The sequence below is a fragment of the Panthera leo genome, chromosome D4, assembly GCF_018350215.1.
Source record: "Panthera leo isolate Ple1 chromosome D4, P.leo_Ple1_pat1.1, whole genome shotgun sequence".
Classification (NCBI taxonomy): domain Eukaryota; kingdom Metazoa; phylum Chordata; class Mammalia; order Carnivora; family Felidae; genus Panthera; species Panthera leo.
The window spans coordinates 81,325,307-81,397,395 of NC_056691.1; the positions used below are offsets into that span (position 1 = coordinate 81,325,307).

General features: G+C 39.0%; 2 protein-coding genes and 1 pseudogene across 2 annotated transcripts; 2 read left to right on the forward strand and 1 right to left on the reverse strand.

Annotated features, from left to right (window-relative positions):
* The first annotated feature begins 27,263 nt into the window (after positions 1-27,263).
* Positions 27,264-28,337, forward strand: LOC122204592 (annotated as a pseudogene).
* Positions 28,338-53,288: 24,951 nt separating this feature from the next.
* On the forward strand, positions 53,289-54,230 carry LOC122204593 (olfactory receptor 50-like). The gene has a single exon (XM_042912109.1). It carries the CDS (start codon positions 53,289-53,291, stop codon positions 54,228-54,230), a length of 942 nt encoding a protein of 313 aa, XP_042768043.1.
* Positions 54,231-65,413: 11,183 nt separating this feature from the next.
* On the reverse strand, positions 65,414-69,264 carry LOC122205341 (olfactory receptor 1J1-like). The gene is made up of 2 exons (XM_042913654.1): positions 68,352-69,264; positions 65,414-65,430 (listed from the first exon to the last, which is right to left on the reverse strand). Exons 1-2 carry the CDS (start codon positions 69,262-69,264, stop codon positions 65,414-65,416), a joined length of 930 nt encoding a protein of 309 aa, XP_042769588.1.
* Between the last annotated feature and the right edge of the window lie 2,825 nt (positions 69,265-72,089).

Below are 72,089 nucleotides of genomic sequence, written 5' to 3' on the forward strand. Positions count from 1 at the left end.
ACTTCCCTGTTTCCAGGTTATGGGCTTTTACGGTTCTTCCTGTTTGTTCTCCCCAAACCAAATGAGTTAATTTAACCTCCAGGCCAGACACATCAAGTGATAGTTGCTGTAACCATCTGCATTCTGTGAACCAAACTTCTGTTTACTTTATTTTATACCTCTTTAGGTTTTCTTAAGCCCAGGCATTTGACACATACAGAAACACCCTTATCTCAATTGTCTTCAAAGCACCAAACTTTTTTAAATCAGGAGAGGGAATCTTCCTTAACAATTGCCTCTTATTCATGAATAGACCAAAAAAAAAAAAAAAAAAAAAAAATCCTTGCTTTCCTCTTTAAGGAAAAAGGCATTTGATTGCAAATTTATTTGTTATTTGGATCTGTTAGGCATTTTTATTAGCTGTATTTTCTCATTCTTTACAATTCTGATGCCTATGTTGAAGAATTTTGGAGATGTCAAATGTGATGTAGTTTGGAAATATCAAGACTTTATGTGGACCTCATATGAAAATGTACCAACATTTGTGAACCTTAATGGTGTAGATAATTAGAACACTTTTTAAATGGCTGTATAAAATTAATGATAATCCATATTTTAGCAATCTGCTTGTTAGTTTCACTTTCAATTCTTAAAATATTTTTTTCCAGAGTTATAAAATTTAAATTTAACTCCACGTATTAAGATAAGAACATTCAGAATGCTGGCTTACCAATTGGAGTAGCTGACTAACTAAACGCTTCATATGTTTTCCCCAAATCTAAATACAATATAAAACTTTTGGCAGGTGATTCTAATGTGCAGTGGGGGTTGAGAACACTTGGATTAAGTGAGTTGGAGCAAGCATGTAACTGAATCAAGAAGTCCACTGGAATAAACTGGGAGTTTAAGGCATAGTGGCTTTTCATTGAATTATGACAGTGTCTCATTGGCTGGGCTGTTGCTAGGGTAGGAGAGCAACTTTCTTCTCCTGGTGGGCCTAGTAAAATGGTGTATCTACTTGCAAGACTTGCAAGGAGCTCTCTCTTCCTATTGGGGTCTGCAATTGATGACCAGGGGTAGGACGTGACAGCTCCTCCTTCTAGCCTCTAGATTTCATTTTAAATGAAATTTCCTTTCACCAATTTTCACTGAACCAACTCTGCTAACACCTAGATTTTGGATTTTTAGCGTCTACAAATGTGAGAATAAATTTCTGTTTTTTTTTTTTTTTTAAAAAAGATGCATATCCTGAAAATAAACATCTACACCAAATTCTGGGAATGTTATAGGTAAGTGATATGGTATAACACAGGAGGAAAATCCTGCCAACATTTCCAACACAATGAAAGAACCTCTTGTCCTTGGAGGCAATGTAGATAATGAAACATTGACCAAATATAAAGAATCATCCCTTCATAACACATTGGAATAGAGCAGATGTCACTCTGATCTCCCATCCTTTAGATTGTGACTGGGTGGAAAAACCTCATTCTTCCAAAGGAATATGCTCTGAAAAATGAAGATAGAGAAAAATAGTCTTTCCATGTTAAATTTTGCTGTGAAATATGCTTGTGTGGAAAGTCTTCCCTGCTGTGAAGATTGTTCAATTAAGATAATGAAAGAAAGGTCTCAATGGAAATACTTCTTTTGTCCAAGGGGACTCCTGCTTATTTCTCATTTCTTTGCTTTCACTTACAGTTTTATTGGGATGTAATTGACATACAGTTTTTAAATGTTCAACTTAATGTATTATGATGTATATACATGAAGCCATCACCACAATCAAGACCACAAACATCTCCATCACTCTCAAAAGACACCCTCATATGCTTTTCTAAGCCTGCCCTCCTTCTCCATTTTTCAATGTTTTATTTATTTATTTTTTTTGAGAAGCGGGGGGGCAGAGAGAGAGGGAGACACAGAATCTGAAGCAGACTCCAGGCTCTGAGCTGTCATCACAGAGTCTGACATGGGGCTGGAACCCACAAACTGTGAGATCATGACCTGAGCCAAAGTTGGACACTTAACTGACTGAGCCACCCAGGCACCTTTCCTTATTCTTAATAATAGTAGTGGGTACCTTTTCTCTTTTTTTCCCCTTGATCCATCTGGCTTATCAATTTTATCATTTTTCTCAAATAACCAACTTTTGGTTTTACTGCTATTACATATTATTTTTCTGTGTTTCATTTCACTATTTTCTGCTTTTCTCTTTATTTCTTCTTACTTTATTTTCTATATTTCCCTACTTTGAGTTTAATTTGCTCTTCTCTTTCTAGTTTCTTAAGGTGAAATTTTAGGTGACAGATGTGAGACCTTTATTCTTTTCTAATATAGGCATTTAGTGCTATCGATTTCCCTCTAAGCATTCCTATTTGTTTATCTTACAAATTTTGATATGTTCTGTTCTCATTTTGAAAGTATTAACTGAAAGTGTTTTCTAAAAATCCTTTAATTTTTCTTGACCTATGACTTATCTCTCTCTCTCTCTCTCTACTTTTATTTATACTTTTTCAAGTTTTTATTTAAATTCCTACTAAACATACAGTGTAATATTAGTTTCAGGTGTAGAATTTAGTGATTCAGCACTTACATACAACACCTGGTGCTCTTTGCAACAAGTGCACTCCTTAATACCCATCACCTGTTTAACCCATCCTCCTGCCCGCCTCCCCTCTGGTAACCATCAGTTTGTTCTCTCTAGTTAAGAGTCTATTTCCTGGTTTGCCTCCCTTCTCCCCCACCCCCCACCATGTACATTTGTTTTGCTTCTTAAATTGCACACAGGAGTGAAATCATATGGTACTTGTCTTTCTTTGACTGACTTATTTCACTTAGCATAATACTCTCTAGTTCCAACCATGTCATTGCAAATGGCAAGATTTCATTCTTTTTGATGGCTGAGTAATATTCCACTGTATCTATACACCACATCTTTACACATTCATCAGTCAATGGACATTTGGGCTGGTTCCATAATTTGGCTAGTGTTGATAATGCTGCTATAAACATCAGGGTGCATACATCCCTTTGAATTAGTATTTTTGTATCCTTTGGGTAAATAACAGTAGTGTAATTTCTGGGGTCATAGGGTAGTTCTATTAACTTTTTGAGGAACTGCCACACTTTTGCAGAGTAGTTCTGCCAGTTTGCCTTCCCAACAATAGCATAAGAGGGTTCCTCTTTCTCCATATCCCTGCCAACACCTCTTGTTTCTTGTGTTGTTAATTTTAGCCATTCTGACAGGTGTGAGGTGATATCTCATTGTGGTTTTGATTTGTATTTTCTTGATGGTGAGAGATGTTGAGCATCTTTTCATGTGTCTGTTGGCCATCTTGATGTCTTCTTTGGAAAACTCTGTTCATGTCTTCTGCCCATTTCTTAACTAGAATATTTGATTTATGGGTGTTGAGTTTGATAAGTTCTTTATAGATTTTGGATACTAACCCCTTATTAGATAGGTCATTTCCAAATATCTTCTCCCATTCCATAGGTTGCCTTTTAGTTTTATTGACTGTTTCCTTCACTGTGCAGAAGATTTTTATTTTGTTGAAGTCCCAATAGTTTATTTTTGCTTTTGTTTCTCTTACCTCAGGAGACAAGTCCAGTAAGAAGTTATTACAGCTGATGTCAACAATGTTACTGCCTTTGTTCTTCTCTAGGATTTTACCATTTCCTGTCTCACATTTAGGTCTTTCATCAATTTTTAATTTATTTTTGTGTATGGTATAAGAAAGTGGTCTAGTTTCATTGTTTTGCATGTTGTTGTCTAGTTTTCCCGACACCATTTGTTGAAGAGACTATCTTTTCTTCATTGGATATTTTTTCCTGCTTTGTTGAAGAATAACTCACTTATAGCTGTGGGTTAATTTCTGGGTTTTCTATTCTGTTTTATTGATCAATGTGTCTATTTTTGTGCCAGTACCATACTGTCTTGATCACAACAGCTTTGTAATATAACTTGAACTCCAGAATTGTGATGGACCTATGGCTTTTTTAGAAGTGTGTTATTTAGTTTTTAAATATTTAGAGATGTTTTTTTCTGATGTCCTTTACTGATTCTTAAATTAATTCCATATTTGTCAGATAGCATACTTGGTATGATTTGAATCCTTTAAACTTCATGAAACTTGTTTAGTGGTCCTGCATATGGTCCATCTCGATAAATATTCCCTATGTACTTGAGAAGAATGTGTATTTTGCTATTGCTGAGTAGAATATTTTCTAAGGCCATTAGGACAATCTGGTTGATAGTGTTGTTCAAGTCAACTCATTCTTCTCTACTTGTGTACTGATTATTAAGAGAGGAGTGTTGAAATCTTCACTTAGATGTTTAGGAAAGATGGTGGCATAGGAGGACGCTGGGTTCACCTCATCCTGCTGATCCCTTAGATTCCACCCACATCTGCCTAAATAATCCAGAAAACCTCCAGAAGACTAGCAGAAAGGACTCTCTGGAGCCAAGCATAGACGAGAGGCCCATGGAAGAGGATAGGAAGGGCAGAGAGGTGGTGCATGCTACACAGACTGGAGGGAGGGAGTCGGGGTGGTGGAGGGGCAGCCCGCCCAGCAAGGCAGAGCCCCTGAGTCTGGCTTGCAAAAGCCCCTGAGTCTGGCTTGTGAGTTCTGACAGCCAGCAGGACTTAACATCTGGAATGTTATAAGTCAACAGCTCTGCTCGGAGAGTGGGGAGGGTGACAGGACACCAGGAGGGAGAGTTGTTGAACCCCAGAAGACAGAGCTTAGCTTGACAGGGAACAAAGGCACTGGCAAGCACCATCTGCCTCTCCCATCCCCAAGGCATTATCCCAAAGAGAACCAGTTCCCATCACCGAACTTGCTTGCACGGCGCAAACACCCAACGCTGTACTTCTGTGGATCCATCCCTCCAACGGGTCTGCCTGCCTCCCTCCCCATGCTGCAGGGCCCCTCCCGCAGGGGACCACCTATAGCAGAGCGAGCTAAGCCTGCCCCTCCCGCCCCCGTGCACCTTGGATACCCACCTCAGCTAATACGACCTTGGCCAGATCCCATCGAAGTAGCACCACAAGCCTAGCAGTGTGCAAGTAGCCCAGATAGGGGCCACACCACTCCACAGTGAGTCCTGCCCCTGGGAGAGGGGAAGATAAGGTACACACCAGTCTGACTGTGGCCCCAGCGGTGGGCTAGGGGCAGACATCAGGTCTGACTGCAGCCCCACCCACCAACACAAGTTTCTCCAGACAGCACAGGGAAGTGCCCTGCAGTTTAGAGCTACCACAGGGACTACCCTAAATGATGAAACAGAAGAATTCTCCTCAAAAGAAACTCCAGGAAGCAGCAACAACTAACGAATTGATCAAAAATGATTTAAGCAATATAATGGGTCAAGAATTTAGAATAGTAGTCATAAAATTAATCACTGGGCTTGAAAAAAGCTTAGAGGATAGCAGAGAATCTATTGCTACAGAGATCAAGGGACTAAGAAGTAGTCTTGAGGAGCTAAATGCTATAAATGAGGTGCAAAATAAAAGGGAGGTGGCCATAGCATGGATTGAAGGCAGAGGAGAGAATAGGTGAATTAGAAGATAAAATTATGGAAAAAGAGGAAGCTGAGAAAAAGAGATAAAATATCCAGGAGTATGAGGGGAGAATTAGAGAACTAAGTGATGCAATCAAATGGAACAATATCCATATCATAGGAATTCCAGAAGAGGAAGAGAGAGAGAAAGGGGCAGAAAGAGTACTTGAACAAATCATAGCTGAGAACTTCCCTGATTTGGGGAGGGAAAAAAGCATTGAAACCCAAGAGGCACAGAGAACTCTCTTCAGATGTAACTTGAATTGATCTTCTACATGATATACCATCATGAAACTGGCAAAATACAAGGATAAAGAGAAAATTCTGAAAGTAGCTAGGGATCAACACACTCTAACATATAAAGAGAGACCGATAGGACTAGTGATGGATCTATCTACTGAAACTTGGCAGGCCAGAAAGGAATGGCAGGAAATCTTCAATGTGATGAACAGAAAAAATATGCATCCAAGATTCCTTTATCCAACAAGTCTGTCATTCAGAATAGAAGGAGAGATAAAGGTTTTCCCATACAAACAAAAACTGGAGGAATTCATCACCACTAAACCAGCCCTACAAGAGATCCTAAGGGGGATTCTGTGAGTGAAATGTTGCAAGGACCACAAAGTACCAGAGACATCACTACAAGCATGAAACCTACAGACATCACAATGACTCTAAACCCATATCTTTCTATAACGACACTGAATGTAAATGGGCTAAATGCTCCAACCAAAACACCAATCTATTTGCTGTCTACAAGAGTCTCATTTTAGACCTGAGGACACCTTCAGATTGAAAGTGAGGGGATGGAGAACTATCTATCATGCTACTGGAAGTCAAAAGAAAGCTGGAGTAGCCATACTTATATCAGACAAACTAGACTTTCAATTAAAGGTTGTAACAAGAGATGAAGAAGGGCATTATATAATAATTACAGGGTCTATCCATCAGGAAGAGCTAACAATTATAAATGTCTATGCGCCAAATACAGGAGCCCCCAAATATATAAAACAATTAATCACAAACATAAGCAACCTTATTGATAAGAATGTGGTAACTGCAGGGGACTTTAATACCCCACTTAAAGCAATGGATGGATCATCTAGACACAGGGTCAATAAAGAAACAAGGGCCCTGAATGATATATTGGATCAGATGGACTTGACAGAAATATTTAGAACTCTGCATCCCAAAGCAATGGAATATACTTTCTTCTCGAGTGCACATGGAACATTCTCCAAGATAGATCACATACTGAGTCACAAAACAGCCCTTCAGAAGTATACAAGAATTGAGATCATACCATGCACACTTTCAGATCACAATGCTATGAAACTTGAAATCAACCACAGGAAAAAGTCTGGAAAACCTCCAAAACCATGGAGGTTAAAGAACACCCTACTAAAGAATGAGTGGGTCAACCAGGCAATTAGAGAAGAAATTTAAAAATATATGGAAACAAATGAGGATGAAAATACAACAATCCAAATGCTTTGGGAGGCAGTGAAGGCAGTCCTGAGAGGAAAATACATTGCACTCCAGGCCTATCTCAAGAAACAGGAAAAATCCCAAATACAAAATCTGACAGCACACCTAAAGGAAATAGAAGCAGAACAGCAAAGACACCCCAAACCCAGCAGAAGAAGAGAAATAATAAAGATCAGAGAGAAATAAACAACATAGAATCTACAAAAACTAGAGAGCAGATCAATGAAACCAAGAGGTGGTTTTTTGAAAAATAAACAAAATTGATAAGCCTCTAGCCAGGCTTCTCAAAAAGAAAAGGGAGATGACCCAAATAGATAGAATCATGAATGAAAACGGAATTATTACAACCAATCCCTCAGAAATACAAGCAATTATCAGGGAATACTATGAAAAATTATATACCAACAAACTGGACAACCTGGAAGAAATGGACCAATTCCTAAGCAACCACCCACTCCCAAAACTCAAACAGGAAGAAACAGAAAACTTGAATAGACCCATAACCAGCGAGGAAATTGAATCAGTTATCAAAAATCTCCCAAGAAATAAGAGTCCAGGACCAGATGGATTCACTGGGGAGTTCTACCAGACATTTAAAGCAGAGATAATACCTATCCTTCTCAAGCTTTCCAAAAAATAGAAAGGGATGGAAAACTTCCACACTCATTCTATGAAGCCAGCATTACTTTGATTTCCAAATCAGACAGAGACCCATCAAAAAAGAGAACTACAGGCCAATATCCCTGATGAATATGGATGCAAAAATTCTCAACAAGATACTAACAAATCGAAATCAACAGCATATCAAAAGAATTATTCACCATAATCAAGTGGGATTCATTCCTGGACTGCAGGGTAGGTTCAACATTCACAAATCAATCAACGTGATACATCACATTAATAAAAGAAAAGAACCATATGATCCTGTCAATCGATGCAGAAAAAGCATTTGACAAAATTCATCATCTTTCTTAATAAAAACCCTCGAGAAAGTCGGGATAGAAGGAACATACTTAAACATCATAAAAGCCATTTATGAAAAGCGCACAGCTAATATCATCCTCAATGGGGAAAAACTGAGAACTTTCCCCCTGACATCAGGAACATGACAGGGATGTCCACTCTCACCGCTATTGTTTAACATAGTGTTGGAAGTTCTAGCATCAGCGATCAGACAACAAAAGGAAATCAAAAACATCAAAATTGGCAAAGATGAAGTCAAGCTTTCACTTTTTGCAGATGACTTGACATTATACAGGGAAAACCTGATAGACTTCACTAAAAGTCTGCTAGAACTGATACATGAATTCAGCAAAGTCTCAGGATACAAAATCAATGTACAGAAATCAGTTGCATTCTTATACACTAATAATGAAGCAACAGAAAGACAAATAAAGAAACTGATCCCATTCACAACTGCACCAAGAAGCATAAAATACCTAGGAATAAACCTAACCAAAGATGTAAAAGATCTGTATGCTGGAAACTATAGAAAGCTTATGAAGGAAATTGAAGAAGATACAAAGAAATGGAAAAACATTCCATGCTCATGGGTTGGAAGAATAAATATTGTCAAAATGTCAATACTATCCAAAGCTATCTACACATTCAATGCAATCCCAATCAAAATTGCACCAGCATTCTTCTTGAAGCTAGAACAAGCAAACCTAAATTTGTATGGAACCACAAAAGACCCTGAAAAGACAAAGTAATTTTGAAGAAGAAGACCAAAGGGGGAAGCATCACAATCCCAGACTTTAGCCTCTACTACAAAGTTGTAATCATCAAGACAGCATTGTATTGGCACAAAAATAGACACATAGACCAATGGAATAGAATAGAGACTCCAGAATTGGACCCACAAAAGTATGGCCAACTAATCTTTGACAAAGCAAGAAAGAATATCCAATGGAAAAAAGACAGTCTCTTTAACAAATGGTGCTGGGAGAACTGGACAGCAACATGCAGAAGGATGAAGATAGACCACTGTCTTACACCATTCACAAAAATAAACTCAAAATGGATAAAGGACTTGAATGTGAGGCAGGAAACCATCAAAACCCTAGAGGAGAAAGCAGGAAAAAAACCTCTTTGACTTCAGCCACACAATTTCTTGACACATCTCCAAAGGCAAGGGAATTAAAAGCAAAAATGAACTATTGGGACCTCATCAAGATAAAAGGCTTCTCAACTGCAAAGGAAACAATTAACAAACTAAAAGGCAACCGACGGAATGGGAGAAGATATTTGCAAATGACATATCGGACAAAGGGCTAGTATCCAAAATCTATAAAGAGCTCACCAAACTCCACACCCGAAAAACAAATAACCCAGTGAAGAAATGGGCAGAAGACATGAATAGACACTTCTCTAAAGAAGATATCCAGATGGCCAATAGGCACATGAAAAGATGCTCAACGTCCCTCCTCATCAGGGAAATACAATCAAAACCACACTAGATATCACCTTATGCCAGTGAGAGTGGCTAAAATGAACAAATCAGGAGACTATAGATGTTGGAGAGCATGTGGAGAAATGGGAACCTTCTTGCACTGTTGGTGGGAATGCAAACTGGTGCAGCCACTCTGGAAAAGAGTGTGGAGGTTCCTCAAAAAACTAAAAATAGATCTACCCTATGACCCACCAATAGCACTGCTAGGAATTTATCCAAGGGATACAGGAGTGCTGATGCATAGGGGCACTTGTACCCCAATGTATATAGCAGCACTTTCAACAATAGCCAAGTTATGGAAAGAACCTAAATGTCCATCAACTGATGAATGGATAAAGAAATTGTGGTTTATATACACAATGGAATACTACGTGGCAATGAGAAAGAATGAAATATGGCCTTTTGTAGCAACGTGGATGGAACTGGAGAGTGTGATGCTAAGTGAAATTAGTCATACGGAGAAGGACAGATACCATATGTTTTCACTCTTGTGTGGATCCTGAGAAACTTAACAGAAGACCATGGGAGAGGGGAAGGGAAAAAAAAGAGGTTAGAGAGGGAGGGAGCCAAAACATAAGAAACTCTTAAAAACTGAGAACTGAGCATTGATGGGGGGTTGGAGGGAGGGGAGGGTGGGTGATGGGTATTGAGGAGGGCACTTGTTGGGATGAGCACTGGGTGTTGTATGGAAACCAATTTGACAATAAATTTCGTATTTAAAAAAAGTTATTTTCACTAGTAAAAACTTCAAAGTTAACAGTTTTTTCTTTTAGTAGTTTTAAGGATGTTGATTCATTGTCTTATGGTTTGAAATACTTTCAATGAGAAATTTGCTGTTTTTCTTGCCCTTCTTCAAAATGTATTTTTTCCTCTGAGTCTGCTCTCAAGATTTTCTTTTTATCACTGGTTTTCAAGTAATTTGATTATGATGTGCTTCATCATAGCTTTTCACATTTTTTAGAAAGCCACTTTTTTGAGGTATGATTGTCATACAAAAAGCTGTACATATTTCATGTGTACAAATTGTTGAGGTAAGTAGACAATCATGAAATCATCACTACAATCTATGCCATAAACATATCTACCCTAAACAAAGTATTAGCAAAGTGAACTCAACAATGCATTAAATGGATGATACACCATGATTGAAGTGGGATTTATTCCAGGGAAACAAGAATGAGACAACACCTGCAAATCAATCAATGTGACACACCACATTAATAAAATAAGGGCTAAATATCATATGATCATCTCAATAGATGCAGAAAAAGCATTTGACAAAATTCAACATTCATTTGTGATAAAAATTCTCAATGAAGTGGGTATAGAGAAAATGTACCTCAACATAATAAAGGCAATATTTATAAGCTTACAGCTAACATCATACACAATTGTAAAAACATGAAAGCTTTTCCTTTAGGACTAGGAACAAGACAAAGATGTCCACTCTCACCACTTTTATGGTATTGAAAGCCCCAGCCAGAGCAATCAGGCAAAGGTAAAGGCATTCAGACTGAAAGGGAAAAAGTAAAACTGTCACTATTTGCAGATGGCATGATATTATATATAAAAACCCTAAAGACTCCACCAAATTATTGAACTATTATCTCCATTATTAGAACTAATAAATGAATTCAGTAAGGTTGCATGATATAAAATCAATATACAAAAAAATATGTTGTGTTTCTATACACTAATACCAAATGATCAAAAAGAGAACATTTTTTAAAATCCCCTTTACAATTGCATCAAAAAGAACAAAAGTTCTAGGAATAAATTTAAGCAAGAAGGTGAAAGGCTTGTACACTGAAAACTATGACACTGATGAAAGAAATTTAAGAAGACACAAATAAATGGAAAGATAGTTCATGCTCATGGATTGGAAGAATCAATATTGTTAAAATGTCCATACTATCCAAGGCATTAAATAGATTCAATGCAGTCCCGATGGCATTTTTCACAGAACTAGAACAAAGAATCCTAAAATTTGTATGGAATCACAAAAGACCTTGAATAGCCAACACAATCTTGAGAAAGAAGAACAAACCTGGAAGCATGACACCTCCCAATTTCAAACTATGTTACAAAGCTATTGTTGGCATAAAAACAGACACATAGGTCAATGGAACAGAATAGAGAGCCTGGAAACTAACCCAGGCAAATATGGTCAGTTGGTTTATGGCAAAGGAGCCAAGAATGAACAATGGGGAAAGGACAGTCTTTTCAGTAAACGGTGTTGGGAAAACCAGATAGCTACAGGCAAAAGAGTGAAACTGGATCTCTATCTTATAGCATACACAAGAACTAACTCAAATAGATTCAAGACTGAAACATAAGATGTGAATCCATAAAACTCCTGGTGGTAAGCTCCTAGACATTGGTCTTGGTGGTGATCTTTTTCAGATCTGACACTAAAAGTAAAGAAACAAACACAAGAATACACAAGTAGGACTATATCAAACTAAAAAAAGCATGTGCACAGCAAAGGAAACCATCAACACATCCATAAGGCAACCTACTGAATGGGAGAACATATTTGCAAAGTATACGTCTGATAAGGTGTTAATATCCAAAAATATATTAAGAACTCATACAACTCAATAGCAAAAAAGCAAACAATCCAATTACAAAAAGGGCAGAGGATTTGAATAGATATTTTTTCTAAAGAAGATATTCAGGTGGTCGACAAGTTCATCATTAATCATCAGGAAAATGGAAATCAAAACCACACAAACACAGAGAGGGATGTATTTTATCAGATTATTTGATATGATGATTAATTAGGAAAAAAACCCATAGTTTTTCAGAGTCACTTTGAATCATATCTTTAGTAGACTATAGTTCTAGTTACTAATTCAATTGGAATATATTTTTTCTTTCTAAAATCAAAAAATAAAGTATTGAATTAAAGAATAACTCACCGTTTGGTATGGCTATTATCAAAAACACAAAGAATGACAAATATTGGATACAATGTGGACAAAAGGGGAACTCTTGTACAATGTTGGTGGGAATGTAAATTAGTGCAGCCACTATGGAAAACAGCAGAAAGTTTTCTCAAAAAGCTAAAAATAGAAATACCATATGATCCACCAATTCCACTTCTGGGTATTTATCCAAAGGAAACAACAGCATGAACTTGAAAAGATATCTGCACTCCTATGTTTATTGCAGCATTATTTACAGTTGCCAAGATGTAGAAGCAACCTAAGTGTCCACCAACGGATGAATGGATACACACACACACACACACACACACACACACACACACACACAATGGAAAATATATACATACAATGGAATATTATTCAGTCATAAAAGAAGGAAATTTTGCCATTTGTGACAACATGGATGGAATTTGAGGGTATTATGCTAAGTGAAATAAGTCAGACAAAGAAAGACAAATATTGTATGATCTTATGTATATGTGTAACTCCCCCGCTCCCCAAATCCCCAAACCCTGAACTCATAGAGAAAGAACAGACTGGTGTCTTGCCAGAGGTGGTGGGTGGGATGTTGGCAAAATGGGTGAAGGAATCAAAAGGTACAAACTTCCAGTTATAAAACAAATAAGTCCTGGGAATGTAACATACAGCATGGTGACATAATTAATAACAATACTGTATTGCATATTTGAAAATTACTAAGAGAGTTGATCTTAAATGTTGTCATAACTAGAAAAAATTATAATTATGTGTGGTGATGAATGTTAACTAGATCTAGTATGGTGATCTTTTTCAGTATATACAAATAACAATCATCATATTATACATCTGAAACTAACACAATGTTATGTCACTTATATCTCAGTAAAACTTTTAAAGATAAAAAGGAAATATATAAATATAAGGAACAAAACAGGAAGCATTATTATAGATGCTCAAATATTGAAAGGATGGTAAGAGTTTCTTATGGACCACTTTGCACTAGGGCATTTGAAGATTTAGATCAAATAGAAAAATCCTTGAGGATACCACTTATTAAAACTGACAGAAAACATTGAAAATGGGAACACTGATATCTTAAGGGAATTAAGTTTATTATTAAAATGCTTTTCACAAAGAATCTCTAAGCCTAGATGGCTGCAGTGGGAAAATTTCCAAATATTTAAAGAGAAAATAACAATAGTGATAGTTTTTAATCGAAATAGAGCATACATCCCAACTTGTTTTATAACATCACTTTGATACCAAACCTGGCAAAGGAAAAAAAGGAAAATTACAGACAAACCTCTCCTTGAACATGGATGCAAATGTCATGAAAAAATATTAGAAAAAGAAATCTAGAGATACATAAAAAGAGTACTATAACATGATCGAGTGGGATGCATTCTAAATATGTAAGAATGATTAAACATTAGGGAAAATAATCAATGTAATTCACCAAAAAAACACAAGCTATTACAGTTATGTAATTATCTCAACAAATGCAAAAATGTGTTCAATATATTCAGCACCTGTTTGTAATAAAAACCCTTATAAAATAGAACCAAACTTGACAAAGAATATCTATTTAAAAAAAACTAAAGAAAACACCGTATTTCATGATAACATGAAATAGCTTAAAAAGCTTTCTTCCAAGATTTTTATGGGACAATAATTAATATTTTTCCTTCTATTTATTCCCAACCAAGGTCTTTGTATTAGCATAAGAAAACTGCTGGTGTCAGCATGTAATTCATATTTTAATATTATGATCCTTTACAACATGGTTTTGGTCTGATTCTCAGCCATGGCCACCTGTGAATACATGAGATAAAGAGAAAAGTTTCTATTTATGGTGCCCTAGAGGCACCCTGATGCTTGTCCTTAAAGCTTTAGTTTTTTTGCTTGTTTTGTGTGTACTAATTCGACAGTCAGCATCAGCTATCCCACCCCATAAACATTGTGACTATTGTTGTCTTAGTGCCTCTGTACCATGGTCACTTGATCCTCTAATGCTTTCCCCTCCATCTCTATTCCATATCCAGCTACAACCAGTGATAATTTGAACATTCAGAATGCTATTATATCCCAAAGATTAGCAGTCTTCTATCGCCTCTGTTGTCATGAAAGTGATACACTGTTCTTCAAATATATGAGCAACTCCATCCCAGGTCCCAGGATTCTATTTAAAGAGTCTGCATCAAGGGCAAAGCCTGGTATCAATTACTTTATTAGGTAGAGTCCTGTCAGCAAATGATTAGACACTCAGATGATGAGAAGCAGTTACCATCCACAGTTCTGAACAAAATGGTGAACAAGCAAAAGCACTGTTACACATGCCATGAGTGTTCTAACTGAACAAGAGTCCCCTGGAATGAGCTAGTCATTTGTAGAAGAATGTAGGCGAATGGAGCTCTAGCCTGTCAGGGAGGAGGGAAACTTGATTTCAGGTTTCACATGGCTTAACCTAACAGGAAGCCAGAATCCAGAAGTCAAAGAAAAAAAACCTTAAGGTTGAAATAACACCAAGAAATAAGTGAAAAAACTCTAAAATTTATTGTGTTTGAAATGTGTAGAAAATGGCCTTTAGAAACATATCAAAAAATTCAGAGAAAAGAAAAAAGAGGTCAGTCATCTTGGTAGCAGTATTATCTAGTTTAACATGAAATGAGAAATCATCCAAAACAACTGAAATAAAGTGAAATGCTCAGAAGGAATTGTTCTAATCCACTGCTTAATTAGTATATGCTATAGAAAATTGATATGTTGAAACCTAGTCCCCAGTGTGATGGTATTTGGGGGTGGAGCCTTTGGGAGGTGATTAGGTCATAAGGTTGGAGCCCTCATGAATGGGGTTATACAAGTGATCCCAGACAGCACCCTTGCCCCTTCACCATGTGAAGACACAATGAGAAGACAGATGGTTGTCTGTGAAATAGGGAGAAAGCCCAAACTAGATACCCAATATGCCAACCTCCAGAACTATGAGAATTAAATTTCTGTTGCTCATAAGCCACCCAGTCTGTGATATTTTGTCATGGTATCCTGGGAGGACCAAGACAGACACCCTGTGAATTTCCCTCCAGATGCCCCTCAAGTATTCATTCCCCTGCCAAAGGGCATCTTGGTTGCTTCTAAGTTTTGGCAATTATGACTAAAGCTTCTATAAACATCTGTTCAGGGTTTTGTGTGGATATAAGTTTTCAACTCATTTGAATAAAAACCAAGGAGTGTGATTGCAAGATCACATGATGGTAACAGTATGTTTAGTTTTATAAGAAACAGCGAAACTCTCTTCCAAACTGGCCGTATCAGTTTGCACTCTCAGGAGCCATGAATGAGACTTCCTGTTGCTCCACAACCTTGTCAACATTTGGTGTTGTCACTGTTGGATATTGGCTTAGTGTTTTCCCCTCTTGTCTATAGGAAGGGAGCTGATATGCCAACTTCAATGGTTATTGTGTCCCTTCTATGTGTCCAGACATACATGCTAGACAACTGGGCAAAGAGAATAGTCAACTGAACGTTACTTTCTTTGGTATACCTACACATTTTGGGGGGTAGAGTAAATGAGCCCCATCATATCTGGGGGGAGATATATGTGTTTCAAGATTGATGATTTAGGAAGCTTCTGGACTGAGAGAGCCTTTAGCATGACCTTAGAAAATCATGCACTTTTGAGAGAGAGAGAGAGAGAGAGAGAGAGAGAGAGAGAGAGAGAGAGAGAATCTGAGGCAGCCATCTCAGCAACTACAGTGCTGGAAGCTATAACCATGAATTGACATTGAGAATAATAGGGCAAAATGTAGATTTTGTATTAAGAGTCAGTTTTCTGTAGATTTAATAAATTCTTTGCTGGAGTCTGAGGTTTCCTCTTCAGATAATAGAAGTTTAATAGAAATATTCCCATTCTAATCAACTATTTTTTAAATCAGGGGCACCTGGGTGGCTCAGTCCATTAAGCATCTGACTTTGGCTCATGATCTCACGGTTGGTGAGTTCGAGCCTGGCATCAGGCTCTGTACTCATGGCTCAGAGCATGGAGCCTGCTTTGGATTTTGTGTCTCCCTCTCTCTTCACTCCTCCCTTGCTCATGTTCTGTCTCTCAAAAATAAATAAATGTTAACAAAAAGAAAACAATTAAAAATTTTTAAATCATATCTCACCTTCCCTGGACACCTACTTTGACCACCCTATTTAAATCTGGATTGGAGTACTTGGCTGGCTCAGCCAAAAGAGCATGACTCTTGATCTCGGGGTTGTGAGTTCAAGCCCCACAATGGGTGTAGAGATTATTAAACATAAATGAATGAATAAACTTAAATAAAAAATACATAAATCTGGAGTACTTCATGTCTCTTCCTTGCTTTGTTTTACTCCATGACACTTTCCACCAGTTACCATGTCATGGATTTTGCTGTTGTGGTTTTTGTGTGTTTGTTTTGTTGTGCATTCATTTTTTTGTTTTGGTTTTTGTTTTCTTCCACTCCTTAAATTTAGGTTCTGCCAGATGACGTATTTCTATTTTATTTATTGCCGTGCTCCATAGCCTAGATTGTCACCTTTATGAAATCTTTAATAAATATTTATCAAAAAAAGAACAAATGAATGAATGATTTAATAATTTCCTCATGCTCAAGTGCTCTGAGATCAAAAAATTATTGGTGATAAACCCTAATACATATGGACATTTACATGTACCAAGAGCTATGAGAAGAACTTTAAATAGATTGTTTCATGCAATCCTCACAACAAGCTCATGAGGAAGATACTATTCTAACCCCAATATCCCCACTTCAACACTGAAAGCCTGAATGTTATAGAACTGAATTAAACTGTTCAGGAACTCACAGTAAGTGGCAGTGTCCAAACTCTGTTCTAGGAGTCTCTTTGTCAAAACCCCATGGATGTCCATCGTTCATTCTTCTACCTTCTGAGCAAGGCGCATCCCCTGCCCTACAGAGCTTCTCCAGGTAATTAGGGGGTCTGTGAGCTTCGGAGGAGGCTTGCATAGAAGTCTTGCTCTGTGATATAGGGACAGACCATCACTGTGGATACTTACAATGCCCAGAATGATTTTGGTTCCTCCTGCCAAAGAGAACCACTAAACCAAACAGAAGGGAGCCTAGAGTGTCACCTACATCAGAGACATTGTCCCTAATACTCCAGGGGTTCAGCCCCCCTGGCCCCTGCACAGGTTTCTCCCCAAGAGGCTACAGGAATCTTTTCAATTAACTTATGATGACTGTTTCTTTATTGAAGATCCTGGGTGTCTTTCCCCCTGTGTTTTATGTCTGCTGTAAAATAAAAACCTCTGCCCACTGTTTTGTGGCTAGTAAATAGACATGCAAGTCTGTGAAGGTCCTCAGACTAGAGAGGGTGCATCTTGTCTTTTGATCCCTGGGTCTCTCGGACCGAAAGTGAGGACTAAGGTAACAGCCCAGAACAGAAGATATTTGAGCTTACTGAGGGGACTGAAGGGGCCAGGATTCTGCACCTGTAAATAGGTATGTATGTGAATATGAGACTAAGTGCATGTGTTCTGTGTATTTCTATACTTGTGTGTCACTGGCACACACAGAAAATTTCCACCTGGAATGTGCATTAATCAGGCAAGGCTAGAAATCTCCTTTGAGCAATGTGTGTACTTTAAAGATTACATCTATGTTATCTGTGTATTTTTTGTGTGATTCTGTGTGTTGTGATTTGAATATCTGTGACTGTCTGGGAGTACCTATGTGTTTGCATCTCAATTATATGTTGTTTGTTAGTTCTTTGTATGATTCTGTGCATTGTGTTTTTCATATATGACTGTGTGTTTATTTATGAACTTTGTGTGAAATATATTTGTACCTTGATTATTTACATCGAAGGCATGAATCTAGACATGTAGGAGAGAATAGCAAATCATCCAACAATATGTGTGTTGGAGTGTGTATGCGTGTGAAGGAAAGAGAGAGAGATTGACTATAGGTATAGAGGTGTCTTTATTATGAGTTTTACAAACTTGCACCCCTACTAAACTCACCCAGAAGGGATGAAAGAAAAGTGAGGGCTTACAACTCTAACAAAGCAGTGTGTGTGTGTGTGTGTGTGTGTGTGTGTGTGTGCATGTGCATGCCTTTGAAAGGAACAGTCTAACTTTCTGATGTTCCCTTTGATTCAGACCAGAACCCAGCAAAGCACTTTTATTTTTTTATTTTATTTTTTTTTAATTTTTATTTTTTTTTTTTAATATATGAAATTTACTGTCAAATTGGTTTCCATACAACACCCAGTGCTCATCCCAAAAGGTGCCCTCCTCAATACCCATCACCCACCCTGCCCTCCCTCCCACCCTGCCCTCCCTGCCACCCCCCATCAACCCTCAGTTTGTTCTCAGTTTTTAACAGTCTCTAATGCTTTGGCTCTCTCCCACTCTAACCTCTTTTTTTTTTTTTTTTTTTTTTTCCTTCCCCTCCCCCATGGGTTTCTGTTATGTTTCTCAGGATCCACATAAGAGTGAAACCATATGGTATCTGTCTTTCTCTGTATGGCTTATTTCACTTAGCATCACACTCTCCAGTTCCATCCATGTTGCTACAAAAGGCCATATTTCATTTTTTCTCATTGCCACGTAGTATTCCATTGTGTATATAAACCACAATTTCTTTATCCATTCATCAGTTGATGGACATTTAGGCTCTTTCCATAATTTGGCTATTGTTGAGAGTGCCGCTATAAACATTGGGGTACAGGTGCCCCTATGCATCAGTACTCCTGTATCCCTCGGATAAATTCCTAGCAGTGCTATTGCTGGGTCATAGGGTAGGTCTATTTTTAATTTTCTGAGGAACCTCCACACTGCTTTCCAGAGCGGCTGCACCAATTTGCATTCCCACCAACAGTGCAAGAGGGTTCCTGTTTCTCCACATCCTCTCCAGCATCTATAGTCTCCTGATTTCTTCATTTTGGCCACTCTGACTGGCGTGAGGTGGTATCTGAGTGTGGTTTTGATTTGTATTTCCCTGATAAGGAGCGACGTTGAACATCTTTTCATGTGCCTGTTGGCCATCCGGATGTCTTCTTTAGAGAAGTGTCTATTCATGTTTTCTGCCCATTTCTTCACTGGGTTATTTGTTTTTCGGGTGTGGAGTTTGATGAGCTCTTTATAGATTTTGGATACTAGCCCTTTGTCCGATGTGTCATTTGCAAATATCTTTTCCCATTCCGTTGGTTGCCTTTTAGTTTTGTTGGTTGTTTCCTTTGCTGTGCAGAAGCTTTTTATCTTCATAAGGTCCCAGTTATTCACTTTTGCTTTTAATTCCCTTGCCTTTGGGGATGTGCCGAGTAAGAGATTGCTACGGGTGAGGTCAGAGAGGTCTTTTCCTGCTTTCTCCTCTAAGGTTTTGATGGTTTCCTGTCTCACATTCAGGTCCTTTATCCATTTTGAGTTTATTTTTGTGAATGGTGTGAGAAAGTGGTCTAGTTTCAACCTTCTGCATGTTGCTGTCCAGTTCTCCCAGCACCATTTGTTAAAGAGACTGTCTTTTTTCCATTGGATGTTCTTTCCTGCTTTGTCAAAGATGAGTTGGCCATACGTTTGTGGGTCTAGTTCTGGGGTTTCTATTCTATTCCATTGGTCTATGTGTCTGTTTTTATGCCAATACCATGCTCTCTTGATGATGACAGCTTTGTAGTAGAGGCTAAAGTCTGGGATTGTGATGCCTCCTGCTTTGGTCTTCTTCTTCAAAATTACTTTGGCTATTCGGGGCCTTTTGTGGTTCCATATGAATTTTAGGATTGCTTGTTCTAGTTTTGAGAAGAATGCTGGTGCAATTTTGATTGGGATTGCATTGAATGTGTAGACAGCTTTGGGTAGTATTGACATTTTGACAATATTTATTCTTCCAATCCATGAGCAGGGAATGTCTTTCCATTTCTTTATATCTTCTTCAATTACCTGCATAAGCTTTCTATAGTTTTCAGCATACAGATCTTTTACATCTTTGGTTAGATTTATTCCTAGGTATTTTATGCTTCTTGGTGCAATTGTGAATGGGATCAGTTTCTTCATTTGTCTTTCTGTTGCTTCATTGTTAGTGTATAAGAATGCAACTGATTTCTGCACGTTGATTTTGTATCCTGCAACTTTGCTGAATTCATGTATCAGTTCTAGCAGACTTTTGGTGGAGTCTATCGGATTTTCCATGTATAATATCATGTCATCTGCAAAAAGCGAAAGCTTGACTTCATCTTTGCCAATTTTGATGCCTTTGATTTCCTTTTGTTGTCTGATTGCTGATGCTAGAACTTCCAGCACTATATTAAACAGCAGCGGTGACAGTGGGCATCCCTGTCGTGTTCCTGATCTCAGGGAAAAAGCTCTCAGTTTTTCCCCGTTGAGGATGATGTTAGCTGTGGGCTTTTCATAAATGGCCTTTATGATCTTTAAGTATGTTCCTTCTATCCCGACTTTCTCAAGGGTTTTTATTAAGAAAGGGTGCTGGATTTTGTCAAAGGCCTTTTCTGCATCGATTGACAGGATCATATGGTTCTTCTCTTTTTTTTTGTTAATGTGATGTATCACGTTGATCGATTTGCGAATGTTGAACCAGCCCTGCATCCCAGGAATGAATCCCACTTGATCATGGTGAATAATTCTTTTTATATGCTGTTGAATTCGATTTGCTAGTATCTTATTAAGAATTTTTGCATCCATATTCATCAGGGATATTGGCCTGTAGTTCTCTTTTTTTACTGGGTCTCTGTCTGGTTTAGGAATCAAAGTAATACTGGCTTCATAGAATGAGTCTGGAAGTTTTCCTTCCCTTTCTATTTCTTGGAATAGCTTGAGAAGGATAGGTATTATCTCTGCTTTAAATGTCTGGTAGAACTCCCCTGGGAAGCCATCTGGTCCTGGACTCTTATTTGTTGGGAGATTTTTGATAACCGATTCAATTTCTTCGCTGGTTATGGGTCTGTTCAAGCTTTCTATTTCCTCCTGATTGAGTTTTGGAAGAGTGTGGGTGTTTAGAAATTTGTCCATTTCTTCCAGGTTGTCCAATTTGCTGGCATATAATTTTTCATAGTATTCCCTGATAATTGTTTGTATCTCTGAGGGATTGGTTGTAATCATTCCATTTTCATTCATGATTTTATCTATTTGGGTCATCTCCCTTTTCTTTTTGAGAAGCCTGGCTAGAGGTTTGTCAATTTTGTTTATTTTTTCAAAAAACCAACTCTTGGTTTCGTTGATCTGCTCTACAGTTTTTTTAGATTCTATATTGTTTATTTCTGCTCTGATCTTTATGATTTCTCTTCTTCTGCTGGGTTTAGGCTGCCTTTGCTGTTCTGCTTCTATTTCCTTTAGGTGTGCTGTTAGATTTTGTATTTGGGATTTTTCTTGTTTCTTGAGATAGGCCTGGATTGCAATGTATTTTCCTCTCAGGACTGCCTTCGCTGCATCCCAAAGCGTTTGGATTGTTGTATTTTCATTTTCGTTTGTTTCCATATATGTTTTAATTTCTTCTCTAATTGCCTGGTTGACCCACTCATTCGTTAGTAGGGTGTTCTTTAACCTCCATGCTTTTGGAGGTTTTCCAGACTTTTTCCTGTGGTTGATTTCAAGCTTCATAGCATTGTGGTCTGAAAGTATGCATGGTATAATTTCAATTCTTGTAAACTTATGAAGGGCTGTTTTGTGACCCAGTATATGATCTATCTTGGAGAATGTTCCATGTGCACTCGAGAAGAAAGTATATTCTGTTGCTTTGGGATGCAGAGTTCTAAATATATCTGTCAAGTCCATCTGATCCAATGTATCATTCAGGGCCCTTGTTTCTTTATTGACTGTGTGTCTAGATGATCTATCCATTTCTGTAAGTGGGGTGTTAAAGTCCCCTGCAATGACCACATTCTTATCAATAAGGTTGCTTATGTTTATGAGTAATTGTTTTATATATCTGGGGGCTCGGGTATTTGGCGCATAGACATTTATAATAGTTAGCTCTTCCTGGTGGATAGACCCTGTGATTATTATATAATGCCCTTCTTCATCTCTTGTTACAGCCTTTAATTTAAAGTCTAGTTTGTCTGATATAAGTATGGCTACTCCAGCTTTCTTTTGGCTTCCAGGAGCATGATAAATAGTTCTCCATCCCCTCACTCTCAATCTAAAGGTGTCCTCAGATCTAAAATGAGTCTCTTGTAGACAGCAAATAGATGGCTCTTGTTTTTTTATCCATTCTGATACCCTATGTCTTTTGGTTGGCGCATTTAATCCATTTACATTCAGTGTTATTATAGAAAGATATGGGTTTAGAGTCATTGTGATGTCTGTATGTTTTATGCTTGTAGTGATGTCTCTGGTACTTTGTCTCACAGGATCCCCCTTAGGATCTCTTGTAGGGCTGGTTTCGTGGTGACAAATTCCTTCAGTTTTTGTTTGTTTGGGAAGACCTTTATCTCTCCTTCTATTCTAAATGACAGACTTGCTGGATAAAGGATTCTCGGCTGCATATTTTTTCTGTTTAGCACACTGTAGATATCGTGCCAAGCCTTTCTGGCCTGCCAAGTTTCAAAGGAGAGATCAGTCACGAGTCTTATAGGTCTCCCTTTATATGTGAGGGCACGTTTATCCCTTGCTGCTTTCAGAATTTTCTCTTTATCCTTGTAGTTTGCCAGTTTCACTATGATATGTCGTGCAGAAGATCGATTCAAGTTACGTCTGAAGGGAGTTCTCTGTGCCTCTTGGATTTCAATGCCTTTTTCCTTCCCCAGTTCAGGGAAGTTCTCAGCTATAATTTGTTCAAGTACCCCTTCAGCACCCTTCCCTCTCTCTTCCTCCTCTGGGATACCAATTATGCGTATATTATTTTTTTTTAGTGTATCACTTAGTTCTCTAATTTTCCCCTCATACTCCTGGATTTTTTTATCTCTCTTTCTTTCAGCTTCCTCTTTCTCCATAACTTTATCTTCTAGTTCACCTATTCTCTCCTCTGCCTCTTCAAGCCGAGCCATCGTGGATTCCATTTTGTTTTGCAATTCGTTTAAAGCGTTTTTCAACTCCTCGTGACTGTTCCTTAGTCCCTCGATCTTTGTGGCAAGAGATTCTCTGCTGTCCTGTATACTGTTTTCAAGCCCAGCGATTAATTTTATGACTATTATTCTAAATTCACTTTCTGTTATATTATTTAAATCCTTTTTGATCAGTTCATTAGCTGTTGTTATTTCCTGGAGATTCTTCTGAGGGGAATTCTTCCGTTTGGTCATTTTGGAGAGTCCCTGGCGTGGTGAGGACCTGCAGTGCACTTCCCCTGTGCTGTGGTGTATAACTGGAGTTAGTGGGCGGGGCCGCAGTCCGACCCGATGTCTGCCCCCAGCCCACTGCTGGGGCCACAGTCAGACTGGTGTGTGCCTTCTCTTCCCCTCTCCTAGGGGCGGGATTCACTGTGGGGTGGCGTGTCCCGTCTGGGCTACTTGCACACTGCCAGGCTTGTGTTGCTGGGGATCTGGCGTATTAGCTGGGGTGGGTAGGCAAGGTGCACGGGGGCTGGAGGGGCAGGCTTAGCTCGCTTCTCCTTAGGTGATCCACTTCAGGAGGAGCCCTGTGGCAGCGGGAGGGAGTCAGATCCGCTGCGGGAGGTTTGGCTCCGCAGAAGCACAGAGTTGGGTGTTTGCGCGGAGCGAGCAAGTTCCCTGGCAGGAACTGGTTCCCTTTGGGATTTTGGCTGGGGGATGGGCGGGGGAGATGGCGCTGGTGCCTTTGTTCCCCGCCAAGCTGAGCTCTGCCGTCCGGGGGCTCAGCAGCTCTCCCTCCCTTTGTCCTCCAGCCTTCCCGCTTTCCGAGCAGAGCTGTTAACTTATGACCTCCCAGACGCTAAGTCGCGCTTGCTGTCGGAACACAGTCTGTCCGGCCCCTCCGCTTTTGCCAGCCAGACTCGGGGGCTCTGCTTGGCCGGCGAGCCGCCCCTCCGCCCCGGCTCCCTCCCGCCAGTCCGTGGAGCGCGCACTGCCTCGCCGCCCTTCCTACCCTCTTCCGTGGGCCTCTAGTCTGCGCTTGACTCCGGAGACTCCCTTCTGCTAATCCTCTGGTGGTTTTCTGGGTTCTTTAGGCAGGTGTAGGTGGAATCTAAGTGATCGGCAGGACGCGCTGTGAGCCCCGCGTCCTCCTACGCCGCCATCTTCCTTATTGAGCCTTCAGAATGTAATCTTTCATCCAGATGGCAATGTTCCTCTACAAATTAAAAGTTTAGTTCTCTCTGTGTGTGCCCAGCTCCTTCAGCAAAGCACTTTTAAATTGGATCTTCCTTAAGCCCCACTGGGTTCATCAGACTATGTGAGTTGAGTGTTCCGATAATGGACCCATAGCCCTAGATATTTCTCATTCCAGACTTTAGCATTGTCCATATTTAAATTTTGGGAGCAGGGTAGTCTGGGTAAGTGTTCAGGTTCTGGTGTCCTCAGAATCTGGTGGTTGCCACACAACAATTTTGCAACCTGACATTTGATCTGAGGCTAGCAGCCTTAAAAATAAATGAGGATAATAATAGCATTTGCAGGATATCATTTACAACAGTTTTATCCATTTCAGGCACATAGTGAGCACCCAGTAAACAGTAGCCTGCTGTGTAATTATTCCCCCAATGGAGGCTGACTGAACTGACTACATTCAGGTAACTCTAAGGCAGGAGAATATGTTGTGACAGTTGTAACAGCAAGCCTGTGCAAGGATCCTCTCTCAAACCTTAGGTTACAGCTTCACTGCTGAGTATAGGTCTCAGTGATATTTATACACAGGTGAAGGTTCCCTTCCTACTGGCTTGCCCCTGATGTCTTGGCACCATTCCTGCATCAGGATTTCTGGCTCCCTCTGCAGTCCACGCCAGAGAAGGCAGAGGTCTTGACTCTAGTCCCACCCAGCAACTGTCAATAAGCAGCCAGTCCTCAGTAGGGGAGTAAGGCCACCTCCTTCCTCCCAATGTCCTAGTGTCCCTGAGAATCCCCCTGGCCTGGAATAAGAATCTACTACTAGATATGGAGATATGTGTTAATGCCAGTTTCCTTCTCCAGGAGTGTGGGTATTTGAACTCTATTGGCCACTGTCCCTCACAGCAATGGGAAGTGTCTGCCTCTAGTGACAAGAGCATCCAAAGACTTGCTTCTGAGATCAAGTCCCACCACCACATAGACTACAGAGTGTATGTGTAGAAGTGACTTCACTTCTCATGTTAGGAGAATGGAAGGAAAAAGTCACTGTGCTCTCTCCTTTTCAGACACAATAGATATTGATTGCATACTATTGACAGTATGTGAAAGGCATTTGTAAGATGTAGGCTGTAGGAACATAGATGGCTGCAGGAATGAGTGATGGCAGACATCTGAGCTGGTGGTTGAGGTAATACAGAGCACAGAATTCCTCTTTCAAACACTGAAATGTGTCTCAAAGTGTCTCACTGAAATTTGAGCTCAAACTGAGCTCTTCTGCTCAATTACAGAAGGGGAGGAAGAGTATGTTCAATAGCAGCAGAAAATTAAAGAAATGAATAAAGAATGGTGACTCCAGCAGTTCCTGGCTGTGTGACCACGGGCTGGTTTCTTAACATTTCTTAACTTTAGCACACATGCACATGCACACACATACACTAGATGCAGCAATCACACATATATATGCAATATGTATGTGCAAAAATCCCTTTGTTTTGTCTGGCATATATTAGAATACTTGTTCAATAAGTTGCAGTTACATTAAGATCACTAATGGAAAATAGTCATGTCAATCAGGTCAATATTAATTCTAACAGGCATCACCAATCATAGCATCTACTAGCTCTCAGGCCCCAGGACAAATATTCACATGCTTTACTACATGTGAATACTTAGATCTGAGCCAGTTCGATTTGCTGAAGATAGAAGCAGAGAAATGGACAAATATAGAAATGGGTGAAGTATAATTTATTTTTCTCAAATTAAATAAAATATGGCAAGCTAAATTCCATTGGGAAATTAACCCCAGGCTTTAGGAGGTGTGTCTGTGCAGTTTCCTTGGGAAGGTGAGAGCTCACATAGGTTAACACAACTTTTAGAGCAGCTACCTGTTTCTTGCTAGTGCCCACCTCACATTTCTGGTATATTGGGTTTCTAAAGATCAACCCAGGATTTATTTGGACACCTACGCTGGAATGAAGATGTCAAATGACACATCTGTGTGTTTACTATATGAAGAACTCTGTTCTAATATTCTAACTCTCACTGAGTCACTTAATTCTTCTGCAAACCTTATGTGTAGGCATGCTATACTTACCCTGCAGAGGTGCAAACTGAGGCTAAGAGAGAGTAAGCTGTGGAGACTAGCTAGAAAGGCATGGGGCCAGAACTTACCAGTAATCTAGTCACAGATACACTGCTCTGAACCTGTGCTTGAACAGGCTACACTTTTTAAAAAAAAAAAATTTAATGTTTATTTATTTTTGAGAGAGAGAGACAGTGTGAGCAGTGGAGGGGTAGAGAGAGAGAGAGAGGGAGACACAGAATCTGAAGCAGGCTCCAGGCTCTGAGCTGTCACCACAGAGCCTGACTCGGGGCTCGAACTCATGAGCTGTGAGATCATGACCTGAGCCCAAGTTGGACACTCAACCGACTAAGCCACCCAGGTGCCCCTTGAACAGGCTACTCTTTAAAATGTGAGTCTCTTTCTTTTTTCTCCAGGAAAGAATATGGTGTCCAACACATTGTTAGATGAAGAAAGAAATTTCCCCTGGTTTACATTGCTGGGAATTTTCTTGGTCATTGGAGCTCTGATGGGGAGGGTGGGGATTCAGGCCATAGCATGTGGGAAATACCCTGAGAAATTCCTCAGTAGAAAGTAAATAACCCTGCTATGATTGCCTGCTATGATTGCCACTATTGCTATTTATCATCTGGAACATTCCCTATATTCCTTCAATCTAAGCAGACAGAAAGCAGCATAAGGAGGGAGAACCAGAGCCGCATGTCCGAGTTCCTTCTCCTGGGGCTCCCCATCCAGCCAGAGCAGCAGGCCATGTTCTTCACCCTGTTCCTGAGCATGTACCTGATCATGGTGCTGGGGAACCTGCTTATCATCCTGCTCATCAGGGTGGACTCTCGCCTCCACACCCCCATGTATTTCTTCCTCAGCCACTTGGCCTTCACTGATGTCTCCTTCTGATCTGTCACCATCCCCAAGATGCTGATAAACATGCATACTTGGGGTCAGTCCATCCCCTATGCAAGCTGTGTAACACAGATATATTTTTTTCCATATTTTTTGGCTGTATTGATAAACTTCTTCTTGCAGTGATGGCATATGACAGGTACATGGCCATTTGCCACCCTTTACACTACACCACCATCATGAGGGAGAAGCTGTGTATATTTATTCTGGCTGGATCCTGGTTCCCTCTCCTGTACAAGTGCCCTGTCCCACACCATCCTCCTGGCTCAACTGCCCTTTTGTACTGACAACACCATCTCCCACTTCTTCTGTGACCTTGCTGCCCTGCTTAAACTCTCCTGCTCAGACACTTCCCTCAATGAAGTTTTTATCTTCCCTGTTGGGGGATTGGTCATTACCCTGTCATTTATTGGTGCTCTAGTCTCTTATGGTCGCATTGGGGCCACCATCCTGAGGTTTCCCTCGATCAAGGGGATATATAAAGCTTTGGCTACCTGTGGCTCCCACCTCTCTGTGGTATTTCTGTTCTGTGGGACAATCATGGTACTGCACTTTTTCCCATCATCAAGCAACTCCAATGACAAAGACATAATTGCTTCAGTGATGTACATAGTGGTCACCCCCATGCTGAACCCCTTCATCTACAGCCTGAGGAATAGAGATACAAAAGGAGCCATGGGGCAACTTCTCAGAAAGGAAATCTTATTCTCCAGTGACAGTCCCCTATTCTTGTTCTTATGTCATCCACTGACCCACTGACCCAGAGATCTCCTCAAAAACTGTGTACTCAGGTGACCAATGTTACTTTTTGCTCCATACACCCTCCTTTCAATAGTCCTTCCTATTTGTGATCCCTATATTCCCAGGGGCTATAAGTATGAAATAAAATTTCATAAAGCTCTCCTCTCACTCTTTAAATTCTTAACTTCCAAGCTGAATATTGGAACTGTCAAATGTGTTTTTAAAAATGATTTTAAGTAATCTCTACACCCAAGTAGGACTTGAACTCACAACCCTGAGATGAAGAGTCACACACTCCACTGACTGGGCTAGCCCAGTGCCCCTGAGACAATACTTGTTAAATACAGAGTGAAATGTGTATTTGACATCTTATTTGAGTTACTTAAAAAAAATTTTTTTAACATTTATTTATTTTTGAGAGACAGAGAGAGGCAGAGCATGAGCAGGGGAGAGAGACACACACACAGAATCTGAAGCAGGCTCCAGGCTCTGAGCTGTTTGTTAGCACAGAGCCCGACCTGGGGCTTGAACGCACGAACCGCAAGACCATGACCTGAGCCGAAGTCCGACGCTCAACCGAGCCACCCAGGCACCCCTTATTTGAGTTACTTTTAATGTTTATAAAATTGAGTTGCTTTAGCAATTAAGGTGTCATTAAAAATCATTGCATAAAAATTAATGATAGTCTATATTTTAGTTTCTCTACAGAAACTAGTTCCCCAGAGCTATAGAAACATAGTGTAGTTCCTGGTTTTCAGAGCAAGGAAGTTTAAAATGCTTGTCTTCCTAATGAGGTAGCCGATTAACAAAGCATTGTATTACAACTTCCTAAACACTCAATAAAATGCAAAGCTTTTAGCTTCTCTCATTAATTTTATTGTGCTCATGGTGGAAAGAACCCAACAGAGATGCATAGGGCAATCAATGCTCTTAACACAGTTCATGATCCTAAGTCTTTTTCCCTCTACAGGACTCTCCTTGGTGCAATTGTCTCTATTTTTCTTCCTTCTTGTTTGGAAAAATGAGGATTGTTTCTGTCCAAACTGAGACAATTCATTTCTAGTTGAAGCAAAGATAAATTTATGCTTGGGATATCACTTATTAAGTAAACTTGTATTCTAGGGGCACCTGGGTGGCTCAGTTGGTTAAGCGTCTGACTTCAGCCCAGGTCATGATCTCTCAGTTCATGAGTTTGAGCCCCGCATCAGGCTCTGTGCTGACAGCTCAGAGCCTGAAGCCTGCTTTGAATTCTGTGTCTCCCTCTTTCTCTGCCCCTCCCCTGATTTCCCTCTGACTCTCACTCTCTCAAAAATAAATGAACATAAAACATTTTTTAATCAAAAAAATAAATTTGTATTCTATAACTACTTATATTCTAACAAGTCAAATTTTCTCCCTTTGAGGAATTGATGTTATAGAGGGAGGACACTATCATTCAAAAAAATATGTAAAGCATATGATATGTTATGAGATAATGAGTTTTATATCACTTAATTATATTAAGTTATATATAAGTTTCTATTATGAGCAAGGTGACAGGGACAAGGAGTGTTGAGGATGGCACAGAAATTTCAAGTGGTCTAGTGTCAGAGTAGGCTTCTGTAAGAAGGAAGGATTTAAGAAAACAGCTTAAGAAGAACAGGAAAAAAAAGCTGCTGTCTTTATCTGAGGGGAGGAACATTTTAGACAGGGGGAGTAGAAACTGCCAAGGGTCTGAGATGAGAGAATGCTTCGCATATTGGAGAAACTGAAAGGAGGCTAGATTGACTATCAGGATTGGTAGGAGATAAAGGTTAGAAGTAAAAAGGAATCTGTTTGGGTAAGGCCTTGTAGGCAGTTATGGTCTTTGGTCTGACTGTGCATGACTTGAGAAACCAATAGAAAGTCATCAGTAGAGGTTGATCTGTCTTAAGTTCAAGACCATGTCTTACTTTTACACTTGTCTTCTTCCTATCTAGTCTCAACAAAACAGCCAGAAAGAGTTTTAAAAGTATCCTTCTGGCTCTTTTGTTGAGACTAGATGGGAAGAAGACAAATGTAAAAGTAGGGAAATTATAATACTGGAATAATATAGACAAGGGATTTAAGTCTCTCATGTCAGGATGGTAGCATTAGAGACCAGGAGAAATGAATGAACTCTGAACAATCTAATAAGTCTCAACTAATTTAAATAGATTTAAATCGTACAAAGAGCATTCTCTGACCACAATGTAATTAAATTAGAAATCAATAACAAGAAGATATCTGAAAATTCTCCAAATATTTGGAAACTCAGTAGCACATTTAAAAATAGCCCATGAATTGAAGAAGAAATAAAAAGTGAAACGACAAAGCTTTAGAATGGAGTTAACATAAAAACAAAACACACTGAACATGTGACATGCAGCTAAAGCAGTAAAGGGGGGAAAAAAAGAAAGAAAATGGAAACAGACTCATAAATACAGACAAGAAATTGGTGGTAGCTGGCGGCAAAAATTTTGGAAGGATGAGAAAACTAGGGGGAAAAGTTTAAGAGGTAACAACTTCTATTTATAAAATAAATAAATAACAGGGATGAAAATTACAGCATACAGAATATAGTTAATGATACTGTGATATTTATAGTGACGGATGTTAACGACATTTATCGTGGTGAGCACTGAGCAATGCACTGAACTGTTGAGTCACTAGTGTTGAACACCTAAATCTAACACTATATGTCAACTATAATTCAGTAACCAAACTTCAAAATAATATAGCAGTAAATGCTTACATAAAAGAAAAAGAACGGCCTTGGGGAATGCATGAAGAGGTGAAGGAGATTAAGAGGTACAAATTTCCAGTTATAAAATTGAAAACTTATGGGGATGAAAAGTATAGCATAAGGAATATGGTCGATAATATTGTAATAACATTGTATGGTGACAGACAGTAACTATACATGTCATGATGAGCACTGCATAAGGTATGGAACTTCAATGCACTGTGTTGTACATCTAAAAATAACATAACATTGTGTGTCACTATACTTCAAGAAAGAAAGATCAAATTAAACACAAAGTAACCAGAAGAAACAATAAACTAATGACAAAATTAATAAAATAGAAAAAGGAAGAATAACAGAAAGATTTAACTAAACCAAAACTTGGTTCTTTTAGAAGAACAATAAAATCAATAAGCCTTTAGCCAGACTAACTGGGAAAGATGAAAGAAAAAGATATGAATTACTGATATGAAGAATGAGAAATGACATCACTACAGATTCTATAGATATTCAAAGAAAAATAAGAGACTGTTATGAATAACTTTGTCAACAAATTTGACAACTGTGATGAGACACACAAATTCCTTGAATCACAAAAAATCCCAAATCTCACAGAAGAAGAAATACATAAGAAATTATGTATTAAAGAAATTGATTTTGTGGTTAGGATGAGCACCCGGTGTTATATGTCAGTGATGAATCACTGGGTTCTACTCTTGAAACCAACACTACATTGTATGTTAACTAACTTGAATTTAGTTAGTTAACTAATTAATAATTAGTTATTATATTAATAAATTATTTTAAAATTAATTAATTTATTTATTAATTTAAATAATTAATTTATTAATTAATAAATTAATTTAAAATTAATTAATTTAATAATTTAAACTATTAAATAATAATTTATTAATTAATTATTTTTAAAATAATTGTTAGATATTAAATTATCTAAATTTAATTTAAATAATTAAATAATAAATTAATTAATTATTTAATTAATTAATAAATTAATTTAAAAGAAATAAATTGAATTTGTAGTCACTGCATAACAAGAATTACAAGCACAGATGGCCTCTTGTGTGAATTATACTAAACATTTAAAGAAGAAATAATACCAGTTCTCCACAAGCTCTCCTAGAATACTGTAAAGAAAGGAATTTCCCAAACTATTCTCTGAGGCCAGCATTGCTCTGACACCAAATCTGTAAAAATATAAGAAAATCACAGACATCTTTTTGCGTTGGTGCAAAAATCATTACCAAAATTTGAATCAGTCAAATCCAACAATATATAAAAAGGCTAAAGCACCTTGGCCAGCTAGGTTTCATTGTAGCAATGCATTTGGTTTAACTTTTAAAACTCAATTGTTGTGATTTATCATTTTATTTTATTTTATTTCATTTTATTTTTAAATATAATTTATTGTCACATTAGCTAACATACAGTGTATACAGTGTGCTCTTGGCTTCAGGGGTAGATTTCCATGATTTATCATTTTAATAGACTACTAAAGCAACTCTAATGATCATCTCCATATATGAAGAAAAAAATTTTGACAAAATTCAACATCCATTCTTGATTTTAAAACAATCTTAAAAACCTAGCAATAGAGAAAAACTCCCTAGACTATAAGGGTATCTATGAAAAGCCTAAAGCCAATATCATACTTAACAGTGAAAGACTAAATGCTTTCCCACTAAGATCAGGAACAAGGTGAGGATATCAATTGCACTACTTCAACTCAAAATTGTGTTGGAAGAGTGTCTATAGTTAACAATACTGTATTGTATACTTAAAATTTTGCTAATAAGTTAGGTCTTACTTTAAGTGCTCTGCCATCGACTGAATGTTTGTGCCCCCTATTTCTATGTTGAAATCTTAACCCTCAATGTGATGGCATTAGAATGTGGGGCCTTTGGGAGTGATGAGGTCATGGTAGTGTAGTCCTTATGAACAGGATTATGAAAGAGACTCAAGAGAGCTCTCTCATCCCGTCTGCCATGTGCAAACATAGCAAGAAAATGACAGTATATGAATCAGGTGGTGGATTCTCACCAGACACAGAAACTGCTGGTGCTTTGGTCTTGACCTTTAGCCTCCAGAACTGTGAGAAATAAATGGTTGTTGTTTAAGCCATCCCATTCATGGTATTCTGTTACAACAGTACAAACAGACTAAGATATGCTCTTACCCACAAAAGAAAAAAAAGGGGGGGGGGTAGGAGGAAACTTTTGGAGGAAATAGTTACGTTTATGACCTTGGTTGTGGTGATGGTTTCATGGGTGAATACTTGTCTTCAAATTCATCAAGTAGTACACACTAATTATATACAGCTTTTTGTATGTCAATTATATCTAAAAAAAATGGTTTAAAAAAACAAAATTTTGCTCAAGATCCTAAATAAATGCAATAATAGGTGTATGCAACTTTCTATATACTGCTCTCTATACAATTCAGGGATGCATAATACATGCACCAAAAGATATATTCAAGAATTTTTCCAGGAGCTCCCCACCCAGGCCTTGTCGACATCTTGTCCTTCCTCTGGCTCCAGGAATTGGAAATGAATGCCCAGACTGAACTCCTCCAGTTGGCACGCAACAATTAAAGCATTGTGCCTGGCGAGAATACTGGGGCCTGGTTCTGGGCCATGGATGTGCTCAGCAAGATAGAGAGGTGAAGCCAGGACAAGAATTGGGGATGGCAGAGGCAGGCTCTCTCTGGGAACCAGCCCCAGAGATCTGTGTCCATGGCCCTCCCTTTGGTTAGTGTCAAATCCTGTTGCCTGGTAATAGCGAGGTGCCCAGACTCCAGCTTCTAGGTAGGTACTAGGAGGGAGACCTGAGTGTGGTTCCTGGTAGCCTCATAGCTGACCCTCTGTCTGGTAGCTACAAACTGTCATGTCAATTAGAGCCCCATTTGGGTTGGCCAGCAACACCTTAAAGGCCAAGAAAAAACACACCATCCTGATGCTGTGGAGTGCCCAGACCAGGCTGGCAGGGTGGTCTCCTGGTACTCAAAGATTTGTGTATAATTGCAGGCTTGGTGGGGTGGGGGGAACACCTGGGTAGTTCAGTCAGTTAAGCCTCTGACAACTTTGGTTCAGGTCATTATCTCAGGGTTCATGAGTTCGAGCCCAGCATTGGGTTCTCTGCTGCCAACTCACAGCCTGGAGTCTGCTTCAGATTCTGTCTCCCACTCTCTCTGCCCCTTCTCCACTCACACTCTGTTTCTCTCTCTCAAAAATCAATAAACACTAAAAAAATAAAAAAAAAAATAGGTTCAGGCTTGGGTAGTCTGACAGCCTGGAGCTGGGATCCCAGCCACACTGCTAGTGAGCCCTGCAATGGGGCCAGTTGCCTCACCTCCCTGGGCCTCAGTTTCCTCTTCTGTGAAATGGAGTGATGATGCTATATGATCTATCAGAAAGCTGGAGGCAATGTATGCTGGTGACTGACCAAGTACTTAGTACAGTGCCTCTAACAGAGTGCAGTGAGAGGCAGGGGCAGGAGATGGATGTCCTTCAGGAACCCCCCCCCCCCAAATTAAGCCAGCCCTTTCTTTCAGCAGCCAGGCTCCCAACACAGAGCTCAGTACCAGTTGCAGCTCCAAGTCCTGTGACCAGCTCAGGTGCAGTCCTAATTCAGCAGCAGGGACTTTGCTAAAACACCCAGCGTACGCTCAGCTAGTCCCTCTAGCTATACTGTGGAGGAGGAGCCCAGCTGGGAAACGCTAATGTCAAATCTCATGCAGCTGCACGTACCATTCGCCACTGGATCCTGAACTTTATAAGACCACACAAGAATGAGGTTAGGGAGAGGAAGGATTTGGGGAGGTCATTTGTATAAAAGGCAAAAAAATTATTTACCATGTGGGGAGTGCCAATATTTATTTGTTATAAATAGCAAATCTTACCTTTGAATATTATATTAAAATCCTGTTTCTCTGTAGCCTGGGAATTGCAGTTTTGTCCTTTCCTGTGTTAATTTAAATAAGGTACGGATGCTCTCATTTCTCTTTCAAATAAGTCTTGCAGAGTTGTTGGGTTATTTAATAGATATAAGCATTTCAGTGCCATTCACCTGGACAAGGAGCTCAGACTATATCCCTCAGAACTCCTGGGATTGACAGGTGGAGGTACTTTCACAGGGCATGGTTATAACCTCTGAAATGTGTGTGTCTTTAAATTAGACATTTGCGAGGACGATTCCCTCACCCAGGGTGGTGGCTGCTTTTCTAGTTTTGGAAGAAGAGGAATATTTTCTACTTGTCTTGTTTAGGTTTCTTTTGACCACCAACTAGGAACTGTAGATTTCAAGGTCAATCTATAGAATTCCATCTGTGCCAAATGTGGAAAAATTGTAAAAACATGAAAATGTACAATACAAAAAGGAAAAGGCCAGAGGAAGATTATTCACCAGTGGACTAAGGGCAGGCAGGATTTCACCTCCTCCATCACCATCTATCAGGTCCATGGTTGACCCTTTACCTTAGATTTGAATCCTCTTGGGACTCTTGCCTCTGGCCTTATGATTCCTTTTCCTGCTGGTTTTGTATCCAGGGAAAATATTTGTGATGCAGAATTTAAGGCTACAGCTGAGCTTCATTCCTGCTGCTCATGAACTAGGATTTTTTTTCTTTTTATTCGATTTTATTTTATTTTTTTTCAATATATGAAATTTATTGTCAAGTTGGTTTCCATACAACACCCAGTGCTCATCCCAAAATGTGCCCTCCTCAATACCCATCACCCACCCTCCCCTCCCTCCAACCCCCCATCAACCCTCAGTTTGTTCTCAGTTTTTAAGAGTCTCTTATGCTTTGGCTCTCTCCCACTCTAACCTCTTTTCTTTTTTCCTTCCCCTCCCCTATGGGTTTCTGTTAAGTTTCTCAGGATCCACATAAGAGTAAAAACATATGGTATCTGTCTTTCTCCGTATGGCTTATTTCACTTAGCATAACACTCTCCAGTTCCATCCACGTTGTTACAAAGGGCCATATTTTGTTCTTTCTCATTGCCATGTAGTACTCCATTGTGTATATAAACCACAATTTCTTTATCCATTCATCAGTTGATGGACATTTAGGCTCTTTCCATAATTTGGCTATTGTTGAGAGTGCCGCTATAAACATTGGGGTACAAGTGCCCCTATGCATCAGTACTCCTGTATCCCTTGGATAAATTCCTAGCAGTGCTATTGCTGGGTCATAGGGTAGGTCTATTTTTAATTTTCTGAGGAACCTCCACACTGCTTTCCAGAGTGGCTGCACCAATTTGCATTCCCACCAACAGTGCAAGAGGGTTCCCATTTCTCCACATCCTCTCCACATCTATAGTCTCCTGATTTGTTCATTTTGGCCACTCTGACTGGCGTGAGGTGATATCTGAGTGTGGTTTTGATTTGTATTTCCCTGATGAGGAGAGACGTTGAGCATCTTTTCATGTGCCTGTTGGCCATCGAATGTCTTCTTTAGAGAAGTGTCTATTCATGTTTTCTGCCCATTTCTTCACTGGGTTATTTGTTTTTCGGGTGTGGAGTTTGGTGAGCTCTTTATAGATTTTGGATACTAGCCCTTTGTCCGATATGTCATTTGCAAATATCTTTTCCCATTCCGTTGGTTGCCTTTTAGTTTTGTTGGTTGTTTCCTTTGCTGTGCAGAAGCTTTTTATCTTCATAAGGTCCCAGTAGTTCATTTTTGCTTTTAATTCCCTTGCCTTTGGGGATGTGTCGAGTAAGAGATTGCTACCGGTGAGGTCAGAGAGGTCTTTTCCTGCTTTCTCCTCTAGGGTTTTGATGGTTTCCTGTCTCACATTCAGGTCCTTTATCCATTTTGAGTTTATTTTTGTGAATGGTGTGAAAAAGTGGTCTAGTTTCAACCTTCTGCATGTTGCTGTCCAGTTCTCCCAGCACCATTTGTTAAAGAGACTGTCTTTTTTCCATTGGATCATGAACTAGGATTTCTGAAAGTCCTTGTACAATTGATTTAGTCCAGAAATACCCTAGAAGGTCCCAGCCCCTTTTCCATGCACATCGTGGCCAATCCCCCTTGGCTGGGGCCTCATAAATCCTAGGTGAGATCTGGTTTTCCAGATAAGGGTACTTACAATACCCCTTACACTCTCCGTCACTAGTTAAGGTAATGTCCAGGGCCGTGTGGTTCTGAGGTCCACTATCTTGGACAATCACTAGTTCAGGAACTCAGTCATGTTAGTGTCAACTTGTCCCAAAGAGGTAGCTGGGCCAGAGCCCTTAGAGCTTACAGCCACCTGGGATGGCTGTGTTCCCTGTTCAAGTCTGTGCATTGATTATATCATCAGTGTGTGAGCCTTTCCCATGGGGAGGTTTAAGTGAGGGATGTGGGGGAGGAGGGATGCCACCAAGACTGATAATCCATAGGCATGCATATACACAGCCTTACCAAATACATACTGAAGAACATCCAATCCATGTGGTAAACAGGCATTGAGCTTACCCAAGTGACCTCCCGAGGCTTCTCCATGATTAGGAACTAAAGGGTTAATGCCTGGTTCAGGAGGGAGCCACGAGGCCCCTGATCAGTCTCCAGTTTGCACCTTGTGAAGTTATTTCAAAATAATTCCCTGAATATAACCCATAGCCAGATTGCTGATAACACTGAGTTACCATTCTTCTCAATGGCTACAGGGGTCACCCAGACACAAAGCAGGGCTCACCTCTGCCAAGGAGGTCTTTTCAGTACAGCTCAAGGGCTAAGCACACACCTGGATCCCAACAGCCCTGGCTCTTGCTGATGTGGCACAGCTGTCCAGGATCATGGTGTCTGTATTACCCAAAGCGATCTACACATTTAATGTAATCCCTATCAAAATACCACCAGTATTTTCCACAGAGCTAGAACAAACAACCCTAAAATTTTTATGGAACCACAAAAAACCCTGAAGAGCCAAACATTCTTGAAAAAGAAAAGCAAAGCTGGAGATATCACAATTCTGGACTTCAAATTATATTACAAAGCTGTAGTGATCAAGATAGTATGGTACTGGCACCAGAATAGCACATAGATCAATGGAACAGAATAGAAAACCCAGAAACGAACCCACAGCTATATGGTCAATTATTCTTTAACCAAGCAGGGAAGAATATCTAATGGAAAAAAGACAGGCTCTTCAACAAATAGTGTTGGGAGAACTGGACAATGACATGCAGAAGAATGAAACTGGACTACTTTCTTATACCATACAAAAAAATAAATTAAAAACGGATGAGAGACCTAAATGTAAGACAGGAAACCATGAAAATCCTAGAGGAGAGTACAGGTAAGTAATCTCTTTTACATTGGCTGTAGCAGTTTCTTACTAGATATGTCTACTGAGGCAAGGGAAACAAAAGCAAAAATAAATTATTGGGACTTCATCAAAATAAAAACCTTCTGCACAGGCTTTAGGAAGGAAACAGTCAACAAAACTAGAAGGCAATGCATGGAATCTGAGAAGATATTTGCAAATAACATATCAGATAAAGGGTTAGAATCCAAAATCTATAAAGAACTTACCAAACTCAACACCCCAAAAATAAATAATCTAGTTAAGAAGTGGGCAGAAGGGGCGCCTGGGTGGCGCAGTCGGTTAAGCGTCCGACTTCAGCCAGGTCGCGATCTCGCGGTCCGTGAGTTCGAGCCCCGCGTCGGGCTCTGGGCTGATGGCTCAGAGCCTGGAGCCTGCTTCTGATTCTGTGCCTCCCTCTCTCTCTGACCCTCCCCCGTTCATGCTCTGTGTCTCTCTCTGTCCCAAAAATAAATAAAAAACGTTGAAAAAAAATTAAAAAAAAAAAAAAAAAAAAAAAAAGAAGTGGGCAGAAGACATGAGCAGACATTTTTCCAAAGAAGACATCCAGATGGCCAACAGACACATGAAAAGATGCTTAACATCTCTCACCATCAAGAAAATACAAATCAAAACCACGTTGAGATACCACCTCACACCTGTCAGAATGGCTAAAATTAACAACGCAGGAAACAACAGGTGTGGCGAGGATGCAGTGAGAGGGGAACACTCTTACACTATTGGTGGGAATGCAAACTGGTACAGATACTGCGGAAAACAGTATGGAGGTTCCTCAAAAAGTTAAAAATAGAACTACCCTATGATCCAGCAATTGTACTACTAGGTATTTACTCAAAGGATACAAAAATACTGATTCAAAAGGATACATGGACCCGATGTTTATAGCAGCATTATCAACAATTGCCAAATTATGGAAAGAACCCAAATAACCATCAATTGATGAATGGATAAAGAAGATGTGACACACACACACACACACACACACACACACACACACACAAAATGGAATATTAGCCATCAAAAAGAATGAAATTTTGCCAGTTGTGATGACATGGATGGAGCTAGAGAGTATTAAGCTAAGCAAAATAAGTTAATTGGAGAAAGACAAATACCACATGATTTCACTCATATGTGGAATTTAAAAACAAAAACAAATGATCAGAGGGTAAAAAAGAGAGAGGCAAACTAAGAAATACACTCTCAACTATAGAGAAGAAACTGATGATTACCAGAGGGGAAGTGGATTGAGGGGGGGATGGGTTAAACAGATGATGGGGATTAGGAGTGCACTTGTGTTGAGCACCAGGTGATGTATGGAAGTGTTGAATCACTAAATTCTACACCTGAAACTAACACTACACTGTATGTTAAGTAACTGGAATTTAGATTTAAAAAAAGTGCACTTTTATTGTAAATACACATTTAACAAAGGTAGTAATTTAAAATATTTTAAAGAAGTTTTAAGAATGCTAAGAGAAAAAAGGATAGGGAATTACATAAAATGCTCAAGAGTAGAGCAGACAGAAAAATGGGGAAGAGAGAAAGGAAGAACAAGTGCAACAAATAGAACACAGGTAAAAATGGTAGATAATAATCTAACGACATCAACAATCACTTTAAATGTGAATGGATTAAATATATCAATTAAAAGATGGAAACCATCAGAGGTGATAAAAAGATAAGACTCAACTATATGTGCCTATAAGAAACCCACTTTAATTATAAAGACACCAAGAAGTTAAAAGTATAGGAGTGGACAGAGAATTGGAGAAAATATTTACAAATCATGCATCTGACAAGGGATTGGCAACCAGAATATAAAAAGACTTCTAAAACCCAACAATGGCAAAAACAACATAACTCAAACATGGATAAAGGTCTTGGATGACGTTTCCCCAACGAAGATACATAAATGGGCCATGAGCACATAGAAGATGCTCAATGTCACTAATCATTAGGGAAATGCACATCAAAATCACAATGAGATACCATTCACAACCATTAAAATGATTATTGTAAATAAAAATCAGGAAACAAATGGCAAGCAAGTGAAGAAATTGGAGCCCTGTACACTGCTGGTAGGGATGTAAAATGGTGCAGTCATTGTGGCAAATATTATTGTGGTTCCCACCAAAATAGAATTACCATATTATCCCGGCAGTTCCATTTCTAGGTATATACACAAAAGAACATACAGAAGGGACTCAAACAGACATTTGTGTACCCATGTTCACAGCAGCATTAGCCACAATAGCTGAAAGGTGGAAACAACCCAAGTGTCCATCAACAGAACAAAATGTGGTTTATTATTCAGCCTTAAAAAGGAACAAAATTCTGATACATGCTAAAACATCGATGAACTTTGAAGATAATTGTGCTAAGTGAAACAAGCCAGGCACAAAAGGACAAATATTGTATGATGTCACTCACACAAGGTACCTAGAAAAGTCAAGTGCATAGGGATGGAGAATATGATGGTAGTTACTAGGACCTGGGGGAGTGGAGAATAAATACTTATTGTTTAATGGGTATAAAATTTCAGTATGGGATGATGAAAAAGATCTGCAGATGGATAGTGGTGATGGTTGCACAACAATGTGAGTCTTTAAAACCACTGAACTGCAAACTTAAAAATGGTTCAAATGGAAAATTTTACCAAAATATAGTAGCAAAGGGATGGAACAGATATACCCTGCAAAAACTAATTAAAAGAAAGCTGGAGAAGCTATGTTATTGTCAGGCACAGTTGACTTCAAAACAGGAATATTACCAGCAATAAAAAGGACACTACATAAGGATAAAGGGGTCAATTCACCAAGAAGACATAATAATCATTATTGTCAGAAATTTATAGAACAGCAGAAAGAAATAGACAAATCCACTGTTACAGATAGAGATTTCTAAACCCCTCTACCAGTAAATGACAGATCCAGCAGGCAGAAAATCAGTTAGGGTATAGTGAAACAGTGCAGCACCATCAGTCAATTGGATTAATCGATATTTCTAGAACACTTCATCCAACAACAGAATACACATTTTTCTCAAGTTCACATGAAATATTCACCAGGATAGGCCACACTCTAGACCATAAAACACACACCTTAACAAATTTAAAAGAGTGGAAATCACACAGGGTATGCTCTCATACCACAATGGCATTAAACTAGATATCAATAGCAAACACATCACTGGAAAATCTCAGAATATATGGAGATTAAACAACACAATATACATACCACATGGGTCAAAAAAGAAGTCTCAAGACACATTTAAAAGTATTTTAAACTAAACGAAAATGAAAACACAACTTAGGAAAAGTTGTGGGTTGCTGCAAAAGAAGTGCTTAGAGCAAAATATAGAATATTTAATGCATGTATTAGACAATGAGAAAGATCTAAAATTGATAATCTAAGCTTCCACCTTAGGCATCTAGAGGAAGAAAGAATGTAAAAAAAATAAGAGAACAAAAGAAATCGTTAAAAATTGGAGTATAAATCAGTGAAGTTGAAAACAGGAAATCAACAGGGAAAATCAATGAAACCAAAAGCCAGCTCTTTGACAAAATCAATAAAATTGATAAACCTGTAGTTATGCTAAGAAAAGAGAGGATTCTACAAAACACTGAGAGTGGCTCCAGGAAGCTGCAGGAGGGTCAGAGCATTGGGCTGGGGCTTCGGAGCTGATGACATACCCACTTGTTTCATAAGGTACAGGCTGAGGAACTATGAAGGCTTTGTGAAACCTGAGCAGGACAGCCTCTGTTCCCTCACCTGTCAGATATTCATGGAGCACCTACTGTGTGCCAGTGCAGTGCAGTGAACAGACCAGACACTACACCTCCTGTTCTCATATGGTTTATGTTCCAGTGGGGAGGGGGCCAGGGGAGATCAACACAGAAGTATGTGGGCCTTACTAAAGAAGGGCAGCATGGTCAGATGGTTTAGCAGGGCTTCCTCTGATGGAGGCTCTTTGTCAGCCCCTTCCCAGTGACCAGACCTGTCACTACCAGGACAACCAGAGTGGATGGGGTGGGGAGCATGCCTTTGGATTGTCAGGGGACAGCATAGGAGCCCAGTCTCTGCAGGGGTGTTGTGGGAAAATGGTATGGGAGGCAACTCCATGCCTTTGACTCTGTTGCACATCCACCTACCCCCAGCTCTATCTCCTCCATCCTGGGCACCTGGCTGCACCAGTACTAGGAGAATTTCTGCCAGCCTCTGCACTTTGTTGGCCTAATGCAGTTGGTGACCTATGCACAGGTCAACCTTCCCAGATTACACATGGAGCACCATGCCCACCTTTTCCTGGACCAGCTGGAGCATCCAGGGCCTATTGGGGCAGAGCCTGAGGGAGAGGAGAATTGGGGGCTTGGTGCATATGTGCATTGGAAGAGTGGAATGGAGTTGAGTCACAGTAGGAGAAGCCTCCAGTGGCTGGGGTTGGGCCGAGAACAAAAAATACCCTCTGGCCACTCATCTGGTAGACTGCAGTCTAAGGAGACTTCCTGGGGTAGGATCTGTGCTGTGTGATCTTTTCTGTGTTTGGAAAGGCGAATGGAAAGCTACTCATGTCAGTGAATCCTCTTCCACTTCTAGTGCCAGCTCTAGGGCTGTGTCTGTGACCAGCTCCAGACCTGGAGCAGCTCCAGTACCACCAGCTCTGCCATCAGCTCCATTGGAATTAGCACCAGTTTTAAGCTAGAGCCAGCCTCAGAGCTAGAGCTGGCTCCAGCATTATATATAGCATTGGCCAGACCTAGAGCCAGCTCCAACACCAGCTCTAGCTCCAGTGCCAGAGCTGAAACCAACTCCAGAACTGTCTTAACCTATTCCTAAAGCAAATAGATTAGTAGTTGCTTCTGGATATCAACTAGGAAGGGACTCGAGGGAACTCTCTGGAGTGATGTCAGAGCTATGGATATTGACATGGATTTGTTAAAATGGATTGGCCAGTTCAGTAATATCTAGCATATCATCACATGCAAAGCATATATTATAATAAAAATATGAAAAGAATATAGACTTTTAAATTTCCTCTCAGTTTTATGAGGTGAAAAATAGCCAAGAGTAATATATAGTGATACAAATAAGATGTATTTTTGGAGGAAATGACTGAGAGGAGCATGTTGGGAGATTATTTCTTTATCTGGCTAATAATTTCGTGGATGTGTTCCTTTTTGATACTTTATCAAACTGTGCACTTAATGTATGCTAATTTTTCTCTCTGTATGTTATACCTCCATTAGCGAATAGTTAAAAAAATTTTTTTAGTATTTATTCATTTTTAAGAGGTAGAGACAGAGCACGAGCTGGGGAGGGGCAGAGAATGAGGGAGACACAGGATCTGAAGCAGGGTCCAGTTTCTGAGCTGTCAGCACAGAGTCCAACACAGGATTTGAACTCACTGACTGTGAAATCATGACCTAAGCTGAAGTCAGATGCTTAGCTGACTGAGCCACCCAGGTACCTGGCAAATAGTTGTTTTTTTAAACAAACATCATTTGAATCTACCCATGGTCTCCCCCAAATCCCAACCCCCCATCTCCTCTCAAGAGGAAATGAATAGCCTGAATTTTATGTTTATGATTCAATCAAATTTCTGTAGTCTTATTTCTACATGTATACATCTCTGTCTTATATAAATATATACATTCTATGTGATTACATAAATACATGTATATTAGATATGCATATGTATATATACATATATACACACATATGCATACACACATACATATATATGTATATATACATATACATATACATACATACACACACATACATATACATATACATATATATACACATGTATATATATACATGTGTATATGTGTGTGTATATATATACATGTATATATGTGTGTGTATATATATACATGTATATATGTGTGTGTATCTATCTATATCTATATCTATATCTATATCTATATCTATATCTATATCTATATCTTAGTCTGCTTGTACTGCCATAACAAAGTGCCACAGACTGGTCAGTTTAGGCAAAATAAATTTATTTTGTCACAATTCTGGAGGCTAAAAGTCTAAGATTAAGGTTCTGGCAGATTCAGTTTTTGGTGAGAGCTCTCTTTCTGTCTCTCAGATGGCCTTCTCACTGTGTTCTCATGTGGACTTTTCTTGGTGTGTGTGCATGGAGAGAGAGAGAGAGTGAGCTCTCTTGTGTCTCTTCTTATCAGGACACTAATGAATCAGGGCTCCATCCTTATGACCTCATTTAACAGTAATTATATTCCTAGAGGCCCCATCTCCACATATAGCCACACTGGGTTAGAGCTTCAACATATAAATTTTGGAGGGACATTCAGACCATAATGATACATACACATATAACATTTTTGTTTCTGATTTTTGTCATATTCCTGGAGTTTTGCTCTTTGCTCTCTCAATATTTCATTTCTATAATTTACTGATATGGCATATAATTGCTCTACAATGTTCTTTATGTAAAAACAGCATAATTTATTTGTTGTGGAAATTTTCTTTTTTTTCTGCTATTATAAACAATGTTGCCATGGACCTTATCTATGTCTCAAGTTGTACATGCACAAAGCTTCTTTAGAATATAAACCTGTGAGGCCAATATCCCTGATGAATATGGATGCAAAAATTCTCAATAAGATACTAGCAAATCAAATTCAACAGCATATAAAAAGAATTATTCACCATGATCAAGTGGGATTCATTCCTGGGATGCAGGGCTGGTTCAACATTCACAAATCAATCAACGTGATACATCACATTAATAAAAGAAAAGATAAGAACCATATGATCCTGTCAATCGATGCAGAAAAAGCATTTGACAAAATTCAGCATCCTTTCTTAATAAAAACCCTCGAGAAAGTCAGGATAGAAGGAACATACTTAAACATCATCAAAGCCATTTATGAAAAGCCCACAGCTAACATCATCCTCAATGGGGAAAAACTGAGAGCTTTTTCCCTGAGATCAGGAACACGACAGGGATGCCCACTCTCACCGCTGTTGTTTAACATAGGGTTGGAAGTTCTAGCATCAGCAATCAGACAACAAAAGGAAATCAAAGGCATCAAAATTGGCAAAGATGAAGTTAAGCTTTCACTTTTTGCAGATGACATGATATTATACATGGAAAATCCGATAGACTCCACCAGAAGTCTGCTAGAACTGATACATGAATTCAGCAAAGTCGCAGGATACAAAATCAATGTACAGAAATCAGTTGCATTCTTATACACTAATAATGAAGCAACAGAAAGACAAATAAAGAAACTGATCCCATTCACAATTGCACCAAGAAGCATAAAATACCTAGGAATAAATCTAACCAAAGATGTAAAAGATTTGTATGCTGAAAACTACAGAAAGCTTATGAAGGTAATTGAAGAAGATATAAAGAAATGGAAAAACATCCCGTGCTCATGGGTTGGAAGAATAAATATTGTCAAAATGTCAATACTACCCAAAGCTATCTACACATTCAATGCAATCCCAATCAAAATTGCACCAGCATTCTTCTCGAAGCTAGGACAAGCAATCCTAAAATTCATATGGAACCACAAAAGTCCCCAAATAGCCAAAGTAATTTTGAAGAGGAAGACCAAAGCGGGAGGCATCACAATCCCAGACTTTAGCCTCTACTACAAAGCTGTAATCATCAAGACAGCATGGTTTTGGCATAAAAACAGACACATAGACCAATGGAATAGAATAGAAACCCCAGAACTAGACCCACAAAAGTATGGCCAACTCATCTTTCACAAAACAGGAAAGAATATCCAACAGAAAAAAGACAGTCTCTTTAACAAATGGTGCTGGGAGAACTGGACAGTAACATGCAGAAGGTTGAAACTAGACCACTTTCTCACACCATTCACAAAAATAAACTCAAAATGGATAAAGGACCTGAATGTGAGACAGGAAACCATCAAAACTCTAGAGGAGAAAGCAGGAAAAGACCTCTCTGACCTCAGCTGTAGCAATTTCTTACTCGACACATCCCCAAAGGCAAGGGAATTAAAAGCAAAAATGAACTATTGGGACCTCACGAAGATAAAAATCTGCACTGCAAAGGAAAAAATCAACAAAACTAAAAGGCAACCAACCAAATGGGAAAAGATATTTGCAAATGACATATCGGACAAAGGGCTAGTATCCAAAATCTATGAAGCGCTCACCAAACTCCACATCTGAAAAACAAATAATCCAGTGAAGAAATGGGCAGAAAACATGAATAGACACTTCTCTAAAGAAGACATCTGGATGGCCAACAGGCACATGAAAAGATGCTCAATGTCGCCCCTCATCAGGGAAATACAAATCAAAACCACACTCAGATATCACCTCACGCCAGTCAGAGTGGCCAAAATGAACAAATCAGGAGACTATAGATGTGGAGAGGATGTGGAGAAACAGGAACCCTCTTGCACTGTTGGTGGGAATACAAACTGGTGCAGCCACTCTGGAAAACAGTGTGGAGGTTCCTCAAAAAATTAAAAATAGACCTACCCTATGACCCAGCAATAGCACTGCTAGGAATTTACCCAAGGGATACAGGAGTACTGATGCATAGGGCCACCTGTACCCCAATGTTTATAGCGGCACTCTCAACAATAGCCAAATTATGGAAAGAGCCTAAATGTCCATCAACTGATGAATGGATAAATAAATTGTGGTTTATATACACAATGGAGTACTACATGGCAATGAGAAAGAATGAAATATGGCCCTTTGTAGCAATGTGGATGGAACTAGAGAGTGTTATGCTAAGTGAAATAAGCCATACAGAGAAAGACAGATACCATGTTTTCACGCTTATGTGGATCCTGAGAAACTTAACAGGAACCCATGGGGGAGGGGAAGGAAAAAAAAAAAGAAGAGGTTAGAGTGGGAGAGAGCCAAAGCATAAGAGACTCTTAAAAAATGAGAACAAACTCAGGGCTGATGGGGGGGTGGGAGGGAAGGGAGGGTGGGTGATCGGTATTGAAGAGGGCACCTTTTGGGATGAGCTCTGGGTATTTTATGGAAACCAGTTTGACAATAAATTTCATATATTAAAAAAAAAAGAATATAAACCTGTGAGTTGCAACACCCAAAAAACAAGTAATCCAGTGAAGAAATGGGCAAAAGGCATGAACAGACACTTTTTGAAAGAAGACATCCAGATGGCTCACAGACGTATGAAAAGACTTTCAACATCATTCATCATCAGGGAAATACAAATCAAAACCACAATCAGATACCACCTCGCACCTGTTAGAATGGCTAAAGTTAACAACTCAAGAAACAACAGATGTTGGCGAGGATGGAAAAAAAGGTGGGAATGCAAATTGGTACATCTACTGTTGAAAACAGTATGGAGGTTCCTCAATAAATTAAAAGTAGAGCTACCCTATGACCCAGCAATTACACTACTAGGTATTTATCCAAAGGTTAAAAAAATGATGGTTTAAAGGGGCACATGCACCCCAATGTTTATAGCAGCATTACCAACAATAGCCAAAATATGGAAAGAGCCCAAATGTCCACTGACTGATTAATGGATAAAGAAGATGTGGTATATATATACATACATACATATATATAATGGAATACTACTTGGTGATGAAAAAGAATGAAATCTTGCCATTTGCAACAATGTGGATGGAGTTGGAGTGTATTATGCTAAATGAAATAAGTCAGTCAGAGAAAGACAAATATATGATTTCACTCATATGTGGAATTTTAAGAAACACAACAGATGATTGTTTCCTGTTTTCTCCTTTAGGGTTTTGATAGTTTCCTGTCTCACATTCAGGTCCTTCATCTATTTTGAGTTTATTTTTGTGAATGGTGTAAGAAAGTGGTCTAGTTTCATTCTTCTGCATGTTGCTGTCCAATTCTCCCAGCACCATTTGTTAAAGAGACTGTCTTTTCTCCATTGGATACTCTTTCCTGCTTCATCAAAGATTAGCTGGTGGGAATGCAAACTGGTGCAGCCACTCTGGAAAACAGTGTGGAGTTTCCCCCCAAAATTAAAAATAGATCTACCCTATAACCCAGCAATAGCACTGCTAGGAATTTACCCAAGGGATACAGGAGTGCTGATGCATAAAGGCACTTGTACCCCAATGTTTATAGCAGCTCTTTCAACAATAGCCAAATTATGGAAAGAGTCTAAATGTCCATCAACTGATGAATGGATAAAGAAGTTGTGGTTTATACATACAATGGAATACTACTTGGCAATGAGAAAGAATGAAATATGGCCATTTGTAGCAACGTGGATGGAACTGGAGAGTGTTATGCTAAGTGAAATAAGTCAGGCAGACAAAGACAGATACTGTATGTTTTCACTCTTATGTGGATTCTAAGAAACTTAACAGAAGACCATGGGGGAGGGGAAAGTTAGGGGAAAGAAAGTTACAGAGAGGGAGGGAGACAAACCATAAGAGACTCTTAAATACTGAGAACAAACTGAGGGTTGATGGGGGGTGGGGGAGAGGGGAAAGTGGGTGATGGGCATTGAGGAGGGGACCTGTTGGGATGAGCACTGGGTGTTGTATGAAACCAATTTGACAATAAATTATATTTAATATATATAAAAAGAAACACAACAGATGATCATAGTTCCTCTATGAAGGAAAAATTAGATAAAAACTGAGAGAGAGGCAAACCACAAGAGAGTCTTAAATATAGAGAGCAAGTTGAGAGTTGCTGGAGGGGTGTTGGGTGGGGTGATGGGCTAAGTGGATGATGGGCATTAAGGAGGGCACTTGTTGGGATGAGCCCTTGGTCTTATATGTAAATGATGATTCACTAAATTCTACTCCTAAAACCATTATTACACTATATGTTAACTAACTTGAATTTAAATAAAATTTTTTAAAAATTAAAAAAAATTGGGAGTGTAATTGCATGGTCCAAGGCAATGTACATTTCAGCAATAAAACATAATGCCATATTGTTTCCCCACTAGAAGTAAATAAGACTTCCAAAAAAAATACACACCACTGTCAACAAAGAGCACTAACTTAATTTTTCCAATATATTAATATAAAATGGAACTGTATTGAAGTTTTAATGTCTTTTATTTAATTTGTTATGATTATTACTGAGCTGACTATCTCTTTATATTATTAGCTCCTTTGAGTTTCTTGTCCTCAAAGGCTATTAATCTCATTTTGCCTATTTTTCAGTTTTACAGTATACGCATATGTATTTTTGTTATTAAATTAGAAGCTATTGCAGGAGACAGGTTTTGAATTGGGTTTGGAAAGATGGTAGGGACTGGTATAGCAGAGGACAAAAATGAATGTCTCTAGGAAATGGTATGGCACCTGGGGCAGTGGTAACGTCGTTTATTAATTCAAAGGGTCACTTTCCCTCATCCTGTAATCAAATAAAAAATCTTGCAGAGTCATGGATTTTATTTGTAACTCTATGCATGTAGGGAAAAAGGGAGGTGCCAATGATGTTCTTTTGGTCTGAGGAGGAAGTCTTGTCAAATCTTGACTTTTAGGAAAATAGGTAGGTCAACTGCAGCATTATAATTAGGGCAATGTTATCAACCATGAACCACAGGACCTAGAAACCATTTCTGAAATCTAAATGTCTTTCAAAGCTTCTTCATTCAAAGAGCTATTCCAAGTGCAGATTGGTTTTTAATGCAAAACAGAAGAAATAATAACACTTATGAATATTCACACATCTTCACCTTGAATAACAAACACATGATGTTCATTTTCTATCTGGCTCCAAACAAGTGGAGCTGGAGATATGTGAAATCAATTTGCAATCGGTTTTTTAAGAGAGTTAGTGGAAAGCATTTCTTGAATGGTTATTCTATGGTATTTAAAGAAACTTGCACCAAAAGAATGCTGATTCCAAAGCTTCTGGGCAGGAGACCAAGATTTATAGAAATTGCATTCAACTCTACAGGGTCCAGTTGTGGTGATGGTATATGAAATCCTTTGATCTTTGTTCAGAGAGTGAAAGTACTAGAGTGTTTCTGGTGTTCTTGGAATAACATGGAATTCAGAAACAAGAGACATAGGTTAATACACTCAAGCATCAGTTTGGTTTGTTATGGACTCTGAACCCCAGTGTAAACTGAGAAGGTAAAATGCTTTGTGAATCACCAAATTCCCAGTAGCTGCTTTGTGCATATTACCATCATTCCTCCAAGGTGAACTCTCCTATTGCCTTCTAGCAACAGTTCTTCTCTCAAGGGAACCAAAGGCAATGAAGCAATTATATCCTGTTTGCCTCTAACTTGGAGCTGGGAGTGGGGATTCCCTCCCCCCACACACCCCCTGGGTCTTCTCCATGATTTGTAAAGCTGTAATCCATGCCTATTGCTCAGGGATCATGAACAAGTGTATAACACTATATATATTTAATTTGGTTTTGAACTGATAATTTCTTTCTCCATTACAGTTCATCTTTGAGACCCTCAGAGACTCCACCTGCTTCATTGTATTCTGTGTCATCTAGAGAGAAAAGGAAGAACCTTCCTACACCTTCTGACTAAGGGTATATGTACGTATCATCTAAGAGACAATGTCAGAGAAGGAATAGAATTTATATTCAGTAGCACAATTATGTGTGTGTGTGTGTGTATGTGTGTGCATCCAGCATGTGCTACTGATCCCCAGCATGGCTTTACCCATCTCACACCAAAGTATAACACAGACCCATGTAGAATAATTTATCTCTGATGATCCTATATCTAATTTTTGAGAGAATAGTGAATTACATATCTCCTCTTGCTCATATTTCATTTCCCCAGTAAGTATTATTGGTTTTTCCTCCAAATTTTATCCCACATCTGTAATTATCTTCATCTCTTCTTCCATGGTTTAGGAGTAGGCAGGTGTTATTTTGTACCTGAACTATACAAATAGCCTCCTGTCAGATTCCTGCTGACACTCTTGCCTTGCTATAATCTTTTTTGTATGCAGTAGCCAATATACTATTTAAAATTTTTCTTTCTCTCCTTTACTTAAACCTTTCCATAGGTGTTCTTTTGCTCTGAGGATACAAAAAAAACTTTCCATTATTCAGAAAATGATTTTTATAATCTAGCTGCTAGATAATTCTCCAATCCCATAACTTTTCCATGCTGACCATGCTCCTGAATTTTCTGTTCTTCAAATATCATAGTCCTGTCCTCTTCAAACACTTAACTACAGTGTCCATTTTTGTAATCTTTACATGACAGGCTCTTATAATTCAGGGATCCTTTTAAAGAACCCATAAAAACAGGCTTCCTCACCACCACCTAAGTTTCTTGTACTCTGATAGTATGTATCAAAATTGTGAATATATATGTCCTTCAATTCCATTCTGTGAATTTCTGCTACAGATATGTATGCTAATGTGCAAAATTGCATATGAGTAATATTATTAATGAAACATTGCTGGAAACAGAAAAATATTAGAACCAACCTAAATGTCCATCAGACAGCTACAGAGCACTTTTCATTGTGATAAATTGGTTATTATTAACATGGTAATGACTAGCAACACTGAAGGTGTGATTCATCTCTGGTAACAATATTAAATTAACAGGATTTTTAATGGAGTAGCCTGAAGAATGTAGAAATTATAGAAATAATTTCAGTCACATTGGGTGTATTGGTACATAATGTAAACTTTAGTTAAGCCCCAAGATGAATATGGGTCCTATAGTGAGACACACTCTCAGAGAAAAAGACCTTTAGACTGAATAAGTCTTTATATAGTGTGTGAAATATATTATTTTAGTAGACAGACCATCATGTTCTCTTTCCCTATCACTTTGTGAACATTCACATGGGCAGGTCTAAGACTAACTGACCTAATGAATAAAGAGGTAAATGATAGTATTACCAAAATATATTTCATATTAAAAATCTATTTCATTTTATATATATATATATATATATATATATATATATATATATATATATATATAAAGAAGTGTTAGAATATGACTGAAAAAATTGGCTATGAATCACTGGCATAAAACCTAGGTTAGGAACTGTGAAAAAGGAGGGATTATTTGGTAAACTATGCTGGAGAAACACTTACAAAAAGGTTATTCTTTGGCAGATCCAGGATATGAATGGAAAAGCTGAAGTATTTTCTGGCATTCTGAGAACTGGAATAAGAATTATCTGGTTAGAACTCAAGGAATAAGGTGAGAATTTGGAAGAGAAATGGACTCTTTTCCTCCACATTCCATGAAAATTTCTTTAGCAAGAGTGATGGTAGACAGAAAATGTTGAGGGGTAGGAAGGAATTTTCTTAAAGAACAGACTGATGGCTATATTACAAGTATGTCATTAGATCTATGTTATTGACAAAAATTCTTGTCCTTAAATCCCTTGCCTTGACTAGTTGCACATATGTTTCCACCAAGCCTCCAGATCTTGATTTCTGGGAGATCCAGGGCAGACCACTGAGTTGCCTTATCTTGATCCAATCCATGGAAATAAAGTATTAGCCAAATCACATGTGAGAGGCATGGGGAAGGTTAAGAAATGCCAAAAGACCAAATGGAGACCCTCCACTAGGATTTCTCAAAGCTTACTGATTTAGCCTTGCACCCTAATTTCCTAATCTCAGATTTCTATCATGAACTCCTGGAATCCTCAAGTTAGAATCTAACATGGTTTGACCATCATTCTGATGTTTGAAGGATTCTCCAAAAGAGACTGTTGGTTTCTAGGTGGACACATAATATCCGATGTCAGACCATCACTAGCCCATTAATGGGGCAAACAGTGTGAGTTATTGAGGTTAAAATTCATGTACTGACTAATTCAAAACCATGTTTCCATAATGTGATAGTCACAATGATTTCTCATTCTTTCACATACCCATCTCCACCCCGCCCCCCCCCCCCCCGGCTCCACCTATCTCCAGCAAAAGAGAAGGAGAGCATGAAGAAGGATAATCAGAGCAGTGTGTCTGAGTTCCTCCTCCTGGGGCTCCCCATGTGGACAGAGAAGCAAGGCATATACTACACTCTTTTCCTGGCCATGTACCTGACCACAGTGCTGGGGAACCTGCTCATCATGCTGCTTGTCAGGCTGGACTCTCGCCTCCACACCCCCATGTATTTCTTCCTCAGCCACTTGGCCTTCACTGACATCTCTTTCTCATCAGTCACAGCTCCAAAGATGCTCATGAACATGCAAACACAGAGTCAATCCATCTCATATGCTGGATGCATTTCCCAGCTGTATTTCTTCTTATTTTGGGGGGATCTTGACAGCTTCCTTCTCACATCAATGGCATATGACAGGTACGTGGCCATCTGTCACCCCCTCCACTACACCACCATCATGAGTCAGAACTTGTGTTTCCTGCTAGTAATTGTGTCCTGGCTCCTCTCCTGTGCTAGTGCCCTTTTGCACACCCTCCTCCTGACTCATCTCTCTTTCCGTGGAGACAATGCTCTCCCCCACTTCTTCTGTGACCTCTCTGCCTTACTTAAGCTCTCCAGCTCAGATACCACAGTCAATGAGCTGGTTATCTTCACTGTAGGAGTGGTGGTCATTACCCTGCCATTAATATGCATCCTGGTCTCTTATGGCCACATTGGAGCCACTATCCTGAAGGTCCCCTTGACCAAGGGAATCTGTAAAGCTCTGTCCACATGCGGTTCTCACCTTTCTGTGGTGTCTCTGTACTATGGAGCAATTATTGGACTGTACTTCTTTCCCTCATCCGATAACTCCAATGACAAGGATGTCATTGTGGCTGTATTGTACACTCTGGTCACTCCCATGCTAAATCCCTTTATCTACAGTCTGAGAAATCGAGATATGAAAGGAGCGCTAGGACATCTACTCAATAAAGGACTATTTTCACCATGTTGAGCACTGTTTTTCCTACTAATTGAATATAAGCATGCAATGTGAATATCCTTTCTTTGAATAGTTGCTTTTTAGTGAATCTTGATGTGGCACTTTCTTCAGCCTCTTTTTCAGCTTTGACTTAGTTTTCTTCTCTGTTTAGTTTCTTTGTTCATTTCAGAGTCATAGAAAAAAACATATCTACACGACCATCTTTTCTTAAATGTTTTCTTTCTTCTTTTTCATATGGTATCCCCTGATCTACACTCATTTTAAATGTTTATGCAGTCGTAGCTTTCATTCTTTTTACTTTTTATTTTTAAAAATAATTTACAAACTTTATATAGCAAAGCTTTTCCCTTCTCAAGATAACAAAATTATTCCTTCTGGCAATTTCATGATTTTGTTTTTGGATTTAATTTTGTAATACCTTTGAAATTCATTATGAATGACATTAATTAGAAATTGAGTTTTAGTTTTGTTACCAATTTCTTATCAGTTGTCCAAATTTTGGTTTTCAGTTATGCCTATAGAGTGATGGTAACATAATACACCACCGGTTTTTTTTCCTTAAGTTGAGTGGATCTAGTCACAAATTGAAATGAACTGTTTTTTTGTAAAAGGCAAAAAAAAAAAAAAAAAAAGTCTAGAAAGGTCTGGTACAGGCCCCCGATGGTGAATTCAAACTTGATGGGAGCTGTCTGTGTCTTGGGATGGCCAATTAGGAGTGAAATGTGCTAGTGAGAGTAGAGATTTTGAAGTGGCTTTCCAAGTGACCACGTGACTATGACAACCAGTCCAGTGTAAGAGAGTTCAGCCTTCCAAGATATGGGACTAAGAATTCCTAGGAGGAATATCAAAAACCTAGACATAAAGTGAACTTAGACAGTACTGCATCCAAACATATCTGAATTTTTTAAAAAGCACACCCTTGTGCCATGTACATAAATATAATGTCCTATGTTTCCATCTGAAATGTTGATGTTGCTTTCAGTCCTTGAGAAACTACCTCTGCTCAAGGCAGATATAACTAATTTCATTGCTACAAACTGATAACTGTGGCAAATACTTCCATATTTAGTATTTCATTTAATCCTGGTAATTGGTATAAAAGAGGGAATTCATATTAAGACAGGCTTAGTAAGTAGCCCAGTGCCACTCAACTAGCAATGTTTAGTAGAAGTGATACTTAAAATGCTCTATGTGTGAGGTCCATCCTGAGTTCTTAAATCATTTGAATATTTTTCAAACTTGAGTAACATTTTTACCCATTTTACTGTAAATTTTATTTCAACTTTAAAAAATGTTGAAATAGCATACAAAAAAGCATATATGATTATGTATATATATATATATATATATATATATATATATATATATATATATAGTTTGAATATGTATGTACATAAACATGGTATGTTGTATGTGTGAATATGTGGGTATGTGTCTATATATACATATAATCACACCTTAAAGAATATGAAAAGAAACATTCATGTAACAATCTCTAGGCTTAGGTGGTAGAAAACTAACAATTTGTTGAAGTCCCTTGTCTCATCTGCAACTGTATCTTCCTGTCCTGTTTAAAGTGCCTAATACTTTTTACATAATACCCATTAAGTATGTATACATATGTATATGCATAGAACTATGTCTTAATGTTCATAGTGTTTTGTTGTAGTATTAGGACCATGGATGATTATTATTTTCTTCTTTATATTTTTCAGTGTTGTTTTAATTTTTGATGGCATGTATTAGTTTTATAACTGGAAAAATATTCTTTTCATTTTGGAAAAAAACATAATTTTTAACTTCCAGGAAAAAAGGAAGTATCCCATATTTTTAATATTTCAATATTTCCTACTTTTATTTAAAGAAGACATCCACTGTATGTTAACTAATTTGAATTTAAATAAATAAATTTAAAAAAATAAAGAAGACATCCAGATGGCTCACAGATGCATGAAAAGATGCTCAACATCACTCATCATCAGAGAAGTACAAATCTAAACTATGATGAGATACTACCTCACACTTGTCAGAATGGCTAAAATTAACAATACAAGAAACACCAGGTGTTGGCAAGGATGTGGAGACAGGGGAACTCTCTTGCACTGTTGGTGGGAATGCAAACTGGTGCAGCCACTCTAGAGAAGAGAATGGGGTTCCTCAAAAAGTTAAAAAATAGAATACCCTATGATCAAGGAAATGCACTACTAGGTATTTACTCAAAGGATACAAAAATACAGATTCAAAGGGGTACATGCACACTGATAGTTTATAGCAGCATTATCAACAATAGCTATGCTATGGAGACAGCCCAAATGTCCATTGACTGATGAATAGATAAAGGAGATGTGGTATATATGTGCAAAGGAATATTACTCAGCTGACAAAAAGAATGAAATCTTGGCATTTGCAATGATGTGGTTGGAGCTAGAGAGTACTATGTTAAGTGAAATAAGTCCATCAGAGAAAGACAAATGCCATATAATTTCTCTTATATGTGGAATTTAATAAAGCAGATGAACATATGGGGGGGGGGGAGAGGGAAACAAACCATAAGAGACTCTTCAAGACAGAGAACCAACTGAGGGTTAATGGAGGGAGGTGGGTGGAGAAAGAGCTAGACGGGTGATGGGTATTAAGGAGGGCACTTGTTATGATGAGCACTGGGTATTGTATGTAAGTGATGAATCACTGAATTCTACTCACAAAACCAATATTGCACTGTATGTTAACTAACCAGAATTTAAATAAAAATTTGAAAACAAAAATAATAAAGTTTTAGCACATCTATATTGTTCCTTCAATTTAGCCTGCTCTAGAGCTGCATATAAATTAAATAATAATATATTTATTCTTCCAGGTTTCACCTTTGTTGTCTGGAATGATCCTTGTGATGAGAACTCTGTCGTATTGTATTACATCCCACTATGAGACTATCACACACTTGTCTTTTCTATTTTTTATGGCTATTATGTTTGTTTTCAGCATTTTGCTATGATGAGCAATGGTGCTGCAAGCATTCTTGTTCATCATCTAGTGCATATATGCAAGAGATTCTGTAAATTATATACTCAGAAGAATTAATGGATTCGTAGGCATTATTCTATGCAACTATTACTGCTAAACTCTTCTATAAAGTAGTTGTACCAAGAAACCAGTGTGGAGGCGCCTGGGTGGCTCAGTCGGTTAAACATCTGACATCAGTTCAGGTCATGATTTCACAGTTTGTGAGTTCGAGCCCCACATTGGGCTCTGTGCTGTCAGTTCAGAGCCTGGAGCCTGCTTTGGATTCTGTGTCTCCTTCTCTCTCCACCCCTCCCCCACTCACGCTCTGTCTTTGTCTCTCAAAAAATGAATAAACGTCAAAAAAAAAAAAAAGAAAAGAAAAGAAACTATTGTGAAAAGGCTACATACTACATGATTCCAACTAATGATATTTTGGAGAAGGCAAACTATAGATCCAACAAAAGATCAGTCATTGCCAGGGATCAGGGCTTAATGCAGACAAAGGTAAATGCATAGAGCAAGGGGATTAAAAAATTGTTTTAATGTTTATTTACTTTTGAGAGACAGAGAGCAACAGAGTGTGAGAAGGGGAGGGGCAGAAAGAGAGAGAAAGACAGAATCTGAGAGGCTCCAGGCTCTGAGCTGTCAGCACAGAGCCTGACGGGGCTCGAACTCACAAGCCTTGAGATCATGACCTGAGCCAAAGTTGGACGCTTAACCAACTGAGCCACCCAGGTGCTCCTTGAGGGGATTTTTAAAAAGGAAAAAAAAAAAAAGAACTTTTTTATTTATTAAAGTGTCACATACTTGACAATGTGTTACATTTTTATATAAAATTTTAAAACTTGACAGATCATAACAACTTTAAATAGGAAGATGGCGGTGTAGGAGGACGCTGGGCTCACCGCGTCCTGATGATCACTTAGATTCTACCCACATCTGCCTAAATAACCCAGAAAACCGCCAGAAGACTAGCAGAATGGACTCTCTGGAGCCAAGCGTAAACAAGAGGGCCCCGGAAGAGGGCAGGAAGGGCATAGAGGCGATGTGTGCTACACAGACTGGTGGGAGGGAGGCGGGACAGTGAAGGGGCAGCCAGCCCACCCGGCAAGGCAGAGCTCCTGAGTCTGGCTTGCAAAAGCAGAGGGGCCAGACTGTGTGAGTTCTGACAGCCAGCGGGACTTAACATCTGGAATGTTATAAGTCAAGAGCTCTGCTCGGAGAGCGGGAGGGTGAGAGGACACCGGGAGGGAGAGTTGTTGAGCCCCTGAAGACAGACCTCAGTTCGGCAGGGAAGAAAGGCACTGGCAAACACCATCTCCCTTGCCCATCCACCAGCCAAAATCCCAAAGGGAACCAGTTCCCATCACCGAACTTGCTCGCACAGCGCAAACTCCCAACGCTGTGCTTCTGTGGATCCATCCCTCTGACGGGTCTGCTTACCTCCTGGTGCTGCACGGCCCCTCCTGCAGGGGGCCACCTATGGCAGAGCAAGCTAAGCCTGCCACTCCCACCCCTGTGCACCTTGCAGATCCACCCTGGCTAATATGCCAGATCCCATCAAAGCAGCCCCAGAAGCCTGGTAGTGTGCAAGTAGCCCAGACAGGGGCCACACCACTCCACAGTGAGTCCTGCCCCTGGGAGAGGGGAAGATAAGGTACACACCACTCTGACTGTGGCCCCAGCGGTGGGCTGGGGGCAGACATCAGGTCTGACTGCGGCCCTGCCCACCAACACAAGTTACTCCAGACAGCACAGGGGAAGTGCTCTGCAGTTCCACGCGATGCCAGGAACTATCCAAAATAATGAAATGGAAGAATTGTCCTCAAAAGAAACTCCAGGAAGTAGCAACAGCTAATGAATTGATCAAAAACAATTTAAGCAATATAACAGAACAAGAATTTAGAATAATAGTCATGAAATTAATCGCTGGGCTTGAAAACAGTATAGAGGACAGCAGAGAATCTATTGCTATAGAGATCAAGGGACTAAGAAATAGTCATGAGGAGCTAAAAATGCAATAAATGAGGCACGAAATAAAATACAGGTGACCACAGCTCAGATTGAAGAGGCAGAGGAGAGAAGAGGTGAATTAGAAGATAAAATTATGGAAAAAGAGGAAGCTGAGAAAAAGAGAGATAAAAAAAAGTCCAGGAGTATGAGGGGAGAATTAGAGAACTAAGTGATGAAATGAAACGGAGCAATATCTGTATAATAGGAATTCCAGAAGAGGAAGAGAGAGAGAAGGGGGCTGAAGGTGTACTTGAACAAATCATAGCTGAGAACTTCCCTGATCTGGGGAAGGAAAAAGGCATTGAAATCCAAGAGGCACAGAGAACTCCCTTCAGACGTAACTTGAATCGATCTTCTGCACAACATATCATAGTGAAACTGGAAAAATACAAGGATAAAGAGAAAATTCTGAAAGCAGCTAGGGATAAACATGCTCTAACATATAAAGGGAGACCGATAAGATGAGTGGCAGACCTATCTACTGAAACTTGGCAGGCCAGAAAGGAGTGGCAGGAAATCTTCAATGTGATAAACAGAAAAAATATGCAGCCGAGAATCCTTTATCCAGCAAGTCTGTCATTCAGAATAGAAGGAGAGATAAAGGTTTTCCAAAACAAACAAAAACTGAAGGAATTCATCACCACTAAACCAGCCCTACAAGAGATCCTAAGGGGGATTCTGTGAGTGAAATGTTGCAAGGACCACAAAGTACCAGAGACATCACTACAAGCATGAAACCTACAGACATCACAATGACTCTAAACCCATATCTTTCTATAATAACACTGAATGTAAATGGATTAAATGCGCCAACCAAAAGACATAGGGTATCAGAATGGATAAAAAAACAAGACCCATCTATTTGCTGTCTACAAGAGACTCATTTTAGACCTGAGGACACCTTCAGATTGAAAGTAAGGGGATGGAGAACTATCTATCATGCTACTGGAAGTCAAAAGAAAGCTGGAGTAGCCATACTTATATCAGACAAACTAGACTTTCAATTAAAGGCTGTAACAAGAGATGAAGAAGGGCATTATATAATAATTGCAGGGTCTATCCATCAGGAAGAGCTAACAATTATAAATGTCTATGCGCCGAATACGGGAGCCCCCAAATATATAAAACAATCAATCACAAACATAAGCAACCTTATTGATAAGAATGTGGTAATTGCAGGGGACTTTAATACCCCACTTACAACAATGGATAGATCATCTAGACGCAGGGTCAATAAAGAAACAAGGGCCCTGAATGATACATTGGATCAGATGGACTTGACAGATATATTTAGAACTCTGCTTCCCAAAGCAACAGAATATACTTTCTTCTCGAGTGCACATGGAACATTCTCCAAGATAGATCACATACTGGGTCACAAACAGCCCCTCATAAGTACACAAGAATTGAGATCATACCATGCATACTTTCAGACCACAATGCTATGAAGCTTGAAATCAACCACAGGAAAAGTCTGGAAAACCTCCAAAAGCATGGAGGTTAAAGAACACCCTACTAAAGAATGAATGGGTCAACCAGGCAATTAGAGAAGAAATTAAAAAATATACGGAAACAAATGAGGATGAAAATACAACAATCCAAATGCTTTGGGAGGCAGCGAAGGCAGTCCTGAGAGGAAAATACATTGCAATCCAGGCCTATCTCAAGAAACAGGAAAAATCCCAAATACAAAATCTGACAGCACACCTAAAGGAAATAGAAGCAGAACAGCAAAGACACCCCAAACCCAGCAGCAGAATAAAAACAATAAAGATGAGAGCTGAAATAAACAATATAGAATCTAAAAAAACTAGAGAGCAGATCAATGAAGCCAAGAGGTGGTTTTTTGAAAAATAAACAAAATTGATAAGCCTCTAGCCAGGCTTCTCAAAAAGAAAAGGGAGATGACCTAAATAGATAAAATCATGAATGAAAATGGAATTATGACAACCAATCCCTCAGAAATACAAGCAATTATCAGGGAATACTATGAACAATTATATACCAACAAACTGGACAACCTGGAAGAAATGGACAAATTCCTAAGCACCCACCCACTCCCAAAACTCAAACAGGAAGAAATAGAAAACTTAAACAGACCCATAACCAGCAAAGAAATTGAATCGGTTATCAAAAATCTCCCAACAAATAAGAGTCCGGGACCAGATGGCTTCCCAGGGGAATTCTACCAGACATTTAAAGCAGAGATAATACTTATCCTTCTCAAGCTGTTCCAAAAAATAGAAAGGGAAGGAAAACTTACACACTCATTCTATGAAGCCAGCATTCCTTTGATTCTGAAACCAGAGACCCAGCAAAAAAGAGAACTACAGGCCAATATCCCTGATGAATATGGATGCAAAAATTCTCAATAAGATACTAGCAGATCGAATTCAACAGCATATTAAAAGAATTATCCACCATGATCAAGTGGGATTCATTCCTGGGCTGCAGGGCTGGTTCAACTCTCGCAAATCAATCAATGCGATACATCGCATTAATAAAATAAAAGATAAAAACCATATGATCCTGTCAATCGATGCAGAAAAAGCATTTGACAAAATTCAGCATCCTTTCTTAATAAAAACCTTTGAGACAGTTGGGATAGAAGGAACATACTTAAACATCATAAAAGCCATTTATGAAAAGCCCACAGCTAATATCATCCTCAATGGGGAAAAACAGAGCTTCCTCCCTGAGATCAGGAACACGACAGGGATGTCCACTCTCACCGCTGTTGTTTAATATAGTGTTGGAAGTTCTAGCATCAGCAATCAGACAACAAAAGGAAATCAAGGGCATTAAAATTGGCAATGAAGTCAAGTTTCACTTTTTGCAGATGACATGATACTATACATGGAAAACCCAATAACCTCTACCAAAAGTCTGCTAACTGATACATGAATTCAGCAAAGTTGCAGGATACAAAATCAATGTACAGAAATCCGTTGCATTCTTATACACTAATAATAAAGCAACAGAAAGACAAATAAAGAAACTGATCCCATTCACAATTGCACCAAGAATCACAAAATCCCTGGAATAAACCTAACCAAAGATAAAAAAGATCTGTATGCTGAAAACTATATAAAGCTTTTGAGGGAAATTGAAGAAGATATAAAGAAATGGAAAAACATTCTCTGCTCATGGATTGGAAGAATAAATATTGTTAAAATATCAATACTACCCAAAGCTATCTACACATTCAGTGCAATCCCAATCAAAATTGCACCAGCATTCTTCTCTAAGCTAGAACAAGCAATCCTAAAATTTGTATGGAACTACAAAAGGCCCTGAATAGCCAAAGTAATTTTGAAGAGAAGACCAAAGAGGGAGGCATCACAATCCCAGACTTTAGCCTCTACTACAAAGCTGTAATCATCAAGACAGCATGGTATTGGCACAAAAACAGACACAGAGACCAATGGAATAGAAACCCCAGAATTAGACCATACAAAAGTATGGCCAACTAATCTTTGACAAAGCAGGAAAGAACATCCAATGGAAAAAAGACAGTCTCTTTAACAAATGGTGCTGGGAGAACTGGACAGTAACATGCAGAAGAATGAAACTAGACCACTTTCTCACACCATTCACAAAAATAAACTCAAAATGGATAAAGGACCTGAATGTAAGACAGGAAATCATCAAAACCCTAGAGGAGAAAGCAGGAAAAAACCTCTCTGACCTCAGCCGCAGCAATTTCTTACTTGACACATCCCCAAAGGCAAGGGAATTAAAAGCAAAAATAAACTATTGGGACCTCATGAAGATAAAAAGCTTCTGCACTGCAAAGGAAACAATCAACAAAACTAAAAGGCAACCAACAGAATGGGAAAAGACATTTGCAAATGACATATCGGACAAAGGGCTAGTATCCAAAATCTATAAAGAGCTCACCAAACTCCACACCTGAAAAACAAATAATCCAGTGAAGAAATGGGCAGAAAACATGAATAGACACTTCTCTAAAGAAGACATCCAGATGGCCAACAGGCACATGAAAAGATGCTCAACGTCTCTCCTCATCAGGCAAATACAAATCAAAACCACACTCAGATACCACCTGATGCAAGTCAGAGTGGCCAAAATGAACAAATCAGGAGACTATAGATGCTGGCAAGGATGTGGAGAAACAGGAACCCTCTTGCACTGTTGGTGGGAATGCAAACTGGTGCAGCTGCTCTGGAAAACAGTGTGGAGGTCCCCCCCCCCCAAATTAAAAATAGATCTACCCTATGACCAAGCAGTAGCACTGCTAGGAATTTACCCAAGGGATACAGGAGTGCTGATGCATAGGGGCACTTGTACTCCGATGTTTATAGCAGTACTTTCAACAATAGCCAAATTATGGAAAGAGCCTAAATGTCCATCAACTGATGAATGCATAAAGAAATTGTGGTTTATATACACAATGGAATACTATGTGTCAATGAGAAAGAATGAAATATGGCCTTTTGTAGCAATGTGGATGGAACTGGAGAGTGTTATGCTAAGTGAAATAAGTCATACAGAGAAAGACAGATACCATGTTTTCACTCTTATGTGGATCCTGAGAAACTTAACAGAAGACCACGAGGGAGGGGAAGGAAAAAAAAAGAGGTTAGAGAGGGAGGGAGCCAAAACATAAGAGACTCTTAAAAACTGAGAACAAACTGAGGGTTGATGGGGGGTGGGAGGGAGGGGAGGGTGGGTGATGAGTATTGAGGAGGGCACCTGTTGGGATGAGCACTGTGTGTTGTATGGAAACCAATTTGACAATACATTTTATATTTAAAAAAATAAAATAAAAATTTAAAACTTTGTATTCATTCCTTGAAAGTCCTTGAATACATGGAGTTGATTGTTTTTAGTGTTGTTTGAAGTAGATTCATTTCAATGTGTCTCCATATTAATAATGAAGTTTTAAAAATTAATTAATATTTGAGGAGTTCATTCTGTCTCCACTACTCTGCAATAGATGTCCTTGGCTGCAAATGAAAGTATCAATTAGTTAATTTAATCTGCACTCCAAAAAAAAAAAAAAAAAAAGATACAGGTCAATAATGGGTAAATTTTAAGTGAAAGTGTATCAGTAAGAATTTGTTCAGGAGAGAAAAACAAAAGTTCTTGCTTATACAACTGTTGCAAGAGGTGAGGAACAGAGGTCAGGGAACTTGCACTTGAAAACTAAAAAGCCCAAAACTAAAGATTTCAGCCTAAGCATAAAATAGATGGTTTCAAAAGATTAGTGGGCAGTGGCTGCAAATCTCAAGAATCACTGAAAAACTCCTCCAAATGTCTTGGTCTGATGAGTAATGCAGGTGGCTCTTAGCTCAATGGGAAACTACTGTGAAGCTTGTATCTACCCATATTTCTGACTATAATTACCTCCACAGAATAATGATTTCTTCTCTTGCCTTCTAAATTCTCATGAGTTCCTCTCATTGGAAGACATTAAACATGAACAATACAGAAAAGAAAAATCTGGAAAATGTAGCTTCTAGCCTTGCCACTGCAATTCAGGAAAAGCTTAGAAGTAGGTGTTAATAATGCAAAGTTAGCAACAGTCTAGTTAGTATATGGCATAAGGAGAAGAAAGGGGGGTTGAGTAAGAGTCTGAAAGTGTCCATATGCAAGTCCCAGAATAGGATGAGGGATGCATGGGACACAGCCACCCTACATGAGCCCACTTTAGATCAGCGAACCTGCAGCGAGCCACAGAAGCACCAGTGAGATCAGCCGAGTCCAGAAAAAACCACCATCCTAAGCTAGATCAGCCAAGCCCCAACCAACCTTCAGATTGATAAGTAGCATAAATGCTTGTTGGTGAATACTGCTGGGCTATTGTGGCCATTTGTCATCCAGCATTTTTTTGTGGCAACTGTAACTGATATACAGGGGTACAAAAAAGGCTTTATATCACAAGGACCAGTGTAAGTAACATCAGTGGAGTGCGAAAATGTATTCCTGCTATAGAAGTGAGGAGGAAGGAGTAAATATTCTTTCAAACAATAATTCAGTATATCACACTTAATACCTGGGATGTTGAATACCTACTACTCAGGAAGTGACATTTTTTTTCTGCTATTCTTTGAAATTTCATTTATTTGAGGGTTGTTTTTCTCCTCTGCTGAATAAAAACTCTTATGGATTCCATAAATTCTTTTCTAACCTTTAGATATTAAAAAGGGTAAAGATTACTTTCTACCACAAACATGTCTCAATTCTATAGTTAAATTTCCTGGGGGGGTTATGGGAGGGGGGATGGGCTAAATGGGTAAGGGGCATTAAGGAATCTACTCCTGAAATCATTGTTGCACTATATGCTAACTAATTTGGATGTAAATTAAAAAATAAAATTTAAATTAAAAAAAATTTCCTCTGGGGCGCCTGGGTGGCTCAGTCGGTTAAGCGGCCAACTTCGGCTCAGGTCATGATCTCACAGTCTGTGAGTTCGAGCCCTGCATCAGGCTCTGTGCTGACAGCTCAGAGCCTGGAGCCTGCTTCAGATTCTGTGTCTCCCTATCTCTCTGACCCTCCCTCGTTCATGTTCTGTCTCTCTCTGTCTCAAAAATAAATAAACATTAAAAAAAATTAAAAAAAAAATTTCCTCATTGGATTCAGGCAGGTAAGAATCTGAAGTTCAGAAAGGAGTCATAATGGTAGATTATCTCCCCGCCCCGCCCCCCACTCCATCATTTTTCTGAAATCTAGTTGCAGTTGCTGAATCCACCCTCTGGGATAAAGCTTGAAAGAAAGAATGAAAAAAGGGTGACAGCAATATGCTCCTTTGGTTGCTACCATATTAAAAAGGTTTTGACTTCTTTTGACCTGGATGATGGTTAGAACAGACTCATTCTCTTGTCCCTTCTGGACCAGCAGACATTCAGAATCTCCCAGGCTGCCTTCACACACATCCTCTGTGATATAACAAAAGTATATTTCTTCCTGTAATTGTTTCGCCTCAGAGCCTCTGGTTTTGTGGTTGTGCATTCCCTACAGATCTCTTCTTCTCTCTTCAAGTTTCCTAGACTTGCTCATGGGTCTTCTTGGGGAGACATGAAAATGGCTTCACATCAGTTTTCTCTCTCACATAACTCACCTATAGTCCATAGGAAACTTTTTTTTAATTGAAGTATAATTGACAAATTATGTTACATTAGTTTCAGGCATACAGCATAGTGATTCCACAGGCAGGAAACATTTTTGCTTTTATTGACCCACCGTGAAAAGAAGTGAAGGGTATTTCCCCAAAACATAATTCTATTTCATAATTCAATTCCCCCTCTTTCCCTATTTCATTTTTCCTATTGCTATCATTCTCATCCAAATGAGAGAGATATATAAGACTCTCTAAATGGTTCTTTTCAAGCTTCTGCCACTAATCTTGAAGTGAGGAGGAAAGCACCCTCTTCTCTGTTGCAAGAATTTGGGGTTCACTGTGCAGCCTTCTAAAAAAACCCCACCATCACTTTATGAGAACCTCTCATCTCTAGCTCTTAGCACTTTTTAGATCCATATCCGGGTTAAGAGGTTGATGAGTTATGAAATGGAGTACTGGGAATTTCCTATAAACATCTTCATTTTGTGTGTTACAACTCACTTTGGCATCTGGAGTCTATGGAATCTTGGTACCTCAGCTGAAACTTCCGGTTTAATATCCTGCACACACTACTCCCTCTTCCTGTCATTGCCAGGACAAGATAGAGCTTTGTGTGTTTGGATAATTCTGATTTGTTAAGTCTCAGGTAAAGCAACACCTTCCCTGGGAAGTCTTTCATATTCTCTCACACTAATTGTTTCCCTCGAAGACACAGCATTCCATATAAACAATTACATTCCTTGCCATGCTGAATCACTCTGGAGTCAGACAGCCAAGATTCAAATCTTCCTTCACTAACTGTGATGTTAAGATGCTTTTGAACATGAGCTTTCTAAAAGTATCTCTTTCTTAAATTAAAAAAAAAATTACATCCAAGTTAGTTAGCATATAGTGCAACAATGATTTCAGATTCCTTAATGCCCCTTACCCATTTAGCCCATCCCCCCTCCCACAACCCCTCCAGTAACCCTCTGTTTGTTCTCCATATTTAAGAGTCTCTTATGTTTTGTCCCCTCCCTGTTTTTATATTATTTTCGCTTCCCTTCCCTTATGTTCATCTGTTCAAAGTATCTCTTTGAGCATGAGTTTTCTCAAAATATCTCTTAGGGTTGTTGTCAGAATTAAATTAGATGACCCTAGGGGCGCCTGGGTGGCGCAGTCGGTTCAGCGTCCGACTTCAGCCAGGTCACGATCTCGCGGTCCGTGAGTTCGAGCCCCGCGTCAGGCTCTGGGCTGATGGCTCGGAGCCTGGAGCCTGTTTCCGATTCTGTGTCTCCCTCTCTCTCTGCCCCTCCCCCGTTCATGCTCTGTCTCTCTCTGTCCCAAAAATAAATAAAAAACGTTGAAAAAAAAAAAATTAAAAAAAAAAAAAAAAAAAAAAAAAAAAAAAAAAAATTAGATGACCCTAATGCATAGATTAGGCTCTTAAACCAGTATCTGAGACAACTGAGGTAACATTTATTTTGTTGCTGAATACCTGTGTGTGTTTGGAAAGAAAGGATATATGGTCTGTATTCCTGAAGGACAAGCAAGCAGTGTGTTAATTACTATGTAAGGAAAGTAAAATTTACTATGTTCTTCTTGGAAGTTCTAGAAGGGCTCAAGGTCCCTGAATACCCGGATGTCTGAGTGAAGAAGGAGACATATCATCACCAAAATGGAAAATTCCTTAGAGATTGATGCATAAAAGACCAAACATATTTTATAAATTTGAAAATCTGAGGAAAGTACAGCCCTGATAGCTCCCATTTGATGATACCAGCCAAAGAGATACAGCATCTTCAAAGTATTTTCCAATCCCATCATCCAAGAAAAGAACAAAGTAAGTCCTATAAAGTACGTCTAATTTTACTATTCTCCCCAACAGATGTAAGGATAATGTCAGCAAAGCATTTCTCAGTGACAGTGTGGAAGGAAGACAGGAGAGCTATATTTACAATAATTTGTGTTTATGTGTAATTGAAGAAATAAGATAATATGTATATTTTAAAAGAAAAGTAAGTATCAGGTGGAAGAATATGTTTTATTACTCAAGAGTTTTCTCAAGGCCCCTTTCATGTCTTTATTTCTCAGGCTGTAAATGAAAGGGTTCAACATGGGGGTGACCACTGTGTACATCAAGGAAGCAATTAGGTTTTTGTTATTGGTGTTGTTGGATGAGGGAAGAAAATATAGGCCAATAATTGTCCCATAATAGAGAGTCACTACTGAGAGATGTGATCCACAAGTGGACAAGGCTTTGCAGATGCCCTTGGTAGAAGGAACCCGGAGGATGGTGGCCCCAATATGGCCGTAAGAAACCACAATGCATAAGAATGGAAGCATAATGGCTGTTAATCCTGCAGTAAAGATCACCAATTGGTTGAGGGAAGTGTCTGAGCAGGACAATTTGAGCAAGGCAGCAAGGTCACAGAAGAAGTGGGGGACGGTGTGGTCAGCACAGAAGGACAGCTGGGCTAGGAGAAGGGTATGCAAAAGAGCACAAGCACAAGCAATGACCCAGGATCCAGCCACTAGCATGAAACAGATGCTCTGACTCATGACGATGGTATAATGCAGAGGGTGACAGATGGCCACATACCTGTCATAGGCCATTGAAGTGATCAAGAAACTGTCTAAATCAGCGCAAAATATGAAGAAATATGTCTGTGAAATGCATCCTGCATAGGAGATGGATTTGTACTTAGCATGCATGTTCATCAGCATCTTTGGGACAGTGACAGATGAAAAGGAAACATCAGTGAAGGCCAAGTGACTGAGGAAGAAGTACATGGGGGTGTGGAGGCGAGAGTCCAGCCTGATGAGCAGGATGATGAGCAGGTTCCCCAGCACCGTGGTCAGGTACATGCCCAGGAACAGGGTGAAGAACATGGCCTGTTGCTCTGGCAGGATGGGGAGCCCCAGGAGGAGAAACTCGGACACACTGCTCTGGTTCTCCTTCCTCATACTGGTACATCAGCTGAAGGGGACGGGTGGGGAAAGTTGAAAAGAGAAGATGGAATGTTTCTGGATAAAAAAGTGATCATTGTGGCATAGTATAGTAGAGATGTTCTTTTGATTTAGGGAAGGTTTTCATTTATATTTTCTTACATTTTAGGCATATTCTGCTGGATAAATGTAGAAAATGTGTACCTTTAGGATATACAACCACTTACTTTTTTTTCTCAATTTGGTGCCAGTCTCTGCAAATGATAATACTAACAGTTAATGTTTATTGAGTGTTGTCCTTATGCATGGTGTGAATAGCTACATGTAGCAACTGATTCAATAGTCTTACATATATGAGCTAGGTAGGTACCATTGTTATTTCCTCTTTTCAGATGGGCTAGCTGAGGCAGACAGTGTCACAATCACTGAGGTAGAAGATTACCAGCTGGGATTTGGACCCAAACATTGTGATTCCAGAGTTTGTTCTCTGGGAGCAAAACAAATTACTTGACATCAGAAATCTCATTGCCCTTCATAATTTTGTGTGTTGTGATCTGTTTAATTCTGCATCCTCTACTTCTGGACACATTCCATGATTATTGATTTGTTCCTTGGCTGTAGACCCAAAATCTATCATAGAATAGAAATTTGTTGTTCAAGTGAAAGATGTCACATCCAGTTAAATTAATCACAGCAGCCTCTTAAGAAACTTACAACAGGTCTTGTTCAAGATCCGGGTTTCATCCTAACAATCCTGGAATCCAGTGTTATTTAGCTGCCACATAGCATCACATTTAATGAAGCACAATAAAAATCTAAAAATAATTTTTAAAAGGAATTATCTTTTCAGTGTCTCCAAAATAGCCTGTAAGAGATTGATTTCCTAACCCAAATCAATATTTATCACAATACCTACATATTTTTTAAAAGAAAAGGCAGGGATTCACTATAACATATCAAAGATTATTGTAAAAGTATATTGACTGCAACAAAAAATGTACTTTTACAAAGATAAACTAATAAAACAGTGGATGAAAATAGAGAGCCTAGAAACAGATGAGTTTATGAGGACTTGGCCTCACCATTGCTTTGCCAACCAGATTTAGAAGGCAACCATGTTCCACCAGTCCTGGTTCCCCCAACCCCATATGAGTGAAAAGAAGAGTGTAGTCATGAACCAGTTTAATCCAGTAGGTGAAAATTCATATCGAATGATAACTTTCAATGGCAACAGCAAAGTAGTTCATTGGCTCCCCAGAATGTCTGGAACCAGACATCAAATCAGAATATTTATGAATGCTTTTCCATTAGGTCTCCCAGAAATAGGTGAAAGGTAGTTGACTACTTAGTTCTAGAGGCAGATCTTTATGCACAGATTCCAGCACTTTGGACCCAACCCTGACCCCACAGCCTTCATGGATTGTGGAAAATAAGTGATGGAACATTCTCCCTAATTTACTTGAAATTTTTCAAATCATCTAGGTCAGTTTTTCTTGGGGGAACATGCAAAACTATACCTATGTAGTGTGATTTCCAGACCAACATTGAGACTTCCATATCCCCATCCAAAATATCACCCTCAATAGGCTGCTGGTACTCGAAATTCTTTCAGCAAGAGATAAAAGATTTTAAGTTCCCGACTAAAGTAAATATTCCTGGACAAGAAAGCCCTATGGCCAACCCTCTCACTGAGATGGGCTGGCTGGGAACCATTCATACTCAGGGACCAGGTTTGGATGGCAGAACAAGAGCACTGACCTCCTCAGACAAAATGAGGAGGGGAGAGGGTTGGAGATTACAGGCAGAATGAAAGTAGAGGTCGCAGACACAGAACAAATTTACCATCTTGGCAATTTGGCTGCTATAAGGCTAAAAAGAGTCACATTGTTAATAAAATCTGATTGAGCACCTAATGTGCACCAGGTGCTTTTCAAATACTGTTCATTTCTTCCCACAACCTTTCAGCATAGACATCCAGATCCTCATTTTAGAGAAAAGAACACTGGAACTCAGTGATGAAACTTGTCTGATGTTACATAGCACTAGTATTTGGTAAATCTGAGACTAGATCCCAGGTCTCTATAGCTGCAAAGACTATTTGTTCATACTATATTACATGCCTTCATTAATTACATCCTTGAGTAGGACAGTACTTGCTGTCTGAGAGCACTCAAGAATTTTAGGAAGCAAATCAGGAGGCTTGAAGATTAATGGAAATCTATGGCTTCAAGATATGTGTCTAGATGGTAATATTAATAATAATATTATTATAGCAATCATTCATTAATCACATATTTATTGTGTGAATAATAATATGTCAGTTACTGTGACATGTACTTTATATCATCTCAGCCTAAAAGGACCACAAAAAGGGCATTATTCTCATTTAACTAGTTGGAAACTAGGGCTTGGAGAGTGTAAGTAGTTTGCCTAAAATCATTCAGAGTGAAAGTTATGGACAGATCATTAAATTCCAGATTTATCTGATTTCAAACCTATGTTCCTAACCACCATGCTCTATTGCCTCTAGCAGAGCATGGTTTGATGAAAAAGAGACATCTGGATATGTGCTCCTCATTAAGGATAAGGTGAGATATGTAATTTCCCCAAGCTTTTGGATGGATGTATTGCCTCAGTCCTTAATCAGATGATCAAAAGCAAATAGACTAGAATACCAGCTACAGTATCTACAAAGATAACCCATCATAGAGTGAATTTCTTAGGGCTCCAGGACAAAAGCAGATCAGATATTGGTCAATGTTTTACATAGAATACCTAATTTCTATCAGTAAGTGAAAATGTTAAGGCAACTGTGGTAAACATCCATTGGAAGTAATATCAAA

Bases quoted from the DNA above. Each gene is read 5' to 3' on its own strand.
- LOC122204593 (XM_042912109.1), top strand. From the start codon at position 53,289: ATGAAGAAGGATAATCAGAGCAGTGTGTCTGAGTTCCTCCTCCTGGGG.
- LOC122205341 (XM_042913654.1), bottom strand. From the start codon at position 69,264: ATGAGGAAGGAGAACCAGAGCAGTGTGTCCGAGTTTCTCCTCCTGGGG.